The sequence below is a fragment of the Micromesistius poutassou genome, assembly GCF_964030765.1.
Source record: "Micromesistius poutassou genome assembly, chromosome: 5".
NCBI classification, from domain to species: Eukaryota; Metazoa; Chordata; class Actinopteri; order Gadiformes; family Gadidae; genus Micromesistius; species Micromesistius poutassou.
Window position 1 is genome coordinate 4,711,029 of NC_140275.1, and position 58,999 is coordinate 4,770,027.

A 58,999-nucleotide genomic window follows, 5' to 3' on the forward strand; every position below is an offset into this window, starting at 1 on the left:
CCAGCTGTCTTACCTACCAACGTCGCAAAGGACTTTTCGTGATATGAACAAATAGAAATGACACGCGGAGTAAATAACCTTCTGCCAAACAACATCAACGGAGAGCCACAGCTTGGTAAGTAAATCATCGCCATGTTGGTTCGGAATAAGGTTGGTTTACGAGTTTAACCGAATAAATAGGAGAGACCAGCGTTCTTCTACTTTTTTGAAATTATTATCTGCTGCCACCTATGGTTGGCCAGTGGAACTCATTCATCTTTTAGAGATGGACTAAAAAAACATTACCAATTTATTAATGAACTATAAATAATCTGACACATACACTAAGATATAATGTGTCCCTCCTAACTCTAACATATCTTTCATGCATTACAGAAATGTCTTTGTTTAAATATAACATGTGATTGTCCGGGCTTTTCCCTGTATCCCGTTCCCTCTGCCTTTCTCTTCCCCTCCTTGGTTTTGGTCCAATAGCAAAAACATCCCACCCTATGCATTCTCCTAACTGTTTTCCTTGACCTCAATAGGAAACGTCGTGAGGCCTTTGTGTGCATGCTTATTTGAATGTTAACATAAGTAACATTAGGATATGAGTAATTGTATCCATAAAACCACAACAGAAATGTTATGCATCCATACACTTCCACTGGAAGTACAGGCCCTGGCACCAAGACATTAATGTTACAGAGACATAGGGCAGACCTGGCCCTGGCTTGGCCCGCATTAATGTTACAGAGACATAGGGCAGACCTGGCCCTGGTGTGGCCTGCAAGGTCCAATACCAATGTGATCTCCAACCTGATTGACAGAATAGGTTGTGTCAAATGACCCAAAACAACCCATATGACTATATGTCATTGGTCATTACTGTCAACTGGCCGAAGAAACACCAAACTCGTTATATTCTCAGTGGAAAATGAAACATTTTAGGATAGTTTCGGCATGAAGATGCACTTTCATCAAATTTCTAGCTATCTTCTTTTTTAAATCTCCAGTCAATGAATGTATATGATGTTTAGATTGTTCTTGAGTGCAACGTGGTGGCCTTGGTGATTAAAATTGATGCAACTAACCTGCTATCCCGCAGCTTGCATGTTATTTAACTCAACTTTGCGTCTTTCATCTGAGCTCAATCATCTGAGCTGTTGTGTTCAGTGCTTTTTTTGCACCTGCTGATGTTCTGTCAAATACAAATTTCCGAGTAACCCAGGGAGTGACCCCAATAAGAATTCTCCTTCACATCTTTCCTTGGCCTCACAACGTTTCCTATTGAGGTCAAGGAAAACAGTTAGGAGAATGCATAGGGTGGGATGTTTTTGCTATTGGACCAAAACCAAGGAGGGGAAGAGAAAGGCAGAGGGAACGGGATACAGGGAAAAGCCCGGACAATCACATGTTATATTTAAACAAAGACATTTCTGTAATGCATGAAAGATATGTTAGAGTTAGGAGGGACACATTATATCTTAGTGTATGTGTCAGATTATTTATAGTTCATTAATAAATTGTTAATGTTTTTTTTAGTCCATCTCTAAAAGATGAATGAGTTCCACTGGCCAACCATAGGTGGCAGCAGATAATAATTTCAAAAAAGTAGAAGAACGCTGGTCTCTCCTATTTATTCGGTTAAACTCGTAAACCAACCTTATTCCGAACCAACATGGCAATGTTTTGCTTACCAAGCTGTGGCTCTCCGTTAGCGAAATTACGAATCCTACTATGGCCACGCCAATATCCCGAAAAGACACGCCCGCCTCTATTGCTGATTGGTCCGTCACACACGTCACCCCTATCTTTGATTCTACTGTCTATGGATCAGACTACCACGCTTTTACTGGCTTGATATTAGCTGCTATGGTTAGGGTTAGGGGTTAGGGTTAGGGCTCTGTCGGTGCTGTTAAAGTAGTAAACGATTATTAATGCTACTTTAACGGCACCAAAAACCCAGTCGAAACTATGGAAAAAGGGTGAAGTTCAAAACATGACGCAGCTTTTACTTCTTCGCCACCTACAGAGTTTGTTATGTACGATCATTCATAAACCCCATGTTATTTCCCATAGACATTTGACCAAGGGAACTGGAGCCTCGGAGGCGAAACTTATTCTTCAGAGGTCTATACGCTATCCGTTAATGTTGTTTGGCAGAAGGTTTTTACTCCGCGTGTCATTTCTATTTGTTCATACCACGAAAAGGTAAGCACTTTGCGACGTTGGTAAGACAGCTGGTTTTCACTGACATGAATCACAAACATACAACCCTTGATTTACACATGTTTCTGTCTGGTTTGAAGGTGGTGGACCACTATGAGAATTAGTGATGGCTCGTTCGCGAACAAATCAGTTCGAACGAACGACTCTTTAAAATGAACGAATCGACCTGATTCGCCGCTCTCATTCGACTCGTTCGTCGTCATTCGTCGTCGTTCGTTCTGCGAGACTCGCCGCTGACTCGCGAGTTGCCGTTCGTTCACTGACTGTGTTTAGCAGTGAAGACTCGAGGACTAAGAAGTCACGAGAGCCAGACGGACAACAACATCCCGATTCCGAACATGAAGCGCTCCTCAGCTAAAAGGAACTTAGTTAATGTTGTGTTGATTGATGACCGTTTGCACCATTGCACGATCGTGATTCGTTTGAGAATGAGAACGAGGGAGGAGCTGAGTCTGACCGACTCGGCTGAGAACTGTGCATTCGAGATTTGTTTGAACAAGAAAGAGGGAGGAGCCGAGTCTGACTTACTCAGTGACTGAGAATCATGATTCACCGCTACCGGAAATGCGGACGAATGACTCTTCTTGGCGAACTGACCGACGCAAACTGATTAATTCAAACGAATCATGAAATCCACCACTAATGAGAATCCAAGGAATGTGGGTTCTCTGGATAAAAACCACCAGCCTGCGGTGACGTCATGAAGCTTCAGGTATGCCCATGTACATTAACACATTAATGCAAACAAACTTCATTACTTTGTTGAATTGCCAAACTTAAAGAGGGACTCAATTCATTTACATTTATTTTCCTACCAGATTCAAGTGGACGTCAATGGAAAGATTGTAGAGGTGAGGTTTAGGATGTTTGGCTGTCGCTCAGCCATCGCTTCCAGCTCTCTGGTCACTGAATAATGGTTCAATGGGAAATCTGTAAGTTATATAATGTCATATATATGATGATAACTGAAAGAAATATATAAAATGTGTAATTCGGTGTTTCTTTTTTAAATTAACTTTAATTTCCCATACAAAGACATTGCCAAAGAACTCTGCCTGCCTCCAGTCAAACTCCATTGCTCTAGTAAGTGTTAAGTATGCTACAAAAATAGTTATAAACTTGGCTTGTTAAATGGTGAGATTATGGCATATTGGTAACTATTTTCATTTTAAACATTATTTTCGTTTTTCTTTACTGCTCACAGTAGATGCAATAAAAGCAGTGCTGTAGTGTCGCTCTAGTATTTTCATCAGTAAAAGTAGCTGTCGAAATGCAATTCATTTCAATTGCTGTTTCTGATTGATTGATTATGCTTGCCCAATAAACGTGTGTGTGAAAGAGGCATCACATGGCAATGGCACTCAGTTTAACCAATTTGAATGTTGGTTGCTCAATGGCATTTGCTTTTATAATTATGTTTTTATAATGTTTTTTTGAGGTAAGCAAATAATATTAACTGAAAATAATACTTTTGAGATAAGATTGCTGTTAATTCCTGCTATAATAATCATTGTAATTGATAAGTCAGTCTATCTGTTGAAATATAATATTGGCTTGAAGTGATAAGAAATCTTTCCCTTCCCTGCAAGATCATTTTTTAAATATATTTCTACAAAACATTTGTATTTTGCAATCTAGAAAAAACAAGTAAATGGCATGATTATCCTGAAATTTGTAATTATATTGTCCAAAAAAGGTGTATTCAGTTTATTCATGTTTCCTTACAATACAATAATCCCAGTTAAGATCACAGTGTATTTAAGCAGAGAAGTCGTTCTGCTAATATGCAAACAGCAGACGTTGGTAAAGGTTGTAGCTCTAAGGCCTTCTACTGAGAGAGGAGAAAGAATTCTTCACTACCAAAGCCTTTCTCCGACCATCCCTCTCCGTCTCTGCTAGCGAAATAATCATCCATGTATTGTCACCTCTAGACTGATAGAGATGACCAACAGAGTTGTCAACACATCTAGGATGATGTCGCCAATCACCTCACTCTCCAAAACCAATCAAGTGAGAACCATTATAACTGCAAAGCCCTACGCTCCCGGTCTCCCTCCTACCTCACTCCCACCCACCCACAGCCTCTACATCTGGTTTCCATGAGTCATTCAACTTTATAAAGAAGTAGTTATATATGTACTATATTACCATGCAGTGAGATCAGCAACATGGGACAATTATGTCAATTGGTTTCCTGTTTGTTGTACCGGATCACCTGATAATGTAGTACTGGTAGCCTACACCTACAATCTAAAATGTAATGTCAAATATCCAAAAGCTAATTCCAGTAGGAACAACAAGTTATACTTATATATAAATGATATATAAGTATAACAATATATATAATATAATATAATTATATATATATAATATAATTATTGTGCATAGGAATGCACAATCTTGATATTCCTTTTCCGTTTTTCTTCTTCCCACCAAACTTAATGTGGCCAAAACTACCGAACCAATCGATTCCATTCTGTCACAAAGGTCTAGGTCCATACATCTGGGCAATGACTTTTCATATTTGTAAACTTTATACTTTTTGAGATATTCTATTTTTAAAATACTATTTTCTACAATGGAAGTCAATGGGAGGACGGCGGAACCGTCCGCCCATTCTTTGACACTTGCTGCTTACAGACTTCGTAACTTGGTCATTTTTTTTATCGTTAACCTTCTTTCAAAGGTTTAACAAATCAAGACACTTGTATCTTCAATAATCTGAAAACAGAATTTCGATTACCTTTATACTTTTTTCACAATCAATCAATCAATCAATCAATCAATCAATCAATCAAGTTCCATGTCCGCCTCGTTTTCAGTTGGTCTCATTGAGGCTGGCTTTACACGACAACGATCTGAACACAAACTGCAAAAGTGGCGTTGCATTCCCACTTTTCATTCCGCGTTTAGACGAGCCTCTTTGGGTGGAAATCTACCTAAGCAGCGTAAGCAGCTCAGAGCACTAGTGGTGGATTTCATGATTCGTTTGAATGAATCAGTTTGCGTCGGTCAGTTCGCCAAGAAGAGTCGTTCGTTCGTTCGTTCGCATTTCCGGTAGCGGTGAATCATGATTCTCAGTCACTTGCTGTGTTCGAAATCGTTCCCTATTCCCTCTCTATTCGTTCCCTATTACTCACTATTCCCTATATAGTGTTTATGATATAGTGAACTATATAGGGAACGAACAAACGAGAATTTGGACACTACGCTGAACATTTCTGAACGTCATTTGCGTCAGTAAATGCGCCCGCATTGCATTGTGGTATACGGGAGTAACATGTAGGGAACATAATATGTTCACTCAAATTTTATTTATATTTATTTTATAGTGCACTATAATGAATGAAATTAAGCGCTGAGAATTCGAACAGCACTACAAAATGGCGAGCACCCTATATAGTGCACTATAGCCGTGATAGGGAACGATTTCGAACACAGCTACTGAGTCGGTCAGACTCGGCTCCTCCCTCGTTCTTGTTCAAACGAATCGCAAATGCACAGTTCTCAGCCAAGTCGGACAGACTCAGCTCCTCCCTTGTTCTCATTCTCAAACGAATCACGATCGTGCAATGGTGCAAACGGTCATCAATCAACACAACATTAACTAAGTTCCTTTTAGCTGAGGAGCGCTTCATGTTCAGAATTGGGATGTTGTTGCCCGGCTGGCTCTCATGACTTCTCAGTCCTTGAGTCTTCATCGCTAAACACAGTCAGTGAACGAACGGTGACTCGCGAGTCAGTGACTAGTGGGTGGAGCTGAGAGTCGAGTCTCGGCGAACGAATGATACGAACGAGACGAACTGAAAGGGGGAATCAGGTCGGTTCGTTCATGTTAAAGAGTCGTTAGTTCGAACTGATTCATTCGCAAATAAGCCATCACTACAGAGCACACTTTTGCGTTGTTAACCCTTTAGACGGGAACGCAACGGTGGAGCGTTTTTAAGATTTCCACTCTGGAGGGTGGGTTAATTTTGTTGCGTTTTTAAGCCCCGAAAACGCTGTCGCCGTCTAAACGAAAGGCACATCTGATAAAATATTTTGTCGGTTTCACCCGGGAGCGTTGTCGTGTAAAGCCAGCCTGAGTTGAGTGTGAGGACGTGCAGGCAGTGTTGCTAGATTGGGCTGATAATTGGCTGATAAAGGTTGTGCAATTAAGAGAAGACAAGAGACTGAAGTTGATGGTTTCTATGTTCAGTGTCGGATTTCTGTCCAACCATAACTCAACTCATCCAAATTCAATTATCAATCTTTGCATTGGCTATACAACCCTCAGCTGAATTTAACTGAAATATGGTTATGGTTCTTAGCAGATGCCTTTATCCAAAGTGACATGCAAAAAGATCCTAAAGATCACAGGCATTTCTATGCACAGTAATCCCTTATGCGTGGGATTACATTTTCTAGTTGTATATTGTTCTATTGTTTGTCTTATAATAATCGTTGTATACTTTTGTTAGATAAAGTGGTTTCATGACCCAGGATCTCCAGTTTCCAACTAAATGCTACATATTAGATTTCAGTGTTTTCATCATCTTCCATTGTGGCCATTTGTGTTTGCCTACTGGTGTGTACTATGTCCAGTACATTCACTATTAGCTCATCATTTTCACGGTTTCTTTGTCAAGACTCTGGCAGGTTGATAAAACACAAGACATTACAAAGTAGGAAATGTCTTGATCATTTCGCAGCATACTCATACAACCGACAGGGTCCTTTATGTTATAGTATATACGCAGAAAAAAACATGCCTTTAATACGTCATGTCACTCTTGCTCTCTTTTCACTTAGCATTGGTCAACTTTGAGATTGGGTAAGAGGAGCTACCCTCCGTTGGCAATTTAGGGTATGTTTTAACACAAGAAGCACGGCAAGCATAGTAAAAGCTACCAAGACACATAGCAGGGCCAGCAGGGCTGTAACTGCAGAGGAGTGGGCCGCAGCTGGTTCATGTCCAGGTGTGGGGAGGAAGCCAGCCTTGTTTGTAGGCGGGTAAGATCCATTTCCTTGGGCAGAGGATGAATTATTTGGCGAAGCGCCCTGTCCTACAGTAGTGCTGTAACAAGTCGGGTCCTCTTGAGGGACTGGAGGGGTCAATCTAAGGTGTGACTCTGAGCTTACTGATGGGGAGAGGCTGAGGGACAAACATTCCTCGTAGCTAAGGGTCTCCAGTGAAATGTGTGGAGGATACACACGAGTCATGGAAACATCTCTGTTAGTATTGTTCTTATTAACTGTTTTCACCAAAGACTTATCCAGTGTTTTGTCAAGTCTAGACAGGAGGCTAGGTTCAGGTTTGTTTCCTTGGCTGGGCTTCAGGATCAGAGGACAGATTGCTACAATGGAGAGGTTTAGCAGCAGATGGTGAGCTAGGTGAAACGGCTCTGTGCACACAAGGTCCGTGGCCATCTGAAGCCTTCCACTCAAAAGCCAACGGTAAAGATACAAGATGTCGCATTCGCACACCCACATGTTATTACCCAGATCTACAGATCTGAGTCTCGGGAGCCCGTCAAAAGCACTCTCAGGTACCGAACGCAAACAATTGCTGTTGATCTTGAAAATCTGCAGGTTGACCAATGAAGACATGGATAGCAGGTTGAGCGCTGATATACAGTTGGCGGAGAGGTCTAAATATGTGAGTGAGGGAGGTAGCTTTGCAGGCAGGCTGGTCAGCTGGTTACCTTTCAACGAGAGGACCTGCAGTCTGGTCAGGCCCCACAGCGCGGCGGGCTGGATGGCCCGGATGCGGTTGTCTTCCAGGTAGAGTCGGGTGAGGTTGCCGAGGTGCTGGAGTGCCCCTGACGTGATGTAGGTGATGCGGTTCTCCTGCAGCTGCAGGGTCTTCAGGCTGGGGGGCAGGCCGCGAGGGAACCGGGCGAGGTGGTTCTGGCTGAGGCTGAGCTCCTGCAGGCCAAAGAAGGGCCTGAGCAGGTGATCCACGTTACACAACTGGTTCCTGGCCACTGACAGGCCCGAGGTACTGAGGGGGACGGCGTCAGGGAGAGACCGGAGACCCAGGGACTCGCAGAGGACCAGGCTCCCCGGCTGGAGGCAGCAGCAGCCGGGTGGGCAAGAGGACAGCAGCAGCAGGCAGACGACCGGTGAACAGATGGACAGAACCAGGAGGACACCGCAGCATCCACTCCAAGGCATATCTCACTGTTAACCAGAAGACAAAAAACTATTGTGTATGAGGTCAAGGTATGAGTAGTGTTTGGTTAGAGCTTTCCTCTTTCAGATGAGCCGTACATATCTGTTATTTGTCTGTCTGTCTGTCTGTCTGTCTGTCTGTCTGTCTGTCTGTCTGTCTGTCTGTCTGTCTGTCTGTCTGTCTGTCTGTCTGTCTGTCTGTCTGTCTGTCTGTCTGTCTGTCTGTCTGTCTGTCTGTCTGTCTGTCTGTCTGTCTGTCTGTCTGTCTGTCTGTCTGTCTGTCTGTCTGTCTGTCTGTCTGTCTGTCTGTCTGTCTGTCTGTCTGTCTGTCTGTCTGTCTGTCTGTCTGTCTGTCTGTCTGTCTGTCTGTCTGTCTGTCTGTCTGTCTGTCTGTCCGTCCGTCCGTCCATGTATCAATTTGTCTATGTATCATTGTATTTATTTATCTATGTATGGATGCATGTATGTATCTATCTGTCCATGTGTTCTAGAGAACCTAGAGATAAAAAGATCATTACTTACCATTCTTCTATTGCTGTTTGATCTGATCTGGCTGTCCCTGCAGTCCTGATCTCTGGTCTCTATGGACAACCATCTTCTTTGAGAATTCCAAGCAGATGCTCATAAAAGTTTAAAGAGACCCTCAAGGTGCTGTATTACCTTACAGAGATCATCTCCATTGTGTTTAGTGCCAAATGGGTTTATGCCGATCAGTCTAAATTGTATTTTTTAAGAACATAAAACTTTTACTCAATGGAATTCAAAGGTGTTGACCCAAGCTACCGTGTCAAAATAGCACTTTATCAACTTCAAACAGATAGCGTTGAGCAAAAACACAATTCTTCATCTTACTGGCATGTTGTCTTGTTCCTGGGCATGTGTTTCCTTGTGAAAAGTGAAAGTTAAGCGTCAGTATTTTCTAGAATTATTTAGCACCTCGCTGACTAAAGAGCAGGGAATCCGACTCGAGTTTTAGTCTCCAATTTCCGCCACAACAAGCTGTTCATTATCTTTGACATTTGAGCTCTATGCTTAGTTTGCGAATCGTACAATATGCACAATATGCACACGAAAGAGATAAATATATTAGATTTTTGCGACTACAATTGGCTTCTTGTTTTTTATAATGACATTTGTTGTATTTATAGTTCAGCATTTAATAATTAATTAATCTTGTTTTTTGTAATTATTATCTTTTGACTTAAGAGACTTCCCTTTACCTTTCAGGCTATAAAACATAGGTTAGTTAAATTTAGTATAGCTAGTTATAACTTTTTAAATTACATCAACTAATTGATACCAAATGTATTTACTTTATATAATTACTTGTACCATCACTGGACATACCTATTTTCTACACTAATTCTTTCTGACTAGAATCAGTGTCTGTAATGTTAAATGTAAGGATTGTTCGTGTTGATCCTGTTTCAGAGCAAAGTCCCCCTTGTATCGGGTTGAAAACTGTTTAAATATTAATATAATCTTGTACGGACAGTAGTCAGACAAAATGGCTCTTGTCATTTCTAAATTGTACTTAACTGCAATCTGAAATTACCTGAGAAAAGTGATGGCTGAAATGAGTAAGTTACATTATACAGGTTAAAAAAAATAAAGCAAGCTGAGAATATACATTTACACTTGCACACACAATTGGTTTTATTGTTTGAATAAATATTTAAATAGGGTAAAATACGCCAAGCAAGTTTCCCTTTAATTTATCTACATTGGTATAACAGGTGCAAATCTTAGTCTGCAGTAGGCTATAGGCCTATAGCTTAGATATTTCACAAAAACTGAAAAATACAAAAAGAAACAAAAGAAACAAAGCAAATACTAAAAAAAAAACTTTTTTTGATTATGTTAATAGTATATAGACAAGTAGGCTATAGGCCTATAACCTACTTGTAAAACAAGTAAACAAGTTTACAGGATTCACTTTTTGCATCATACAGTAAATCAGATAGGATGAGCTCTCTAAAATAATAAGTTGGTAACAATAAATGTTTATAGTTAACGATCAACAATTAACCAAATGTTTTGCAGTTATTGTACAAACCTTAAAGGTTATGGTTAGAGAAGACCAAACAAATATAAAAGCAACACAATTAACAAAGCAAATTATTTTTTATTCATGAGAGACTTTAATTTCAAATATTGTGTCAAATGTATTTAATTTTAGTGTTTGCATTATCAATAAAAACAAATTGGTTGATATCCTTCTATTATAATGTACTCAATGAGGCGTCTTTGTTGACGAATCATCTCACATATTGTATATTTCAATGAGATGTAGTTGTTGAAAGGGAAGCACTTATAGCCTGAAGCCCAGGGGCATCTTTGAAAACGGAAATCTCTTTCAGACTAATACAACTTCTGCTTGTTTTTGTTTATACATCTCTCTGAAGATGTTCTCTGCTCTCCACTAAACCTCCGGGTCACTTTCCCCATCTGTGAATGCCCTCTATTCATTGAATTGTTTTCTGATTCTACTTAATCTTCCAATCTTTCTACCTCAACTCAACGGTGGTCAGAGAGCTGGTCGGAGCCCCCTTAGTGGTGAGCCTTCTTCAGGTGGCAGGTGCAGACCACGTGCTTCTCCTCTTTCTGCTTCAGCTGCTCCTTAGTGCTCCTGGCCTCCTCCCTCCTCCTCTCCATCACCGGCTCCTCCGCCTCTCTCACCTTTCGGACCTCCTGACGAGGCGAGGCCCTCCCCTCCCTGCCCTTCTCCCCCACCAGGGCCTTGGACGGCATGCGCAGGTTCTTGGGCGAGGCCATCTGGATGTGGACGCTCTTCACGTGGTCCACGGCGTAGGGCCGCTGCTCCTCCGCAGGACTGGCCTTGGCGGCGGCGGCCTTCCGGGCCGGGGGTCCGGCGGGGGGCTTGTAGGCCTCCAGCTTGCGCTTGTGGCTCATGGCGGAGGCGCAGCACACGATGAAGACCATGACAATGAGGAGGGAGGCCACCACAATGATGATGAGCATGTACTCCTGCAGGAAGTCCACCACACGGCTCAGCACAAAGTCCTTGAGCCGGATCATGGTGGTGGTGATGCCGTTGACCAGGGAGGGCGGGGCGGAGGTGACCTGAGAGCCCCCCTCCTCCGCCGGGGGCCGGGTGGAGAAGGAGACGGGGAACAGCAGCTCTGGCTCTGCTCCGTCTCCGCTGCCTCCGTCCATGGAGGCGTTGAGGAGGAGCGGAGCGCAGCGGCAGCCGCTCGCCAGGACCAGCAGCACTGCAGCGACACACGAGAACCCAGAGGACACCATCGTTCTCCTCTTCAGAGCCCTAGAGGAGGAGAGGGTTTTAGTTCAAGTCTCAATCTCATTGGCTCATTTTAGAGGCCGGGAATACCACAAACATTCCATCTCCTGTGAAGCACAGGTCTGATGTTCCTCCAGAACCCTGGCCTTAGGGATGTGAATGCAACCATGTGTAACCCAAATGCCTTACCGTTTACCAATAACGCAGCTTATTCATGTGAAATGAATCATAAGAAGAGACCAAGAAAAGTGTGTATGTCTGGGAAAATGATGGTATTCTGGTTCTTAGTTGCAGGTAAATCCTTCTCTTTTTTTACAAACATTTTCCATGTTGTATCAAATCTATTTTTCGCTCGTAGTCAGTAAGCGGTCATTACTTATTTTGGGGTGGAGACTGAGTTTAGGATTGAAGGGTTTATAATTTGTAGAAGAGGGAGGCCACCGTCCGCCACACCAAAGCAAGGAGGAAACTATATATTCTCCAAGGAGCAGAGACGAGAGTCGTGGGAGACCTGTGGCGAGAGAGCCTCTATATTTACCACTGGGCAACAGCTGCCTCAGAACACACTCTACAATAGTCAGGCCGTCCCTGCATACAGTAGAGAACCAGGTGTTGAATTCTTAATAGTTTAGGATAACACAAATGGAATTACAAATTACATCATAGCAATTCAATGGTGAAATTAAATATATATTTTAAGCATTAGGGTTCTAAGGCAGTGAACTTTTTTTGCAACAATGATAGTCTGTCATTTGTTTTTGCTGTTTATCTCGATCTATCTCTTTATTTATTGTCAAATGAAGTCCACTTAAAAGTCAGTCTAGAGTTCTATTATTATCTGTGGCTAACAGTCAATGCCTTCACAGTGCATATGTTACTGACAGGTGGCTGACCTATAGTGTGTAATTAGACATGGCTGTCTGTGATGTGCAGGCTTCTAATCACCAACATGTAGGAGTGTACCCACGGCTATGTTCATCTTCTTACATATGACAGACCTCTCGCTGTGTGGCCACAATGTATGCATTATGAACGGGTCAACTAGAAGGTAGGCCTGGTTCTCTTACCGCTATACAGTGAGAGCAGCCTAGCCCTGTGTAAGCAAGGCCTTTTTCTAGCCCTGTCATTATCTCTTGGTAAGTCATGGTTGGTCCTTCACATTGAGGCTTTCTACAGGCAGATTCCACCATGTTACAACTGTCCTATTCAACTATATTTGACATGGAATTATAAAGTGTATTTTATATATATATATATATGTATATATATATATATATAAAATATGACTTGACCCTTTCAATTTATTTCACTTGAGATTACGGATGTATTTAAATATATTAAAAAATTCTAGCATACCGGCTGAAGGAGAAAACGTTTTTCATTTGGACAACATGGGTGGGATCCCGGTCCATATGTGGTTCACTATTCACCAGACTAACCTGTCTCTGTTTAGAATGACCTGCTTGTCTTTGGTGTAAACTTAAGATCTCAGGGAAAATCTACGGAACCGCAGGGAGAATCTAGTGAGGACAACACCTGCTCAAAGACAGAGATACAGATCTGCTGGAATACCGAAATGATCCCATTACACCCAAATCCATTCAATAAAACATGCACAACCGCTACAGTTAAAGAGAAATACCCTATCGTCAAAACAAGGTAATTAACAATCCTGAAAAATAAAAAGATAGAACAAGTATGTTCCAAGTATTATATTGTCAAAATATGGTCTGCAATATGGTCCTATAGCTCAATCATAGAGCATGGCACCAACACACCCAACTGTTGGATCCCACTGGATCCTCACTACTGTAGGAAGTGTCAACCAAACTGCCCTGAATTCTATGAATCGAAAAAGAAGAAAAAAGTGAAAATACTTACGGTACAGAATGCTTCCGCTTTGTTCTTAGAATACAAGCTGGCGGAGCGGCAGAGAGAGGGATGGAAGGAGAAATGTTGCTGGGAAGAGGTTGCAAGAAGAATCCACCCAGCTCGTTCTGCTCCATCCCTCTATTTCCAGACTCTCCTCCCACTTTTCTTTTTAATAACACATCCACAAACCTCTAACCATCTAAATGTTCTAGTGCAGTGGGGACTCAAAACATGATTCTTCACATAATACTTGTCAAGATAGGTGGAATATCTGTGTGCTTTATCTCATGACACACGGTCTGAGATCTGGGCGCTGAATATAACGAGGAAACTAATTGCTTCCGACGGGAAACACAACTTACAACTTACAAGTTCTTACTTCAAACTTAACAAATGTAGCCTTTTTTAGGATCTTAAAGAATGTGTGTGTGTGGGGTAGGGGAGTAAAGTTGACCTAACAGTTTAAAGTTATGGTGTCTTGTCTTGGGTGTACTGTGCAGCAGTAGAGCAGCGAGGGGTATTCTGGGCCTGCAGGGCGAGTCTCTAGGCTTCTCTTTTCCCTCTCTAATTAGATCCCTGTGATTACAGCATGACTTCTCTGGCCATGTACAGGAGCCTTGCACAGGGAGGTTTGATTCAGAAACACATGTCCCAAGTGAAGACATCGCTTCATGTGGTCCATTGCAGGCGTCGGCTGGCAGGAACACGGAAGAGAAATCGATTCCTGTTTAAGGCAGAACTGGAAGCTGTAATTTGCTTGAATGTGGCTACGCTGTTTTGATCAACATAAATTTGATGGCCATGCACATGATCTTATAACAGGTGCATCAAGTAATAAGTACACCTTTCAGAATATTCACATTTAAAAAATCTGTTAAAGGGGTAGTTCGGGATTTTGGACCTCATCGGACCTCATTTCCAAGTGAGCCAGTGTGTTATTTATCATTGGAGACGTTTTCAACATGTTTCATAAAGTCCTTCTAGCTGCAGAAATTGCTGGTGCTACACTAGCGCAAGTCGATGGTTTCTGCTAGCCTGCAAATAAAAACAGTTTTACCCACTCCACAGTACACCCGAGGCAAGTCATTTATAATGCCACTATTGATGTAAATGTCTGTGTTGATAGAATAATGTTACAAATAAAACTATCCTTGCATCGCATTGCATTTAGTTTATAATCCCTGTAGTTGGAAGCAGGCTACGGCAGCGGCGGACTGATATTACCTGGAGTGCGCTTCTGTTTACATTCTGCTGTAGTGACTTGGATGCTACACCGGAGCAAAGTGAAAATCCATCGCTGCTGAGAAAGTAGTCCCTCAAAATGTAATGCGATACGGAAGGATAGTTTTATTTCTAACATTATTCTATCAACACAGACATTTACATCGATAGTCGGGCGTTATAATTGACTTGCCTCGGGTGTACTGTGGCAGGGGTAAAACTGTTTTTATTGGCAGGCTAGCAGTTCCCCTAAACTTGCGCTAGCCTACCACCAGCGATTTCTGCAACTAGAAGGACTGAATGAAAAGTGTTGAAAACGGTCTCCAATGATAAATAACACACTGGCTCACTTGGAAATGAGATCCGATGTCCAAAATCCCGAACTACCCCTTTAAAGATATTGATTAGTCACCAATTCATTTGCAACATTGATGATTTCAATTAAATAAATAACAGATTTAACAAACATGTATATACAAAAGTAAACTTAAGTAAAAAAAACGATGATCCACCCTTTAAAATTTCTTTATTAACTTTCTTATAATCAACGTGGATACTTGAAGCAGGGATATTGAGCAGAGATGCTGAGCCAGCCTCCAACATAACTCATCCTGGTTCATATTCATAATGCCTTAAAATGAAGAACCATTTCATTTTGTTCTCTCCACTCGCATGATGAAATATGGCAAGGTGTAGGAACACACAGACAGCGGGGGGGGGGGGGGACAGGTAAAACCAATAGAACCCAACTCCCGTACACATCCCCTCCTCAGCACAAAAAGATTAAGTCATTATTTACACAGCTTTTGCTCATTTACCCCGGACCTTTCATTATACACATACGTCTATCTGTCAACCTACCATGTCCCTTTTGATCAACTATTCACTCCCCATCTCTCAAACTCACCATCTGCTTCTCCTCGCGAGGCCCAATAGTAAGACTTAAGTCTACGCATCTCCCGCGTTACAGGTGACACATTTAAAAATAATAATCAGATCAACAATAGTCAATTAGGACCAGAATGGTCCATTGCTGACTGGATTTTGGAGTTGAATTGAAGTTGAATGACGGGAGCCAACCAAACCTTGTATTGATATAATAACTCTACTGTGCTCAACACAGCTGGTCTACAATGTGTTACAAGAATGTTCAATCCACTGACGCAATCAAGACTGCCATGCTTTTAAATAAGAGTCAATGTCTGAGTCAATATTAACACTGCTGGCTCCATGGTCATTTTATATTGGAGTGCCTCAAGAGGAAGTTTAGGTTGCATCTACCAAATGTTTCATCTAACCGACGTTCCTCACAGTCTTTCCCGTTTCTGGACATGCCGCACTATGGCACTTCCTGGTCTCAACAGTGGCAACACACTTTTAAAAAGGCAATCGACAGCGAACCACAAGCTGGCTCGCCCCTCCTGTATCTGATCAGGATCCAGCTTCTATCCTTATTGGCAAATCCATCAAGACAATTAAAACTGGACAAATACCTACATTTACCCCTAAACTAATTCAACAAGCACGTTGGAATTTGAAGAATTTGCGGAAACGACGTAAGAGAAATGAGCAAGGAGTGGAATGTGCAATGCAGGACACAAGCACAGACAATGAGATGAACCGCAAAGCAATGAGCCCATGAGTCACTCGGTTGTAGAAATAGGTACGCCTTGGTCACATTCTGCCAGGACTTTCTCATAACCAATCCCTCCAAAATGTGGCTGCTGACACAGATAATGAATAAGAAGCATTTAACATGAAACAAATGAGGTGCATCTTTCTGAGAACGCACCAAAAAGGCCAAAGGTATGAGGCACGACCGACGCCTCGAGACTCGTGAACGGGTTCTCCACTGATCCGCCAGTTGATGGAGGCGGTCAAGACATGGAACAAACTTTGTTTTGCATGAATTCATGTTTAGACAGAATAGAACATGAAGTAATGGACCAGAGGAATGGAAAGGAGAGAGTCCCAGTAAAGAAGCCCAGATATACAAACACAAAAACCAAGGGGAATGTTTCAGCATTTAAAAGAAAAAGTAAATGATAGAACTGATAGTCTAATGTTGAACCGGTTCCCTATGTCCCAATGTCACTATTAGTCCCAAAGTGGGAATGGAATGAGTTAAAGAGCGGGGAGTACCCAAGGCTGCACTAGTGTCAGCTTTATGCTATGTTTTCATGGTATATTTTCATGGTATGTTTTTCCTTTGCCTAAAACAATGGCTTATGAAATAACTTTAATGGGTGGAACCCTAACCCTTACTTTTTAGCATTAATTATAGGAGCATAAGGTGCAGGTTGCCCTATTATGGACACAATGGATCTACATGTGTCCAATGGGTACGTTTAAAACAAGATCACAACAAGAATGATGTCGTCAGCGTATGTCAAAAAGTGATCAGGTGTGTGAGTGTGGCACATTACTTTGAGATTGGTTTAATTATTTTAAGGATTTAATTCTGCCTATCATAATGACTTCTTCCTCTATAGATTGAATTATGCATGAATGATACTGAGCAGAATACACCACTGAGTCCTAGGCTATACATTTGGAATGTTCCCACAAAGAAATATATAATAAAAATACTGTCAAAAAGGTGTAAACAAGACAACTTTGAATTTGGCAACAGAATGCGTGCTTTGGTTGATGAAATACTGTCACCGACTCAGAGAGAAGAAATTAAAGCAAACAAAAGAAAATAATTATATATATCCACTGCAAAAAAGTGTGATCTTAGTCATAATTGGAAAAGAAAATAGACATAACAAAAGAAAGAAAGAAAGAAAGCATATTTTGTGCTAAAGTTTGCCTCAAGTCCTTTGGGATTGGTTCAGCTGACTGAGGAGGGGGAAGAAAATAAGAAGAAATAAGGAATGTTGCTAGGCAGGCTTGGGGAGGAACGCTGTCATTGAGATTGGCAGTGACCAGTCCTGCCCACCGCTCAGCCAATGGAAAGTCCTGAATTGTAGTGAGTTGGATGGAGGAGGATGGGCGGGGGGGGGGGACACCCTTAAATGGCAATTTTGGACATCTGCTCTTCAAGTTGGATGATTCTTTTTTCCTGACTGCTCACCAGCTCCTTGAGGGATTTGATTTCGTTCAAGATCTCATCCAGCTTGGCTTCACCCTTCTGTGAAGAGAGGAGGGGGATTAAAAACAAAACAAAACACCAAAACACGCAAACCAGTCCGGGCCCATGCAGAAGAAGCATGGCCGATGTCAGTGGAACTGGTTCTGCTGTGGGCTCTGAACGGTTAACGGGCCGCTGAGGAGCAGGCTGTAATTACAGAGGGGGGGGGGGCAGGGCGGGGTCTTAGGGAGGAGGTTGTGGGTACTCAGAGACGTGCTTTACCAACATCTATAAAACCTCTGCCCTGCCCCCTAAAGCGTGTATGCCCATGGACCAAGACGCAGTGGCAGTGTCGGGCCAATAGCAGAGCTCCGTTTAGTGTACAGAAGCAAGATGGCCCCACGCCCAGAGAGAGAGAACACGTTAAATAAAGACTCGGCTTTGTTATTTTAAACAGTGGAAACTAAAGTCCAAACACACAGGGACAATGTAGAACATAGACACACACACACACACACACATCCAGACACTGAAACACACATCCAGACACTGAAACACACATCCGACACACACACCCAGACACTGAAACACACCCTGACACACACACACACCCAGACACTGAAACACACCCTGACACACACACACCCAGACACTGAAACACACCCAGACACTGAAAAATACACCCAGACACTGAAACACACACCCAGACACTGAAACACACCCTGACACACACACACACACCCTGACACTGAAACACACCCTGACACACACACACCCAGACACTGAAACACACACCCAGACACTGTAACACACACCCAGACACTGAAACACACACCCAGACACTGAAACACACACCCAGACACTGAAACACACCCAGACACACACACACACACCAAGACACTGAAACACACCCAGACACACACACACCCAGACACTGAAACACACCCAGACACACACACACACACACACACACCCAGACACTGAAACACACATCCAGACACACACAACTCACTATGGAGGGAGTGGGGCTGGAGGTCTTGGTGGCGGGTCCCGTCTTCTCCGTGTTCTTGGCCTTGTTGTCCAGAATGTTCTTCTTGACCACTTTGAGGTCTCGGTTCTTGCCGGGGACGTAGCCGTTCTTCAAGGAGACCAGGATGGGGTCTCCATTCTTGCCCTCGAACCACTCCTCTGCCTCCAGTGCGGGGTCTGGCCCTGCCGTGTCGGGGTACAGGTCGTCCTGGAACAGGTCCGACTGTGGAAGGGGGAGCGTTAAGGATCACAGTGTGTGGTAGAGGAGCAACGACACTGGACTGTTCTCTATGCTCAGCTAGTGAGTTGTTGGGCAGCAGGGGAACTTCCTGTTCATACGACGGGAGCTGAACTCACCTTCCTGGGCACCGTCATGATGATGGGCTCACACTTCCTCTCCTGCAGCTTGTAGAAGCTGGAAACACAAGAACACACACATCATCCACTACTACACACATCCACACACAGCCATCGTCCACTACCACACAGCCATCGTCCACTACTACATACATAGCGCACTACACACCCTCCCAGCTAAAGGATGGATCCACACCGCCCCCTGCTGATGAGGACCAGTCAGTCCCTATATCCGTTCAGCCCGCCTCCTGGACTGGGTTCAGAACAGAAGGGTCTTACCGGGCGATCTCACACTTGTTGACGTCCAAGCCCCTCTTTGACATGTAGCCCATCCCTCTCTGCGGCTCCTTGGTGGTGTAGGTGCTGAGGTAGTGGACGAAGGGCGCCTCGTCTGTGATCTCAAAGTAGCGGATGCTGCTGTCGCCCTGTTAAAACACAACCCACTTGTTGGTGACCATGGGGCCCACTGCTGGAAATACAAAGAGGACCACAGTATCAGCCGCCTCTGGGGCGCGGAGCGTCCCTGTTCCTCGGTCAGGTACCTTTCCACAGAGGTAAACCACGTTGGTGTCGGGGTCGTAGAAGGGCAGAAGGACTCCGTTGCTGGTGTCCATCTCGTGCACGGAGATGGGCTCGTCCATGCTTTCCTACACAGGAACGCCATTAACTATTAAGTTTGAAATCTTGTCCACTACTGCAAAATTTAATAAAGCATAGCTGCCAGTGTAAATACAATTGGAGAAATAGACTCATCTAGTTAAGAATAGAGCACAAACAGTGTGGTTCCGGAAGTAAAAATCCCATTAATTTTCACCATAGAGGTTTTGATTAAAAGCCATAATGTCGTAACCATCCAAAGTATATGTACCACGCGCTGTTATATTGTGAAACAATGGTATATGCTCCTGCAGAAGGTATGAGTTAAAGACGTAAACATCTAGGTTTTAGAAAAACACATGTCTTTGAAACCACTACACTACCCATAAAAGTGTGAAAAGATAAGAAAGAAAGTCTTTGATTGGTGGAGCTCTCCGTTACCAGGAAACGTTTACTGGACCCGCAAAAGTCAAGACGTGGATGAATGCTACTGAACTCGATCACTTACCACAGCAACCATGATTTAGATTAATGGAAAGTTAGAGAGTTGTTGTAAGAGCTGTAGAGGAAATGAGCTCTACATGTTGAAAAATACGTTAATATAAGATAATAAATTCAAGTAAAAATATATGATATAGCACTAGCAGTGTTTTTTAGTAATGTTGGTAGTATAAAAGCTAGGAATACATAATGTTGAATAAATACGTAACTGGAATACGAAACTGAATTCACATGTATTAAAAACTGCTGTGACTGCAGTCAGCAAAGGAACGTACCATGTCGATGACAACGCTATACACTATATGAAACAGTACACACACACACACACACACACAGAATATATGACACAACTTGTATTAACAATATAAACAATATAATAATGATAAAGGTAATAAGATTCAAGAAACGCGCTAAACTATTGGGTTGGAACCATTGCGAACCTTTTCGTAATGGTACATGGGATAAGGAGTTCCTTCACTCGTTCACAAAAATAATGTACACAGACTTGTACCTTTGCCTTTTCTTCCATTTTCCAAATTATTAAATTACTTGACGAACAAGTGGCTTGGTTCCTGGCTTAAAACTCTTTATATAGTGATTTTACGAAAAGTCAACAGTGAAAATGAATGTGAAATTGACTTCCGGAACCAGAGCTGTTCTAAAGGGGGGCAGTCACTGTTACTCTCTATAGGACTTCTAAAGTAAAACGTTTTTTATTTATTTTAAAGAGCGACTCAACACAAAGTCTGCAGCGCAGAGAGCTCCGCCTCTCGGGAGACATGGTGTTCATTGATTGGCTGGGTCTGGCGTGGAGGGGTGTGGCTGCCTACCGGGTTCCACAGGGCCAGTTGTCTCTCGCTCATACGGCTGAAACCCGTGGTGAAGACATTCCCGTCAGACAGGAAAATGGCTCTCATTGGCCGAGCACCTTCATGGGCCTTCTCCTTCTCCTAGCAGGGTCAGGCAGAGAGGTGAAGCGGTTACAACATGTGGGCAGAACCAACAGAGACATTTTGATTAATCAATACATCTATTTATTTATAGTTGATTATTTCTCTGGGTCATTTATCAAGTACAAATACCATTTGCTGCTTGATGCTTCAGAAATTCAAATATCTGGCTAATTGATCATTACAAAATGAATACATTTGTTTTTCTTGACTGCTTGTCAGAAAAAGCAACCACAGTTAAGATATCACTTTTAAGTCTAGTAATTTGTGATTTAATTTCATATTTTTATGACATTCTAGACTATAAGAACATAAAATAAGATAATAATTAACATAATAGTGAGTTGCAGCCTTGGTTTTGATATGTTTCTGGGTAGTGGGATGGAGGGGGGAACAGAGGTAGCTCTCACGGCAACGATGGTCTCCTTGCGGGGGTCTATGACACGGATGGTCTTGTCCTTGCAGGCGGTGCAGATCAGGCTGCCGTTGCGGTTCCAGCATGCACTGAAGATCACGTCTGGGTGCATGTCCTCCAGGGTGATCATGGCTTCCCCCGTGCTCACATCCCACACTATCACCTGGTTGTCGCAGCCTGGCCACACGCAGAAACACAAAGGGACATTTCACCACAGGATGCACTGTCTGCAGTGTATGGTACTACAGTCATTCACCAACATGAACTACGAATGCATGGTGCTACATCTACATTAGTGATCGACCAATATATCTGCCGATATATCTATTTATTATTATTATTATTATGTTAAATGTTCCTTTTTTAAATTGGGACTTGTAACATTTGTTATCATCATTGTGTCATTTTTATGATTGATGATACGATATGAATTGAGGGAGCAAAAGCAGTATCGGCCCCAAATATCGGCTAGGGCTGATGAAAAAAATAATCAGCCCTAAAAAATCCATATCGGTCGATCCCTAATCTACATTTACATTCATGGCATTTAGCAGATGCTTAATCCAAAGCAATTTACAATAAGTACATTTGGCAGAAGACAGAGAAACAATATATCGGTCTTTACAGTAAGGATGTTCATAGAACCAAGTGCCAAGCACTAACCATCACCAGGTTAACCCATTTCCCGTATACAACAAAAATAGCTAGGATAAGATGCTACAGGATGCCAAGTACTATTTTTTATTTAAGTGCCAGACGTACAACATACAATAAGTGCCAGACGTACAACATACAATAAGTGCGTAACAGGGGTGTGGGCGGGTAGGGGGGAGGCTGTGCAGAGTCCAGGTGAACAATTGAGTAGGGCTGCCCCGACCAAAGATTTTGCTAGTCAACTAGTAGTCATTAGTACAAGCCATTTGTCGACTAGTCGTTGCACGTTTATGATACAATTGTATTTATTTTTGGGGCATCAGAAAATGGTTTCAGTTCCAGGGCTGAGAAAGAATATTAGTAACATTGTTAACACTGTGCTACATTACAGAGAAATACAAAACCGTAATAATGAGCCTTAATAATGAGAAAATAATACATTTACAAGTGCACGCACGAAGCGAGCCGCCTGTTAACGGAAAAGCGGTATTGGTTCTGAATGTGTCGGAACAACCAGAAAGGAGACTGGACATTTTCAAAATTTATTTCCAAAATGGAGCCTTCTGTGTGCTCCTCTTCATCAGCAGCCATCAGCGTGGATATCTCCTGCTGCTTTTCCCTTTTCTTCTTTGGTGCGGGGCCGGGCTCACTTTCCTCTGTACTGTTATCACAATGCTCTCTCTGAGCAGCTTCAGCTGGAGATAAACTCTCATATCTCATATCATAATTACTATGATTTGATGGAATAAAAAAAAAAAAAAAAAATATATATATATATATATATATATATATAATTTTAATTTTTAATTTTTCTGCGACTAACCGACCAATGAAAACTTGGTCAACTGAGACTCTTCTCATCGACTAACGTTTGGTCGACTATTATGGGGCAGCCCTATAAGTGAGTCTGGAGTCTTTTGCGGAAGCTGGTGAGCGACGCTGCGGTCCTGACATCGGCTGGGAGCTCGTTCCACCACTGTGGGGCCAAGACAGAGAAGAGTTGAAACTTTGATGATCGACCTTTGCTTGCTATTAGCGATGGCGGTACCAGACGTCCAGCTGAGGTAGTTGAGCGGAGTGATCGAGCTGGGGTGTATGATTTGACCAACGCTCGGAGGTAGGCAGGGGCAGTTCCATCGACCGCCTTGTAGGCCAGTACCATCATCTTGAATCTGATGCGAGCCACAACAGGGAGCCAGTGGAGGTCACGGATATGGGAGAATTTAGGTAGGTTGAACACGAGGCACGCTGCCGCGTTCTGGATACGCTGCAAAGGTTTGATGGTGCAGGCAGGGAGTCCAGCCAGGAGAGAGTTGCAGTAGTCGAGGCGGGAGATGACAGGCGCTTGGACCAGGAGCTGAGCTGCTTCCCTTGTGAGGAAGGGCCGGATCCGGCAGATGTTGTAGAGGGCAATCTGCAGGATCGGGCCACCGCGGTGATGTTCGCGGTACAGCACAACTGATGTCCAGTACCACACAGGGGTTTCTCGCGGTTGGTTATGGAGATACAGTGATGTTCACGACAGTGACCAGTAGGTCCATGTGAGGGCAGTCTTTCCCTGGCATTAGGAGGAGCTCAGTCTGGTTGAGGTTAAGCTTCAGGTGATGGGTAGTCCTCCAAGTGCTGACTTCTGTACTTGCAGTGTACTTGTACTTGCAGTGCATGGTACTATTCACCCACATTTATTTGTCTACTCATACACACCCTCTCAGTGCTATCTTTGATGGACATAACGTAATGTAAGGAATAATTCCTATATATGGTGAACAGAGAAAAGCATCAAGAGACCAAGGGCTGGGAGGTTAGAGCACAAGGAGAGGAGGAGCTTGGCTGACCGGCGCTGAGCAGGACGTTGCGCGCGGTGGGATGCCAGGAGATGATGCCCACCCTCTTGGAATGTCCCTTCAGGACCACCACCGGCTCCTCCAGCGCGGTGATCAGGCCATTCTCAGGTATCTGCCACACCTGGTGACCGACAGAGCCCAGATCACGGGTCAGACAATACACTGGGAAGGGCGTAGCACCCCTAAAGCCATGTCAACCTTTACCACTCGGCAAAGTAAGTAAAAAAAACATAATAATTAATTAAAATAATAAATGCAATTGGTAAATAATGTAATCATGTTGTTGCAGAACTTGGAGTCAAATTCAGTTGCAGGAAATATCCTGTAGGGGGCGGCAGTGCATTAAGAATAAAGGCTGCAGACATTTTATAAACACACACACACACACACCCACACCCACACACACACACACAGAGAAAGAATATTGTCCCTAGAGCTTCTATGGAACTTGGGAGGTACGGTGCATGCCACACATCCCATTCAGAGCTCTACATGCCCAGTATGGAGGTGGGCTATAGTTAATAAGGAAGTCCTAATCCAACCCAAACATGGAGGAACTGAGCCCATTTAGAAGGTGACGTTCATGTTGCCAGTATCAAGTGGCCTCAAAGAGAGGAACCATTGACATGGCAACTTCTGCAACTCAACATAAATCCACCCAGGGAGGAACATTGCATCCATTGACTGGAGCTGCTGTAGGCTGATCAGGTCAGGGGTCATGGCCTTCAGGTGGGGGAGTGGCTCTACAGTAGAGCCAAAGCCTCCATTGTAAATGAGTGAACTTGATCTCTCAGGCCTCAGTCTGAAGAAAACAGAAAGTCTTCCTATATCTCGGATTAGGATGACACACATTTGAAGCAAATCTAATCCAGAAGCCACAGACGGCAGCCATGCTGTGGCTGCAAGTCTATGTTTCACTATCAAAACAGAGTGTCCTGGCGAGGCTAGGAGCTTAGCGTACTGAGTGAATGTTTGCATGTGTGTGTGTGTGTGTGTGTGTGTGTAATCGTCACCTTGTGGATATAAATTGATTTCCACCAGTTCAGCCCAGATTCCAAAGTTCAAAACATGGCTAAATCTACCCAAAAGTGTCATGCTTATACAAGGCTACTCCGCTTGATACCAGACATTTCCTTGCACTTCCCGTTCTACTTCTCTGCTTATAGTAAGAGACTCACCTCATTTCATAAAGCTAAATGAGCTGGAGCGGGGGTGTGTGTGGGGGGTAAAGTGAGACTGCATTAGCTTGTCTCCATGGTATGAAACGGGGGATTCGGATGGGAGGATGCTTACTTTTAAAGCAGACCAAAGAATATCCTTTTAATTCGGTAATGGGTAATATTATTCCCGCTTCATTTGTGTGATTTCCTTTGGCATGCCTTTTTAAATGGTTATGTTAATGGCTTAGCAGGGTCCTTACCATGATATTGCAGTCCTCAGAGCCGCTGGCGATAACCTGGTCATTATGAGGACACCAGTCGATGTCCAGCACAGGCCCGGTGTGGCCGCACACTGTAGGGTAGGACTTGTCGATGCGGCCCGTCTGCGGAACACACATACTTCATATTAAAACCTGAAGGCAGTTACGTTCGTCTTCATTTCCCAAAAGCAGGCACTCCTCTGCGTCCACACACACACACACACACACACACACACACACACACACACACACACACACACACACACACACACACACACACACACACACACACACACACACACACACACACACACACACACACACACACACACACAGCAGAAGAAGCAGCCTGCAGAGATGTCAGGCTATGATCTGACCTCCTGGCCCCTGGGAGCTAGAAGAGCCGGTGTTGCTCTCTCTCCTGAAAAACAATGGTGGACGGAGTGGGAAGCACGAGACACACCCTGTGCTCTGTTCTGGAGCCACAACACGGGGACTCAGGGAGATGATGTCACCGTGTCCCTATTTAAAGTCTAATGCTCTCCCTGCCCACAGCCGGGCCCAAAACCACAACCATGTCCTTTCCCCTACAAACCCAGTGGACTTTGTCACCTATTACCGGTATATCGGTTGAACCTGATGAATGCTTTACAAACATCCATGTATTAAATAATAAAGCAATAACAAGGCTACCAAGATACAATGCTTGGGTCTTCTGGGAAGACGTACCTTCTTTAAAATATAGACAGTACAAGCAGAATCAACACAAAGCGTGATACTATGAGGCAGTGGTCCATTTGATAAGGCTAGACTAGTTTCTCATAGTACTGAGGTAATGGAGAGGTATCGATAAGGTCCAAAGTGTGTGGAAAGTATTGAGATTAAAAGTGATCACGTACAATGGTTATGATGTTAAAAACAAGCGCCCCTCCTCCGGCCAAAACTAACAAGAGGATGATGTGGAGTCCAGACGGCCAGGAAATGACTCAGCCTGTTGTCCCAGGTTTCCAGGATCCATTTCCTGTTTCTCCTTCACAAGTTATCAAGCCTGGCTTAGGAGCCATGTTAGTTAGCACCCATCACCACAGTACAACACAGCCTCAGCCAGCTATAGGGCTTGTATATTAGAATGCATCATGGGATGTTTGTTTGGCAAACTTACCCAGAACACATAATAAACCATAATGACAAATACTTTCAAGATTAATTACTGTGATGACCAAAAGAACAATACAACTTACACAATAACTAACATTTCAATGCTCCCAAAGACTTACAAGCCCTGATACAGAACAGCTTCGGTCAGCCAGTATACAGCAGCATGCAGTGATTGGTGAGTGGTTGTTTGTATCGACCTGACTGTCACAGGGATTCTCTCAAGAAGAAGAGAACGTGATATAGCAGGCGTATACCTATAGTCCCCCGACTGCCACAAGGGAGGTCTCACTCTCGCCCAAAGAGTGAGCAGTGTGCAGCTCAGGGTGTAGAGCAGGTTGACTGGTCACAAGGCTGCTAGTTCAATCCCCGGCTACTCGACTCGACTAGCTGAGTGTGGAGGAGTCCCTGAGTGAGACACTTAACCCTAACTGCTCCTGACGAGCTGGCTGTCGCCCTGCGTGGACTGCGTTGTCGGTGTGTCAATGTGTGTATTAACCGATGTAAGTCACTTTGGGTAAAAGCGTCTGCTAAATGCCCTAAATGTAAAATGTAAATGTAAATTTCCTGGTTAGGGTTATGGGTCCATATCAATACCGTCAATTAAAAAAAAACTAACTGGGGAGATTTTTGATTTTGTAGCAGAGTGCATCTGAACAGATCATTTTAGAACCCTTCTTCTATGGTGCAACACTGTCAAAGTCATCCAAAATAGATTTTTGCTTTGGCTTTGCATGGCATTCAGATATGGCTTTGATCCCTTATATAGAGCTTTATGGAGGTGAATTAAATGGGAAAATAAATTAGTCATGTTGCCTTTTGTTGTACCTGTTTTTGGCAAACGTCGTATTTTCTGTACCCAATACAATTCCATTCAAATTACGTCCATTCATCTTCTTCATTGCTGGCTCATTAGTTCAGGTCCTTGATTCTGATTGGCTCGAAAGCCGTTAAATAGTCTACACACCTGTGTCTTTATAGGGGGTTCTAGGTGCAAAGCAGAGTGCCTTGCTGTTCTATACCACTGCCTCGCGCGGCTTATTGCTTGGGGAGAGGATTTAAAGGTTTGAAAAAGGAATCTTGCCAAAAGCGTGTCTGTATGTGCGTGTGTCCCAATCAGCAAGTCCTTTAAGGTCCCTCTTGGAAAATACTTGGGTCATAACAGATGAAGGCATGCATTTGCAGAATGATTAATAATGTAACGCTCTTGAGTGTCGATGGCGATCCACTGTTGGTGCCTATCTGAACAAATACCACTTATCGCCAAAGGTGTTGCCAAAGAGAACGAAACAGAAATCTATTTAATTTCCACTTCAGGTAGTTCTATATTGACTCGTACAGCAAACTCAATGGTTTACAGGCCTATGTTGCTCCATGAGACGTCCCCAGTCCTAGGGAGAGTAGGGATGCATTGAGATACAGATACCTTGGCTTTCAGTATCGGCCGATACCAAGTACCGATCTGATACCAGTGTTTATTTAATAAACTTTATGCCTCACTGTGTGAAAGAGAGTGGGAGAATTATTGTATGTGTAAGGCAATATTAGGCTGAGGAACTTAAACATCTAAGACAAAGTTAGCTGCTTCATTCATTCATTTATTCACTCAACGAGAAGCATTGAGTAGTGCAAAGTACTTCAAAACTGCTGAGCCTTTGCTTTTTGCTCCCTCCATGCTGTTCTCTCCTTCTGGCAGAACGCCCCTGGTCGCGGGAGTGTGCGTGCAGCTACACTACTACGCCTCTATTTCACCTAGACACATGGATTGTGTAGGAGCCTTATTCATTTATTCAGTTTTGTTCATGTTTTGTGCTCCATACCACGAGGGGGCTGTATTGGGTGTGGCTGGGGTTACGTGCTGTCAGCCAAGTAGGTCATTTAACCCAAGGAAACTGAGAAACAGGTGTTAATTGGGAAGCAAACAGTTTTTCGACTGTGCCCTTTGTGTGATAGTGATCAGTAATTCGATTTGGTAATTTTGTTACTGAAGTGTATTATGAGTTATTAACGTTATTGCCGGTGAATGGATTTATAAAGGAAAATAAACCTGCCGCATTATTGTCAAATTTAACTCCTGTTAGTTATTTACAAAGCGAACTGGGCGCACGTCTAAACAATCCACAGTTAACACCCCGTAGTGGCTTCCAACAGGGCTCAGCCACTACAGATTGTTTAATTAATCGTTTTAGTAGTGTAGTTTTATCACCAAGGTTTTGCAGTAACATATGGCTCATCTATCAAAATAAATGCTTGTATTCCACTGTGTGTGTGGTCAAACCTCGTATTATTTCTTGCACTGAATTGAGGGTCTAACTTGGCCTTCCGGAAGACCAAGGTGATCATATCTTTTTCCTTCTATAATTTGACAATTTTATTTTTATGTACCAAATAGTCATCCTATGTCCCTGTTTGGAAGCTAGGGGACACACTTCCTATCAGGGGTCAGTACCTTAGCAAGAATCCGGCGCACCTCATGACATAAGGCGCATGAGGTACACAATAACACAGAACAATAACGTGTACACAATAACACAGAACTTAATAGAATGGATCGGCCCGTTGTCACTGATACCCGATCCAGCTAATTGCGTCAGTATCGGACCGATATCCAATATCGGATCATTGCATCCCTAAGGAAGAGCATCCAAGTAGGTTCTGCCACCACCCAGGATATGTGAAGGTAGTCTTAACCCTTTCGTAATCTATTCAGTGCTATGCTATATATCCCCCAGCATAGGATTCAGTCTGGCCTGATTCTCCCAGAACTGATCTCATCAGAACCAATCTCAAAAAGGTCTCAAAAAAAAAAAACCCTTACCGACCATGGGCCACCAAAAACATGCCTGTGATATCCTAAGCAGGACATGTTGAGCGTCAGCAGTCAGTGTTCTCATGTGAATAAGGAGCTGGCTTTTTAGCTGTCGATTAGACCATGAAAATGACTTTTGGCCAGACTCTAACAAGCCTAAACAGATAGTATATGCCCTCTTTAGTATATCACAGGCGTGTTTTGGGTGGGACAAGGTGATTTAACCCGTAAAAGGAGGCCTGAAATTCATTTTTGAGATTGGTTTGGGAAAAATCATTAATCCTAACATGGGGGGAATGGGGGATATATGGCATAACACTGAATAAAATGACAAATACATTGATTTTGATCAACAAACATGTTACAGTACCAGTGGTAACAAAGGAAAAAAACTTGTTCCTCATCACACATCAATAGCTGCGAATAGGGGGGCTAAGAATCGGTAGGGAGTGTAGATTGATTGGTAGTGTAGGCTATGGTTTAGGGAAGGGTACTTTGTAATTATTTTATTGTGTAGAAATATTGACCGATATATTGGCCCACACAATCGGGTTTAAGTGGGGTTAACACTGCTAGACCTACGGATAGAGCGCTAAGTGGGCCTTACACTTACAGGTTTAGATCGCTCTATTGCCAAGCTCTATTTTTCAACAAAAGTAAAAAAAGTCAAGTGTCAATCCCGGCTTGTAAGCAGATTACAATACTAGCCAACTTCCATGATTAAACTTAAACTGGAGTTAGCCAATCACAAGATTAAAGCTAGGCCGGCAGTTAGCCAACAGTTAGCTAGCCCGTCTTTATTCAGAATATTTCAAACCGAAACACAGATCATTTCTGGGGCTGTGGTCAAGCAAAGCAAATCTTGATCTAATTTAATTAGACTATCTCTATGACCAATCAAGATCCACTCTTGGTCTCTTTAAGGCAGAGCTTCAATCATGTAAAGCTGGTCGCACCCGAGATGAGTAGTAGATTTGATTTTGTTTAATATGATAGGTCCCAATGGATGCTGTGTGATTCGCGAGGAGCCAATTCTGCTATGTGGACATTCAAGCCTATGGAGCGGTGAACACCAAAGTTGACAGATCATCACAGACAACAGGAAAACAGTTTTTTTTATTAACTTTTTTAGATGATAACTGAAGTAAACGTTCAGTTAGTTAGAACTATCAATCTCCCTTAAATTGAGTTCAAAGTTGTGAAAAAGTGTAATGAGTCTTAAGGTGCGTTCACACCAAAATGAAGGCTGAGAAACACCAGCAGCCCAATCAATTCATCATGTCTTAACTGTCTGACTAAAAAACTGTTTTAAAGTTAATTTAATAAACCAGAAGACTGATTTGCATATGATTACTTCATTAAATAAAATATATTTACAAATCCTCATAAGGTCACCGCAGTGACCTACAATACAAAGAAGGTGATCAGGGATAGTGAAACCAGTGGCTGCCAGACGCTGGGCTGACTGACCCCCACAGGGGAGGGAGGAGGCTGTGGGAACAGGTTCAATGCCTTCCTTGCATTCCTCACACTGGCCCCGGACACCTCTGGTATGAAAACCCCTAATGAGAAGTGAAGGGGCTTGCAACTCGCCGCCTCCATTCATTTCAATGAGGAAAGGGCGGCAGAGGGGAGGCGGTTACAACCGCAGTGGTTGGACCAGGAAGCGGTTGCCGCCCACGTGAACGCGCACAGATTTTGCCCTACCGCTCGGCTTTCCCCATGTTGAAACTTTCGGCGGCAGCAGCCGCTTTTAAAAAACGCCAGCGAGGCGTTATCAGGGCGGTTGCCGTGCGGCGGTGTGAAAGCAGCTTAAGGAGACGGGGTCGTCCAACCCTTTGAGGGGTAAATCAAGTCCAATATGAGGCTGTTATGGAAAAATAAAACATAGCCGTGATGATATTTGAAGCTTTTTCCAGAATGTGCCCTTTTCATATTTTGTCAGAAAAATTTCTGGAGAAGATAAACCCTTTTATGATAGGAGACATGCAATGCTCTTAACAATATCAATAAGGAAGAGAATGAGGAACTGTTGTATCTTGCTCGACCCGGGTGTGAGCAAACAGGATTTGATAGAATGATGTTATGTTATGTAATCATCCTATGTGTGATTAAGAGTTCAGCACTGCCAACTAATTATCAACCTGGGAAAACCGGCCGGCCAGCCTTTGGCCACTGCCAGCAAAACAAGAGGGTTTTTGATAAGCATTTTGCTGTCCCCTTAAAATTAATTAAAATATGTTTTGCTTTACAAAACTCGAAGAATTAGAGTACTCAAAGAATTGTAGAATTATGTTATAACTGTGGCTTACACACAAGTGGTAACCTGTGATGTTCTTATCTGTGCTCGTCCTCCTCTGGAAGACCTGAAGCCCTAAATTGTTGGCTTCATAAGCAAAAATTCTGCTGGAAAATCTCTGCCTGTATGTCCCAACACCTTAGCAGCAGGCACCATAACAAGACCAACTATCCAAATTCAACACCATGATACTCACTGGATGATTTAATTCATACCAGGAAATACATAAGCAGGACTTGCAGGTAACCAAATGCTCCATACTAATGCTTATGACAAGCTTAGAAAGAAATTGCAGTGAGCAGGAGGCAGTGAATGTCTCATTGACAAGAGAGGGGACAGCTCCCGGATACAAAACACATACCCAGAAATGGAGATTCAAGTCACAGCCATCAAACCATTAACTAACATGTCCAAAAAATGCTACATACATTTTTATCCTAACAGAGGAATGTCTGAGGCCATGCAGTTGCTCGTGTTGCATAGCAACATGCAAGGTTTGTACCAAATAGAGAAACACTGCAAAGATACAGAGCATGCTCTGCAAACACTAATTCAATTGATAAAGATAAGAAAGTCGTTTTTCTGCACAATAGATCTGTATAGATAGATTCCTACGGGTCCATGTGACTAACACATGAACTAGGGTTTGCATTCCGCCTAGCGCCTGAGAAAAAGCCATGAACAGCAGTGTTTAGCAGAGGTTTGTGTGTGGGAGCCGAAGTAGGAAACAAGAAACAAGTGAGGAAAGACTAAATATTTAAAGATTATTTGAATGTCATACACATTAATACCCAGGCCAACTATTTGATTTATTTTGTTGTATCAATGTGTGTGTGTGTGTGTGTGTGTGTGTGTGTGTGTGTGTGTGTGTGTGTGTGTGTGTGTGTGTGTGTGTGTGTGTGTGTGTGTACGCGCGTCTTACACACACATGAAAAGACATAAGAATACAATTGAGGTTTGAAACACAAAAAGTCCTGGACTTATTTCCATTGTGGTCCTTACAATGAGCTATTAAATAACTACACACCATTAAAAACATTGGCAATGGCAATAATACTAGCAAATAAAACAATGTAATCTTGCTGGCTACTCTACAGTAAGTGACTTGGTAAGATAGATAGGACATGAACCGGGATCCTGCCTGCTCTTTCAGCCTATCCCAGAGTTCATGTGTATCGGCATTGCTAGCAGCAGCCAATGGCAGGGCAACAAGGAAATGGTTTTGGAAGGCTGTCAGGCACAGAGCAGTAAATGACCATATATGGTAAAGTCTGCAGTCAGCAGGACTCTACAGCAGCAGAGAGGCAGCTCAACTGTAGAGATCCTGGAGAGAAGGCAAAGTCCTTTGCATTTAGCATGTCAAATGTACATTTCTATATACCTGAAAAGAGGATGTGGCTCAGCAGGTCGCATTCTAACTCTATGTATAGAAGAAAGTAGAGGTGTGTGTGTGTGTGTGTGTGTGTGTGTGTGTGTGTGTGTGTGTGTGTGTGTGTGTGTGTGTGTGTGTGTGTGTGTGTGTGTGTGTGTGTGGAGGGGCCGGCTTCAAATCAAACATGCACTCCAATCCAATAGTCCGTTTGTGTACAGAGGCCAGTGTTTGAACGGTGCACAGGGGACAGGACTTTAGTGTTGAGGGGAAGCATTGCTTTGTAGTGTGGCTCTACTACACTCCATTCTTTAGTGCATAATGGTGGAATAATGACCCGGCGAGGCATTCATTGAGCTCAATGATGCCTAGTGCATGCGGTGTGGAAAATGAAGATATTGTGGCAATGTAAATTGCACAAGTGGCTGATTCAAATTTGTTTTTAACGCCGTGGGAGTGATCAATCACAACAGCACCGTGCAGCACTTCATAGAGCTCAGACTTCATGGAACATCTGCCTAGCGGGAAGTGGTTCAGGGCCTCATTCAAATGAAGATGAGGGAGGAAATAAATGAGCTGGGTGTCCGGCTAGGAGATGAGGAAGCATGAGAAAGAAAGTATGGATGACACCAGAGCCACATGGAGTTCTGAAAGCAGCAGCGACTGGCGGCTCGGCTGAGTCACGGCAGACAAAACCTCTTCAGGTCAGAACCACCAGGGTCAAAAGACAAGATGGGACCTGGTCCACTCTCTGCTGGTCAGAGGACCTGGTCCGCTCTCTGCTGGTCAGAGCAGAGGACCTGGTCCGCTCTCTGCTGGTCAGAGGACCTGGTCCGCGGACCTGGTCCGCTCTCTGCTGGTCAGAGCAGAGGACCTGGTCCGCTCTCTGCTGGTCAGAGCAGAGGACCTGGTCCGCTCTCTGCTGGTCAGAGCAGAGGACCTGGTCCGCTCTCTGCTGGTCAGAGGACCTGGTCCGCTCTCTGCTGGTCAGACCTTTAGGGACCTGGTCCGCTCTCTGCTGGTCAGACCTTTAGGGACCTGGTCCGCTCTCTGCTGGTCAGACCTTTAGGGACCTGGTCCGCTCTCTGCTGGTCAGACCTTTAGGGACCTGGTCCGCTCTCTGCTGGTCAGACCTTTAGGGACCTGGTCCGCTCTCTGCTGGTCAGACCTTTAGGGACCTGGTCCACTCTCTGCTGGTCAGACTTTTGGGGACCTGGTCCGCTCTCTGCTGGTCAGACCTTTAGGGACCTGGTCCGCTCTCTGCTGGTCAGACCTTTAGGGACCTGGTCCGCTCTCTGCTGGTCAGACCTTTAGGGACCTGGTCCGCTCTCTGCTGGTCAGACCTTTAGGGACCTGGTCCACTCTCTGCTGGTCAGACTTTTGGGGACTGCGAATCAGCTCACCACATTCTAGAGATTGTAGTTTACAGCTAGATGCAACAGTATTGTATATAAACACACATGTATAAGTAACTAACTGAATCCTACTTAAAGCTTCAAAAATGAGGCCTAATCAGGGCTAGGGATCGACCAATATGGATTTTTTAGGGCCGATACAGATTTTTGTTCATCAGCCTTAGCCAATGACCGATACACCGATACCGATTTTCTTGCGCCGATATTTGGAGCCGATACTACCCTGGAAATCCAGAGTTCTCGAGAGAGCACAATTTGAATTTGCTCAGCGAGTCACTCTGGGAACGAGCAATATACTCAATCCCCAATTCCCCGTCCCCAGAACATTAACCAATCACATCAGTGTATCTGATATAGGCTGGCCAAAAGCGTTGCTGTTTTACCGACCGGATACGGCATGAGTCTTATCTATTGGTTAGCTCCGCTGGTCTGGATACGTCACCCCTTGTATTCTTCTGATTGCTCGTAGTGTTATCTAATTGCTGCAGCGATATTTTCAAATGCATGCTAAAAATATATATATTAAAAAAATAAAATCAGCCGATACACGTCAAAAACGCAAATATCGGCCGATAATATCGGCAGGTCGATATATCGGTCAATCCCTAATCTGAGCCTATATTAAGGAAGGGGTCGGGAAGAGGCGTCTCTCGCTGGAGTTCAGCACTAGTCTGGGAGCTGTGTGGGACAAAGGCCCCCAGCAGCTGTGTCTACAGGCTGTGGGAGACCAGCCTGCCGCAGATGGACCAGTCAGCCAGATGCTCACTTGTCTTGGGGGTGGGGCTCGGAGTGTGCTTTAAAGAAAGAAACACGGAGGGGGGGGGGGACCTGGATATGACCCAACTGATTCAAACACAACTGTAGCCTTCAGTGTGGAACGTGGTTCAGAACCGAATCACAGGACAATCCTATTCTTCCAACAGCAGACAGCAGCATTAATGGCAGCATTTAACTATGCGAGGTTCTTCATATCTACGCTTGCAGCAAATCATGGCCAATTATCATGCGGCTATCAAGCACATTTAGGCAACATCCAAATAGCCACACCCCAGGTGATGCATAATACAACCATGTGTAAAAAAAAAAGTTGATATCGAATGCCTCTTCTGGCTTAATACATACAACTAGTTGGAAGTTGGAGTTACATTTGGGATTGCCAAGGACAGCAGATTCCTGCTGGCCTGCAGTGCAGTGTTTTGATAATGCACTTGGTTCATTATTATCTTTTGAGAACAGGACTTAGCATACATTAATGTCAGAGACCAGCTCCCTGAGGGTATTCTACAGGCAGATGGGCCGGGGTGATAACAAAGACCAGTTATCTTTGAAGAAGAGAAGCACTCACACATTTTGTGAATTACGAGCTTGCCTGACCACGGTAATCTCAACATGCAGGTTTGTGTTTCTGAATATTTAAAACCTCAACACAGCCTCATGGGATTAATCTTTGTTCTCTCATTTTTTAATTAATTGATCAACCTTTTACAACCGTTCAACATTTTGGGTCTATGTTCCCACTTCCCACTAAGAGCCTGTAGGGAGACTTCAAGAAAAACTCCACTTAAAAGATAATTCACTTAGGATTTTCTAACTTGAGGAAATTGCCCGGCACTTTGCTGTACACTTTGAAAGTCTCTGCTGGGGCCCATGTTTAAATCCAGTGGTTAATGCAGACCTTGTTCTGCAAACACATCATTTCCCAGTGACACTGCCAGTCACAAAGAGCTGCTCATTGGCACCCACAGGGAGGAGATCAGGAGAAGGGCTCAGATAATCTTGCTATGGTTCTGTCGCTATGCAGAGCCTTGTGAGATAAGATAACACTATCGATCACCAAGGGGGAAATTCACCAAAGGAAAGAAGGCTAACCTCTCACCCACTGTGGGTCTTGAACCACCAACCTTGAAATGTTACATCTACTGCCTCTACCTAGTGAGCTAACAGATGACAGAACTGCTGAGATGTGTGAGGAAGCGTAAACAATGATGAGCAGTACACCATGCCAAGCATCCTGCTGGCATGACATGGCAATGCATCGGCAAGCTCTGACTACAGGGACCAACGTTGACCTGTCAACAGTTTTGCAGTGGAGGGACAATGTCAGAGTTTTTTGGATAGGATGCCACAATAAGAGCAACCAATCGCTCAGTGACCTGACAGCAATAATGTGATCATTACATTCAAATAGTGGATATATAAAAGGTAGGTAGGGGTTTCAATGAACATGAACAGTCAATATCAGCACATGTAATGGGCTTACGGTAGTCACCAAGACCAAGCAGGGCTTCCGATAGCACTTTACAGCAACACACGCCTCGCCTTAACTACGGCGTGCATAGATCAAGACAGACTTGCCGAACAGCCTGCAGGGCAACAGTCTGACAGCCTGCATGAAAATAAGCAGAAATGATCCACCTGTAAGAGTGCAGTTACCAAAGGGCCTGTGAATTGCTCTTTTTAAACCACAGAGGAGGCCTGTAGCGATGCTAGACTTCAGCTCTGCCATAAGCAGTGACTGATCACCGTCGCACATTTTGACAATGTTGTTGTGGACTTTTAGTTAATAACTTATATTTTAAAAGTTAAAATTGCACAAATTCTTTGACTGTTCTTGTTTGTTATTACTGAAACAATGTTGTTTAGCATGTTACTTATTTTTATATATTTGTATACTGTCTCATTTACTAATTATATATTATTATTATTCAATATTTAGTGTTCAAATAATTGTTGAATATTCTCTCTAAAGCCCCCCCCCTCCTGAAGTTTGTTGGATCCTTTCAAAGTGAGGCACACCTCACTTTCAAAACCTGTGGTCTCAAGGAATGCTCCTCATTACTGGCCTACACAGAACACCTGCTGCTCTCAGAGTGCCTTAATAACCCAAAGCATTAAAAGGAAATGGCCAGGTCTGTCCTAAATACTCACCCCAACCTGAGGGCAGTTCAACCCAGCCAACCCGGAGCCCCTACAAGGTCCATATATGGAGGAAGTCTGATGCAGGCAGAGGCCTCTGCTGCAGGCTGATTGGTAGAGGATGATGGTTGCTGTAGGTTACTGTACCTGTACTTACCAAAGCCATCGGGGGGGGCTTAAGTGTTCAGTATACACAGTCAGCACGTTTAGCAAGACAACCAGGGAATGCAAATGTTTATTTACTGTACCAACAGTCCACGTCAGGGCAAAACAAATGATTACCAACAACAAAACAGTCCGTTTTTTCGGACGTCCATAAACAAGCTCCCTGGTGAACTACAATTAATCTTTATTCATGACTCAGTTTCTCCTTTAGATATCATAGATTGATTATGTTCAGCATCCTAGGTGGACCATGCATGTCCCTCTGTAGGTCATACAATCATCTCATGCCATCTGTAGGCACACCATAATCCACAGGAGTATCAAGAAAAAACACAATGCCTTCAAAAGGATAGCATTGCATTTCTCCCGCTTACTCCAACCTGGATAATCTGATATTGCCACTGACTACTGCTTAATCTTTAACTTTCTATTGAGGACATGCTCCTAAAGAGCTTGTAGGAACTGATAAGATTCTGAGCTGTATGAAAACAAAAACAAAACAAGAGTCATAGAAACGGCATTGGCTCTTGTAGCAATGTAGCTGGAGGCACAGAGTAGCGTGTTCCAACACATGGGCACTGTCCCACATCTGGACTCGTTTGGCTTACTTTTGTCTTTAATGACCATCAGGGAATGTTGCATCACTTTGAAAATCAATCTGTCAAACTAAATCCATGTATGATCCTTTGGAAAAACGATACCATGTACTGTAGCTGCAAAACTAGAAACCCCTGTACACTACAACTTTAAAATGTGTTTGTTATGAATACAAGAAACAAGGCAAAGAACTGAAATTCTTTGTTATGGTACATGGCCAATCCAATGTTTAATTCTCAACATGAACAGTGCTGCAAAAGCGATGACTAGTGCAAGTAGTATGTGGCAGATGTTTGAGAGCAGGCTAGAACATGCAGTGACCCTACATGGCCGCATTCCAGGTTAAGCAATGTTAAGATTTTCGAAAATGGGACCAACACAGTTTTTCTGGGCTTAGTGTAAGAGTGGCGCTTAACCATGTCAGGAATGGTTTCCAACCCCTTTTCAAACTGGTATCTCAACAATGTTCCCCAGCATTAACAGCACCCTCACATCGTCATGGCAATCCCCCAGACTTACCTTGGATAGAGGAAGAACCAGGAACGCGCCGCCACCACTGGCCTCAATAATTATGGCAACAAATTTGGGGTTGACTGCACAGAAGGCACTGTCCCAGGTGACCCGCGACACCCGGATATCATCGTAGCATTGGTCATTCTTCACCGGTTGACCAAAGACGTGACGGAATTTGCTCTGTCGTACAACTCGTCTGAACATATCTATGTTGGGAAGAGAGAATATTAGGTTAGCAAAATAACCCTCTAGCCATTGCGAAACATTGTTTTGTGTCCTTCTCAAAGCTTTCAAATATAAGTCAAGCAAACATCCTCATTATGTTTGGTGTGTAGCAAATACACATTAGTGATTAATTAGACTATTTCAATTTGTATGGCACTAATGCCTTATCTACAACATACTACCCTTGCATGTATATTCCACAAAAAATATACAAATAACTCACTTTATGATGAAAGGCTCAGGCTTGCATAATGCCATGAATATACCAAGCATCCACAATAAAGCCAGTGGAACAGATTCGGGGCATCTGGGAGATTTTCATGTAAAGATTGTGTTCACTTCATACAGATCACTCACACAGAAGGTGGAGGATTAGGCATTCAATTAAATACTCAAAGCTTAATATGTGTAACTTCCATATAAGCAATTCTTCCCAATTACCAACAACATAGCCAAATTAATATTAACAACATGAACATAACAACAACATGAAAAGTAAAAACTAGGGAATAGAAATCGGAAAATCGTTTTTTTTATATATTTATTTTTTTATATGTATAAACTTCTTAAATGTCCTGTTCAAAACGTTGCAACAACTTTCTGTTTTCAAAATAACCAACTAAAAATTATAGCCGGAGATATGCTGCCCATAAACGTAGTCGAGGCGAAGGGGTTTCGCGATCTGATCGCATTTCTCGAGCCAGATTACACCGTGCCATGTCGCCAAAATATGACTGCGGCTGGAGAAAATGTACAGCGAAGGAGCAGGCTCTCTCCGTGAGATCCTGTCCTTAGCGGCATTAGGCTATGTAGCTTAAATAATGACATAATCAGGCCGTATAGAATGCAACATGTATAATAGTCTAACTTTCAAATTGATGGGAAAAAACATGAACTCACGAGTAGCGTATGTGTGTGCGCGAGAATGGCAGTGTGTGTGGACGAGCGAGGAGAGCGAGCGGTAGCGTATGTCAGTCTAGTGAAGAAACAAACAAGTCCGGTTGTGTGAATAAAGTACTATCCTGTCAAGAATCGGTGGCCGCTTCATTCCGACCTATAAGCAGACCCACTGCAGGTCAAAGCACACAAAACACCAGAGACAGGGAACACGAGCTTGGCCCACTCTGCATTAATGTCGTTCAGATCGCATATGGAGAAATGCAATCCTCCATAGCCACGGAGCACTGTCATCACATCGATAAGTGCAGTGTCAGCAGACTATTATTTAGACAGATTATTAGCAAATTTCAATCTGACAATTTGACCGGAGAGATACAATTTTGATAATAGCCAACAGAGTGGCAGCCTGCGTGCATGACAACAACGCGTACAACAAATGAAATGGTTTCATGTCTTAAATTTCGTTGCGAAGAGGAGGCGCACAGCATTAATATCCTAATTAAAAAAATTAGTCGGCCGACGCCAACACATTTTGCCTATTGTAAATTGACATGATTGTAAATGTTGACAATTCTGTTCTATGCTCTGTGATATTTTGTTTATCATCATCAAATGCATTATTGGTGTGCTTCTGAGTGCAACCTTTGCAATATGACGGGCGGGCCGCTGTCTAAGCGCAGACCCTTTGAGCTTCGCAAGTGCTGCAGCCGCGGGGCCCAAAAAAATCGATAGATTTGTCGACTCATGACTCCGACACGTCGACTCACAAAATACTGAGTCGTTAACATCCCTAGTAAAAACCAACTGTCTTTAGCTAGTTCAGCTAAAACTATTACTAACAAATTACCTGCACTGGCAGACAAACTAAAATACTCAATTACAGCCTATAACATAACATATAATACAATAGCATTGAGCAGTCCTCAAGCAGGAAGGAAAGATGGCCTTCACAGGAGATATTTAGGTTGTACAAAAAAAATATCCTAGTCAAACTGGTATGACAAGACGCGTTAGATAAAGTTTTATATATGCATGTTGGTCAAAATGTGTTGCCAAGTGTGAGAGGAGGTTGTTGCATATAGAATGTGGAATATATATGGAAAAAAAAATGGAAAACTTAAAATCATAGGCGTGAAGCTCTACCTATATGTGGAAGTTTCGTCATGGTCTGTTCTTCTGAATTCAAGCTAGTTAAGAGTGAATGTGTTCATAGAAAAACTGTTGAACAGCCATATTTACTTTTAAAACACATGACATGACATGGTTTTCTGGACCTTTTTGGCCACATGATTTCAAAAATCTAAATGTCCCTGTTTTCACCCTTATGGTAGGGCGGGCTTTAAGCCGGATGGCAATAGCCGCGGCAGCTACGTAAGCATCGTGATCTCATAGCAGCCTGACACAGTGTAGCCTGCTAATAAATTAAATGAAAAAGAAGAACGAGGCACATTAAACAAAGAGCAACAATGCAGGATGTCCAAGAAGGACGGCAAACTTTTGCGCAACATTTTCTTCAATAAACTAAGCTTTCGCCGTTGTCCAGAAATACCTTGTGGGTACTGTGTTTGTTTGTTTTTATCCCCCTGTCGACCAATCAATGGACGGTGTGTGTAGCTCCAACAGACCGCTTGGTACCCCAACGGAGGAGTACCGGAAAATAGGTACGGCTAATCGCGGCTCAGTGAGCTTATTTTAGGACCCTGCCCATTTTGGTGGTGGAAACGCGTATCGCACCTAACCTTACCGCACCACTCGGTGGAAATGAGCCATTACTGATCATGAGAAAATATATTAACGAACATCTTTGCAAGTTCAAGTTGCTACATGTGATACAGAGCGAGATAGCAACAGCATGCCATTGAAACAGACTTATGCTGGAGAAGCTGCAGACTTCTTTCAAACAGAAGTCTAGGAACTGCGTCAACTTGTCTAAAAAGACAACATGAAATGGAAATAAACATTTTTAAATGTCCGCTCATTACTAAAGAAACTGATCTACATTGTAATGGTTTATGAGTTTTCAGTGGGCGTGAATAACATTAAACCACCATTAACACTGGTGTTCAGAACTTCTCTAAGTACTCACTATCAACAATTAATACTTGAACCACCAATACACATAAACTACCCTATTTTGAGCGATCGCCAACTAGTTTAGGAACACACCGGCTTCTTACTCCAAAATAAACTTTGTTTGTTGGACACATGCCTGGGAAGAATCAGTAAATAAGAAAATGTTTGTCATTTTGTGACTAGAGTATCTGCCCCCTCCTTTCCACTGTTGAATGTGTTAGAGGTTCAGCAAGGGTAATACACCAAAGCACCTACTAAGAAAACCTTTAAACAATAGATTCAGGCCTAAAAGTTATCTCACTCCATATCTCAGCCGTTTATTTAAAATAAATAATTTAAAAACACTGACAAATTATCTTCATTTTGTAAAATAAAAATCCTGAACAGTGGCGGCTTCTCCAGTGAGGAGAGGGAGGAAGATCCTCCTTAACATTGTTGAGAATAAAAAATGTAGATTGCCCAGACTACTGTAATGAATTAATGCCCTTAAATATGACTACTTTAATGCCTTTGTATGCCTTTAATGTTCGTTTCCCTGGGTAAAGGGACATTAGCACCCCCTATCGCCTATTGGATATTACTTCGGGGAGGACGTTCCTCCCTCAGCCTCCATAGACCTCTGAAGAATAAGTCCCGCCTCCGAGGCTCCCGGTTCCCTCGGTCAAATGTCTATGGGAAATAACATGGGGTTTTTGAATGATCATACATAACAAACTCTGTAGGTGGCAGAGAAGTAAAAGCTGCGTCACGTTTTCAACTACAACTGTTTTCATCTAGTTTCAACCGGGTTTTTGGATTTTTGGTGCCGTTAAAGTAGCATTAATAATCGTTTACTTCTTTAACGGTATCGACAATCCAAAAACAGTCGAAACTAGATGGAAAATGTGTGTAGTTCAAAACGTGACACAGCTTTTACTTCTCCGCCACCTACAGAGTTTGTTATGTACGATCATTCAAAAACCCCATGTTATTTCCCATAGACATTTGACCGAGGGAACCGGAGCCTTGGAGGCGGGACTTATTCTTCAGAGCTCTATTGACTCCCATTCATTTCTCGGGAACTACTGGCGGCCGGTGAGTTACATGGGAGTCAATGGGCGAGAGGAAAGTCCTCCTCTGAGTGGGTGGGACTAGCTAAGGGATCTGAATCGCGTCAACGTCTATTCACGAATAGGCTGGAGCCCTGGCTGCGCTATGAACCAATAAGCAGGAGCCTGGCTGTGGACCAGCCCAGAGGGAGGGCTTATCCCCTCAAGTCTCTACTCTCTAAGCTACGAGAACCAACAAACCCGCTCGTATGCCTCGTTTCCACCGAGCGATGCGCTACTGTTCGTTGCAGTACAGTGCGGCTCTGTTCGCTTATATTGGCATTTCCACCGAGCGGTGCAGTTCGGTTCGCTTATATTGGCGTTTCCACCGCCAAAAGTCAGCCGAAATAAACGCGCTGAGTCTACCTATTTTTCGGTACTCCATTGTTGGGTTACCAAGCCATCTGAAAGGGTGGCGAAAACGTGGAGTTACACTCGCCGTTATTCTGAAATCACTTCCCGTTACTATCCCGTTTGGTATGACCAGGTCACATCTTTACAACATAAACAGCGAGGAGGATTGACTTGATCTATAAATTAACACCATGACCAACATTCTGAAACATCCATTAACATCCACATTTTCCTCAAACAATGTTAGGTTTACAGCCCATGTCAATAGTTGTAAAATGATGTTCTTGTTGTTCTTGTTCCGTTCTGTTTAATATTGTGGAAATTATGTTAGTGAATGATTCAGAGCATGATGCATTTTAAATGTAATCACTTTTGGTCTTGTGTCTTCATTTTTCTTTAAACAATTGTAGCTGAAAATAGCCAAATTACAACCAATAGCTTCAGTCATTGAGGGCAAAAATAGGCCCAATGATAGGCCCAGATTTTTTTTATTTAGTTTTACAAATCAAGAGTAGGCCTGATTTGACTAATTGGCTTTGCATCCTTTCCTTCTGCCCTAGTCCAAGACATGCTGCCACTGGTGGATTTGTATCAATTTTATTCACATAATTATCCCTCCCTGCTATTTTGTAGTTCACCAAAACACCCTGAAACCACTTGATTCTCGAATACTTATGCCACCGTACGCCACTAACAGTGCAAGCAGGCCATTGGCAACCAAGCACACAGTCCTTCCTCCCTCACTTTAAAAACCACCAGCCGAAGTAGAACTTAGAACTTGCTTACGCACATAAACAGTACATTCATAATTGATGATGGGTCAAAGTCAAACTTGTTGGGTTTTTATAACTGCTCTACCTTGCCAATCTGATTCTTTGATAAAGTTAATAGTCAGGGCCCTAAAGTTAATAGTTAGAGCCCTAAAGGGACAGTGAACCAAAACCCCTAAAACTTGGTTATGTCTTATATGATGGTCAATAAAGTAATCTATGCTATTGTGTTACTAAAATAATACCATCATTTAGAGAAAACAAGACTAAAAACTGTGGGCTAAAACAAAAAATGTTGTAGCCAGTCTCTGCCAAGCAGTTTGTGAACAAACATTTTCCAAAACTAAAGGTCAGGACCAAGGGACACCTCGGCGAGGAATGCCTGGACATGTAGAGCTCTGTCTAAGCAGTGGTTGGTCTAAAGAGGGTTTAGCTTCTCTGACAAGTAAAATACCAAGGTGTGTGTGGATGTGTTGAACTCAGTTTTGCCAGCGGTTTTTATGTCTGCATCCAGAGAGCATCAAGAGAGGGTTAAGCTTCTGGGACACTTGTAGCATAACGCAACGGTATGTTGTGGGCTTCATCTGTGCAGCGGATGATGTTTGTCCAAAGAGAGTTAAGCTTATCAGACACTAATATAACGCCCAAGTGTGTGTGGCATATTTCACATACTAAAAACTTTGTATCACAAAGTTACCATGGGTCATAACCATAGTGATAACACTACCTACACTCCTTCCTAGAACTCTTTAAATCTCAGCGTTCCACTTGGAGACTTTTTATCAGTATCAATATAAAACATGTTCAATACATATCAATAAGAGACTGGACCATCAAAATATGAGTGTTTTTCATTGTTGCATCGACATTGGAGTACTTATCAATGAAGAACAGTGGAAGGTCATATTAAGTGTTAAACAGATGTGTTTAAATCCAGCATGGTAATTCCTAGTCTTTTTAGGTCATTAAAATTATCAATAATTATCGATATTGATCAATATGATGAAGTTATATCGTGATATGTCTTTCAGCCATATCGCCCAGGCCTAGGTCCACCTACACTTTACATCCCCCTCCTTGCCACAAATCCAGCTCACCAGAATGCATAATCCTGCTATACAACAAAAAAAAGGATCCGATATTAAATCAATCATCAGACATTTTACATTTTTTAAAAGCTATTTGATTTGCTTAGATTGACCTACAAGAGCATGAAAGAAGTCTTTACGTTGAGCTCCACATGGTTCACCGTGCTGCGTTTTAGGCGAGTTGAGTTAACACATTTTGTGGTCAGCGGGGTGTGAGCCATGACTCATCATGACTGTAGCAGACACTTGGACTAGACTTTTCTGCCCAGTTACACAGGTCTGCAGGCCTAGTTTACCAACATGGAAGGTTGCTTGGCAACAGGGAAATACCAGTCCAGGAATGTAAAAACAAAAAAGACAGAAAAAATCTATTGGGTTCCGTTGACGTAGTCCAATATGCCTTCTATGGTTAGAATTTCCAAGGCTTCACAACAGCAGTACTGATCAAACACATTAGCTGCAGCTGTTTGAAAAGCATTTCCTAATGGCTGCTTTCAGAACATAACTCTGAAAAATCCTTTATAATTAATAAAAAAAAAAAATTAACATGCAGTGAGCATGATCATCATTCAAAACACATAGAACCAGTTATTAATCACTTGCAGCCATTTGTTTAGTAAATGCATTTGGCATATGGAAGATTACTCAAAATACCCTTTTTTATATACAAACAATTAAAGATGGTGTTTGTTAATAGCCCGAGACAATAGGTGCATTCTTGAGGGCTGAGCGCCAGTCAGACCATGCGCTGCTCGATGTGCAACAGGGAAGGTTCAATATCTTTCATACAGTTCTGTAATAGCCAGCCACTACCAGGAACCAATCACCATCACTGATGCAGAGGCTGGTCTTATGACAGAAGCATTTCCCTCCCCAATAAATTACAATAGCACGACAACATAGGTTCAAATAAATATTTTCAAATATAATTTTTTAATCCTCCTTCCTATTATAGAATTGTCAATTACTTTCTGGATTAAATCACTGATATGTGATGTCACAGGCTGGTGACAAAGGAATGGATGGAAGGGAAATAAAAAATTCCTTGCATTTTATTTGTATTAGATCATGAACAACACAATGGCAAAGTTTTGTGTAAAATGTGTTTTTCAATACTGCTTCATTACATTAATATTTGGTTCACATAGAAATACCTCACAGGCTGTTTAGTGTAACCAATAGTGCAGTGCCTTGTTCAAGATCATGTAGACCTACAGTCACTCAATTTGTTACATTATAAATAAAGCATAGATAGACCAACATTTAGCATGAATATGTTTCCTTCTACTACTGAGAGATACCATATTGATTTAAGCTGATTTTCAACAGATGATATTGTTTCTGTTAAGAAGATTAAGTGCAAAAAGATCTTTGCAATCTACTGCTACCAGCAACTCATTAGCTGGATAATGGCATGCAAAGTTCCACTGAGACAATATTCCTTTTATAAACAAAATCCAAGTTTCAGTTCACGCTGTAAAAACCTCAGTGTCTTCAACGTGCAGTGAACTTCTTGATCACATGTACAACTATGTACAGCATCCCACTGGAATTCAGTAGAAGCATGGCCCTCTGCCAGACTAATTTCCCATCACATGTGCTGTGCAATTCATCACATGTACAGATGGACGACAAGTTCATAGGAAACAGGCCCAGTGACATAAAGCAATGTAGTCATTTTTTTAAATTGTTCAACTGATAGGATACAAATACATTGTGAAAGATGAATCAATCTTTGAAGGAGAATTCCATTCACTTTTTCCCCATAATTCTAACATAGGCGAAGCTAGGCTCGTACTGCAAAATTAATTTAAAAAAAGGTTTTAAGAGGAGGGCTGGGCTGCTAATGGAGGCAATGACATGGGTGTGGTGATTGTAAAACACTGAGGCATACACACTAGTCACGTGAAGATTTTGATACAGGTCTGTCAACCCTTTAAAGAAGATAAGGTTTCCAGTTGACAGGCTACAGAGCATACTCTGGTTAGCTTAGCCTTAAACCACCAAAAACGATAACGATAATTCCAGCAAATAATAAAGTTGTTTGCACAATAGGCTGAATGACGAGTCCCTGCTTGTTGTCAAGTGTGTTGGTTGCTTGTCGCCATGACAAATCCAAAGGAGCATTTGGCAAACACATCGCCGCAATCCAATCCAAGACAAATCATGCAGATATAACCAACAGGATCTCAACAAACAGAGGTGTTCAGAAAGGAGAAGCCCTTTGATCTACTGAACAGATTCTGATGTCAACCTCCGGATCACGTGGCTCAGTGGCCTGACCCAGATGCAGTCTGCTCCGGTCTGGTGTGGCCCTGTACAGTTACAGTATATACCAGTTCTATCATCTGAGTGTCAGTGGAGCTGATGTGGCAGAAGGATGCAGGCCCACTCAGGATCACACCATGCGTCTTCCCTCCACTGATAGGCCGGGGCGACCACCAGCCCTGAGGAAATGACTAGCAGGAAATGGGAGCAGTGGGACAGAACATCCCAGCAACCTTCTTTGCGTTTCCGTCTCCGTGGAGACATTGGACATTTCTAAAGGGGACATGATAGCCTTTGGCTGGCAAATGCGTTCCTCTCAATAGTCCTCTAGTCTAATCACATACTGCGTGTGATATTTGATATTAGCATGTGATGTTTACCACCAAGGACGCTGTAGGCTTTATACGACTCCTGCCCTGTGTCAATGGCAGTCCATATGATGTCAGTAGGAGCAAGTTATATACAGATACAAGCTTTTAATCCATGCCTGCTTAAGGGAAGACTGTCAGAACATCATTTTCAAACAGTAGTGATCAAATAGGGCGTTGTCCTAAATGTTACCCAAGTCTACGTAGAGAAAGGAGACTGCGAAAACTAATTGTGTACAATTAAAGATAGAAAACAATAAATAAAGAAAAAATGCCTAACATCCATGTTTCCAGTAGAATTGGAAACAAGATAGTATTGAGGAAACTCAAAAACACACTTAAAACAGACCACGTGAGTGCAGTGGTTTAGAAGAACCGATTGAGCTAATACACCAAACCATATTTTTTACGAGTTCCTAAGTTATCAGGCTAGGGTGAGAACTCAAACTAGTACGAGTAGGGTGTCCTAAATAACTTCTCAGCATATTTGAGCAAAACCAAAAACAAGGGATCCAATTACATTTCAGGACAGATGACCTTCAAATCTGTACATACATTTAAAATGCACTGTATACCCATACAGTATAAGATTCCAGCCCATTAATGCAAGAAAGGCAACAGCCAATCACTTGGCTCCAGTCCCTACATGGTGATGTTAATGCATTCCAGTTCAGACTGGGGCCGCCCCGTCTTGTCAATGGCTACTTGTACTCCAACTGGTTTGTCAATGAGAGGCTGCAATGCTGTGATACTACCGGCACGCCCAGGGAGGTAGTTGAAGACAATGTCACACAAAAAGAAAAACCGCCTACATTCACATATGGACATGAATAATGGACCACTGGGTTAATATTTCTTACTGGAGAATCTTAACAGGGAATTTTGGTAAAGGGCTATGCATTATCAGACACAACATAATATGATCCTTGCCTTGGACAACAACAGATATATCCCAGAAAGATATTTTTATAGACGTCAATGACACCAACAAGTACTATGCACCAACAAGCATATATATTATTGTATGGTCATTGTAGCATCCATAATGATATGCAGTATTGATAATAAGTTGTTATGTTCATCTTCTCTCTGAGTGTGAATGAGCTGCTGCATTAGGTTACATAACAACTGGAAACGGAGCCAATAAGAAGCAATACACATCGCAATCATCTCCTTAACACATTACATAAGAAACAATGACCACTGCTCAAAATTCTTCTTTATCACCTAGCAGTCTGGCCAGAGGCTGCAGGAGCAGAAAGAGGCTATGACCCAACGCATGGAATGTTGCACAGTAGTAGGCAATGTTAAACACACATTTTTTAGTTAACCTTCAAGAGATTATTTTGTAAAACCACCTTTAAAAAAATTATTTTGTAAAAATAGCCATGTGCATTTCCTTTTCTTCCCAATAAAAGGCAAAATAAAAGAATGGACAGTGTTCTCATTATAACACATCTGCTAATGCTAAAGCTAAATGTTATTAGAGAGCAACAGACGTTCCCACAGAGTTAAGTCATCCTCCTGGTCCATGGCTGCTCAGCCACAGAACTGCACCCCAATGCTCTGCATACACACCAGCGTCCTTTTGTCACCAAGAACGCATGAAACACCACCTAAATCCCCTTCCTGTAGCCAAGGCCGTGGACCACCATTGTAATCAGATTCCAGCTGCATTCCACTGCTTTTTTGCAACAATGAGATAAGGTGGTGTTTTTTCACCTCAATGCCTCCAGCTCCCACGCCTCTAAGACACCATGTGCCACAGATCCATGGAGGTTCATCAGAGGATCATTCTGATCCTGTTTTACGTCTACACGTACGCGACAAATACAGAAAAAAACATGGGAGAGCATGAAACAGAACGAACATTCAGCAACAGTCTGAAGCAGAACAAGATTCAAAAGATGCAATCTTGAGAAGCTAAATAGTCTTGAAAGACTATTTAATGTGTGACGCTCATTCTGCACAGCCATTTATTTTGAAGATGGTGTCCGAGAGTCTCAGTATTTCAAAGTAGTCATGTCGAATTTAGAGAAAATGTACTGTATCGTTATATATTGTTATTCGAGATATGAAATCACCCAAATCGCGATAGAAGATATTGTCCACATCGCAACTCACAACCAGAGTTAAACTGTACTACGAAGCTCACGATTTGATTTGTCAAGCCAGGTTTTCCGCTTTGGTTTCAATGCGCGTTCTCGTAAAAGGGGCGTTTATCGCATCATTTTACTGACCTTAACAAAATGGATAGATCAAGAGCAGTATATTTCACTCAAGAGGAACAGATAGTCATAATGAACTCCTCGTTCATTATGAACTCCTCGTTCATTATGACTCAGAATCAGATAACAGCTAGTGGCAACACAGTTGCACATAATAAGGCTAGGGAGGTGTGCTGGCAAAAAACAGCCGATCATGTAAATTAGTAAGTGAAAAGATTCTGCATATTGGTCTATAAAATAACTATGCCAAATGCAGAACTGTTCGCCATTAATCACAATAGAGTGATGATCATTTCTAAATGCAAAAGCAATGTCCAACCTGCTTTATTCTATAATTTAGGAAATTCACTTTAAATACACCCTATGTACGAAATGTATAGCATATGTTTTCCACTGCTGAGATGTAGCAGCGATGGCATAGTGATTGAGAGATTAGTATAAGACCCGAACACCAGCGAGGGTTCAAATCTCGTCTGTCCATCATCATTCCTTTTGCCACCATCTAGATGTGGTGCCAGCACGGCAGAAGATGGGTTCAAGTTCTAAATAAGCACAAAAATATAATTCCATAACCTTTAGTGAATAAGTATTCCATATGACATAAGAATTGGGACTTTTTAAGCTTCACATAAATGCACATCACTTGGGAGACGACCCCTGTGTTAAACTCCTAGCTACAATAATAGTCCGCAGTCAACTTGTATATTTAAGCAATAGATCACGACAGGCTGTTGGATATGGTCATTATACCACAGTTAAGGGGCGTTGTCCGTCCGTTGTCCGTCCCGACGCGCAGCGGAGGGACGGCGACCCCCTTAACTGTGGTATAATGAGCAGTGATATGGACTGTTGGAATCAGTGGAGACAGCTTTCATATGATATAGTTTGTATAGAATAAATCACTTGAAAAAGATCGCTATTGCTGTGCATGTTCATGTGTAGTTATGAATTACCTAAATCTCTTTTTGTTACATGCTTGTTATTTTGTTTGTGGTTGTGGTTAGACTTTCGTTTAGTAAAAGACAATGGTTATGATAGACTAAAACTTGAGAATCTAATCTTTCTAGGGACGTGTCACATGAATGCCTTCTCGTGTTAAAATGCCTTAAAACGTCTTTGGAATTGGCCTGGACACGGGATAATTCGTGATGCGGCATTTATCTCTTCTTCAAATGACCAAAGAGATAGGAAATAATATAATTTCATATTTCTAATATAAAAAATAACATTAATTGAATTGCTTAATGTAGAGTATTTTATGTATTTATGGAATATTGGCTATGTTTGTACATATATACATACATAGATATACATTTATTGTTTCTGAACTGGATAGGACAGCCCAGTTGTGTCCAAATCTGACCAAGCCTGAAAAGAAGCCCTGGCCCTGTTCCCCTGGTCAGTGGCTCCCCCTTCCCAGCCTTCAGGCCCCAGGCCCCAGGACTCTGGCCCCAGGACTCTGGCACCCATTTCACCAGATGTTGACCAATGCATCAGTGGATCAGGGCTATAAAGAGCACATCATATTTTTGTCTGTGTCTCCTCTATTGGTGCAGGCTTAAAAGCTTGGGCAATGCTCGCAGATTGGCGTCCTATCATATGAGAGTAATGTTGAGCATTTTTTAAGAAAGGACTAAGTTTCCTTTTCCCCAATAGATTTCTGTCGAACAAACCTTGAAGCTGGATGTAAGATCAGGAAGTCAAGTCTATGAAGGAGCATGAAGTTTTGTCTATTGCCAATCATCCATTTGCCTCGATATAGTGTAACTTACTGCAGACACAGCTGTACACATGTCGATAATAAGAAGTTGTATGGAAGAAATAAGAATAATAATTACCTTAAACAATATATATTATTAATATATTATATATGTATGCTAATCTAATTCAAACATGACGATTAACAGCCATCATGCAGAGACACGACCTGAGCTACGCAGGAATGCAAGATATTTCAATGGAGGCATGCAACCAGGAACAGCAGAGGAAATGGTCATTTTCTTTTTCATTTAGCAGCCATGATAAAGCATTCTACCAGTATTTGAACTACAAATGTAAGCATCCAATGCTACAAAATACAAGCATATGATTTTAAGTGACATTTATAAAAGTAAGATCTTAATATTTCGATTTTTATTAGGGCTCAATGTCAAAAACCTACCCTGGAAATCCAGGGTTCTCGCGAGAGCACAATCTGAATTTGCTCAGCTTTGGAACAAGCAATATACTCACTCCCCAATTCCCCTGGCCCAGAACATTAACCAATCACATCGGTGTATCTGATATAGGCGGGCCAAAAGCGTTGCTGTTTTACCGACCGGATACGGATACAGACCCTACAGCTTTCTAGATGTGGCTCTGAATTTCCTGGCAATGAAAAATCTGTATAAAGACCACAAAACTAACCAAACAATTAATGCATGACTTCAGAAAAACATGTTAAGTGGAAGTGAGTGGTCACAGTTCGACTGGTGGTTCAGATGGGAACTTTAGGTAAAAAGGTTAATTGTATGCCGCCTGATTTCAACATAACCATGTGCAATCTTAACCATAACCATTATTCTATTACATTTCAAGGCCAGAGGCTTTTGTAAAGTCAAAAGGAAATTTCTTTGCTAGACCATTTCTTGGTCCATTTTCCCTGCATTTCTTTGGAATGTCTTTAGGCACAACATACTTTCCTGCAGATCCTGCCTCATGTCTCTCTATTTCCCTCGGTTTCATGAGACACTTCCTGTTTCAACCCAGCCTGATAAGCCAAACTACTCCATTCAGAGTTTCCTAATACAACTAGGCAAGGAACAACTCAGGGAATAGACAACAATCATGGATATTGACTAGTTGATATGAGAGACTTGTGTGTGGAACCTGCTATGCATCCCATATAATGCAGGTAGCAAGTCTACAAGAACATGAAATCTGACTTCACAAAAGTACAGACTGAACTAGTTATACAAATTCAAATCAACACTGAATCTTTGCCACTAGCCATGACAATTGCGAGTCAAATAGTCATTGTAGTATTGTTATACAAACACATAAGCACCGAAGGAGGTTAAATCATACTGGTCAATATATCGGTCACAACAAGGGACCAGCACTTTTAATCACTTCATCTTTTCACCCTCTGATCATTAAAAGAGACTTTCTCCAAATACTAGTTACACATACATTTCAAAATGTATCAACTCATTGTGTAGGCTAGATCTACCAATACATGAAATACGTCAGATTGGCAAATGTGCCATCATAGCCTGGTTCATGTTTACGAAATCACTGGAGATCAAACATGGTGAAGTTGGGAAGGAAATGTGAAAAGGAATGGCATCCATGACCAGGAAATAACTGCAGACAAAAGACACTGGACATCGTTAGACTGTAAGTAGGCCGACATGTCGGTGGTAATCTAAATGGGAACAGTTAATATACCATATATAATGGTTAACTGTTATCTCTGCCTGGCTCATCCTTCATTGCCTTTATATGGAGCATGTTTTAAGGGTTATGATTCAACACTTTATAGGACAGGACTCCGTTTGAGCAGCACCTCCTGGTCACGACGATAGACCGGCCTAGCACTTCAGTGGACAATGTAAACCGTGGTGTCTTAATACAGAAACAATCCTAAGCAAATCCTTAGTCTTAAGTGACATTTGTTTTCACTATGATTTGATCGGCCACCCGGTTTTCAAATCCATGGGTTTGCATGTTAACGTCTGCCAACAAAACAGCAGCTTCACCATACGTTGTCTGTTTGATCGGTAGCATTCATTCATTCATTGCCACATTCACATGTTATTTCCAAATGACATGGCCCTGCATGACTTGGCTCTGCGTTAAAGACATGGCTCGTCGCCTTTATCTTCGACTCTCCATTCCCAGTGATCCACCGAGCCACCGCTAGCTCTAACCCCACCCCGCACCGCACAATACAGCCTCCTGCTGCGGTACACACCGAATACACACCCAGTCCACAGCGTTCACAACCCAAACATCTTAATAAACATATTGGATTCAAGGTTTTTCGAAGAGAGACACATCTTTGCCTATTGCCGTATAACTACCGTAGGCAAATGCTTTGGAAAACAATTGAGATTATCTGGACCTTCCCGATTGATTTAGCATCTGGCTCCTCCGGCCAACCCGGCTACATAGCAGCCCTGATTCAAAACCTAGGCATTTTATTCAAATGAACGATCAACCCTTACCTTCTAAGATATACAAAAAATACTCCGTACAGCCAATTAATAAAACACAGTCCAACGTTTAACCAATTGATCCAACACTTGTTGAAACCGCGGTTGACAACTCGCTTGCGTTCTTCTCCCAGCACTGTCACTGCTTGGTTCAACGCCCTCCCAGAGCCCGCCTCTGATAGGGCGAGGCAGGAACAGACGAGTGAGCAGCAGCCGTGGTCACCAATCAGCGCACTCAGATAAGGGAAGGAACTTCCTGCCCCTGGGCTGCCAGTCTGGCCCATTGCGTCACACATCGTCAAGGTACATTGTAATGCGCACAGAGGGGATGCACTGTATTTACGATGACCTTAAGGGGTGACAATGGATTTGAGTGGCATTCATACTATAAGCACCCTGTCTTTTAATGACATGTGAACTCAATGTGCAACGTTATATCTGAACTGAACACATTTATTGATGCGGTTTCATTATTTATGTCGTGAATCGACTGATGAAGATGTGACTAATTATGCTTTCCACTATACAAATGTGAAAAGTAAGGATAATTTCCACTCTATAATTAATTTATATATACATATATGTATGTAGGACGCCACAAGATGGCAGTAGATTGTAAAGGAAGGGCAAAGCTTCTGTTGAATGGCAAACATCTTTAGTTAATTTTTCTTTTTTTTCTTTTTTAACAAAGCATCCCCTGTGCTTTTATTGTCACGACTAAACTGTATCATATCTTACGACAACTTGTCTTTTAAGGGTCTTACCTTTCCGCACAGACGGCTTCCTCTCCAGTCCTCTATCAGGGGATTTCTGAGCGATGTCGAACGCTGCCTTCATCTGGGCCACCTTTACAGAGTGGGCTTGTTCCAGGGCCACGTCTGGCTTGGTTTCAGCCAACTTGGGCCGATCATGATGTAATTTCTCATGCAGTTCATTTGTTTCCTTTATGAGTTCAGAAACAGGCCTAGATTTGGGACTGGCCTGAGATGGAGCACTCTGCACAGCACTATCTTCACCGTCTCTGGCAGACGTTGCAGCATGTTTAGTTTCATCGTGTGGAGTCTGTTGATTCTCAGTCTTCAGCCTCATCCTAACCCCACCTTTATCTGACATAAGCGCGTTAATGGCCTCAGAAGTGGGGGTATCGGAGGGACACTGGCCTGTTCCGATGTCAAGCCCAGTGGTATGAGTATTATGTGTCTTATGGGTGCCCACCATGTGCCCACCATGCTGTTCCTCTGAAGACTTAGAGGTCAACTCAGAGACAGGTGGAGATTTGAATACTAGATCACCAGACACTTGAGGTCTGCTTCCCTCAGGAGCCCCGGGCTCAATGTGCTCTGGGGGGGTCCTATCCCATTGGACATCATTTGATCTCATCTCAACTTCCCCTTGGACTAAAGCATCTCTTATGTTGACGTTGTGTTCCGCATTGTTCAATTTGATGGATTCTGAAACATTGGTGTTGTTGAGAGCCTCTGCACTGTTCTCTTCTACTACGTCAACTTCTTTGATCTCGGAGAGTCCCGGAGCCGCTTCCTTTCTGCTCCGACTCAGCAGCTTCTCCAGGATGGAGCTGGGCTCACTGCAAGGCAGAGCCGGACTGGACCCTGAATACAACGCGCCGGCTGGGTATGTCTCCCCCTCTTCATGATCAATGGGAGCGATACCCTGCTCATTGTCTATGATAATATGTTCTTCATGCTGCTCATCTCCTCTTGGGGTCTCATTCTGACCTTGGGGGTCCAACAGCAACAACCTCTTCTTCCCTTCTACATGACCAACATTCTCAGTTCCTTTGCAATACCCACCTTTTCTGATCTTGGACTCAGAGCTTCCATCGACACAATGATGTACCAGAGTTTCTCCATCACAGGTTTCGTCATGTGATAACCATGTTTCCATCTTCTTTCTGTGTGACTCAGTGTCAGGCTCCTCCTCATTCATTCCCCCGCTCTTGGTTTGATTGAACTGCCGGTTCTTTCTGTGTGACTCGGTGTTCGGCTCCTCCTCGTTCATTCCCCCGCTCTTGGTTTGATTGAACTGCCGGTTCCTTCTGGGCCTCTGCTCCTCACTCCTCGCTCTACTCCTTGGCTTCTGGCTCCAGTCCGACTCCTGGGTTACAGAGGGAAAAGTGCTGCCTCCCTCTTCCTCTACGTCGCCCTCCTTTCCTCCTCCCCTTTCTTGGTCATCTTCTCCCTCTCTTCCTTTGCATGCACTGGCAGGACTCACCCAATGTTTCCTGGAGTGTACATTTTGCTCAATAGAAGGTGCAGGTGGCTCCTCCTCTGAGCTTTGGTCCGAACCCAGGAGGCCAGCTCTACCTGAATATTGTGTTGTGTTGCCGCCCTCCTCCTCCCTCATGCCTCCTCCCACCACAGCCTCTGTAGGCAGGTCTTCAGCTCCAGGCTGACATCCTTCACCCCCTTCCAGTTTGTCTTGGACTTGTCCCATGTTGTCCTGTTGGGAGAGACATGCTGTTACTCTAATGATCCCTGGTTTACATCCTGGTTTACTCCATGTCTTTGGCATCGTAGACAATTGTTGTTTACTCCTTTGAATCTGTTTATTCTTTAATTGTCTCCACTTTCTTAATGGAGTTAACATGGGCTCTCTCGCTCTCTGCATTTCCACAGTAACTCAACCTTGCTGTATTCTAGCCTAGAATCTTTTCAATTATGAACCATGTTGATATCCAGGATTAATATCTATATCTATATCTATATCTATATCTATATATATATATATATCTATATATATATAGATATATATATATATATATATATATATATAATTTAGGATTATATATATATAATCCTAAACTCTCCAAGTTCATGCTGAAGTCAACGCTAAACAAAATTAAATGACCACTTATTGTAGTGTTGACTCAGTGGAATACTCATGCTCCGCCAGTACTCTCTTGTAAATCAACCTTAGGAAACAAATGAGAGTCACAAGATTAAGCTGCAATCTTACTTGTGACCCTTGAGGCTGTGTTTTGTGTTTTGTATCTATAAAATACACAATGTCACAATGCATGACATTTCAAAAGGAAACGTTTGCTTACTGCTATTTTATTTTATTTATTTATAAGTCATATACTGTGAATATATTTATTAATACACAATATTTGATTTTCACTAATGAAACATCTTTATCAGTGAAGAATACAATTATGAGAAAAAAAAAAAAACTGTAAACTGTATCTCACTGAGAACTAACATGACATACACAATCCCCCGAGCGCAATCTTAACCCATGCCAAGAGATTTCAGGTGCATATTCATCCACTTCTACCAAATCAACAGTCAAATAAATAAATCTTCATGCGGACTGAACCAAAGTATGGATTGTATACATTCCTGAGTATTTACAGTGTGTGTCTTTCATTCATGGGAATATATATGAAAGTGTGTGTTTACAAAATGGCTGTTGTGTATCTTCTGTGGCCTTATCATCTTACAGTCTTAACACTCAGCAGCAAACCAACAACACAGCTGCGTGACGTGTCACGTGAAGTCGAAGTGTTTGATTTAATCTCAGAGAGGGACAAATCACGGCAGATGAAAGATACACACAAATATGCACAAGAGTGTGGAGTTGTTTTGAAACTGAACCGCCTTGAACAATCCTCATCCGATCATGTGTACTCCTGATGCTTGACAAACCAATGGTTGATTACCACCACCTCCACCACCACCACCACCCTGATCGACCTTACACTAATGCACTGCCGGCCTGCCCGCCACCGCGGACACTGTAGGGTGAGGAGCCACAGTAACCTCCAGGCCCTGCATGGAGTCCAGTGGATGACCAAACCTTCCACAACCAGGCCATTCTCCTACACCACCCCCACCTGCCCCCCAAGGGCCTACCACTCATCACTTGATCACCATGTGCTCTGCTGCCTCACACATCCATACTCCGAGGAGTTCCCCACAGACAGTGAGACACCAACAACAACTCACCAGGCCCTTATGAGAAGGATTAAAAAAAACAGTGTCCATCCAGTAGAGGAACGTACTTACTTCTCCCCGTCTGAGGTGCTGCAGGTCCTTTTGGTACAGAGGACAGATAGGTATGGAGGCCAGCTGTATGGGACAGGATTTTGGACGTCAACTGTCTTAAAGTGGTCAACAGGTCTGCAGAGTTCAGAACTCACCAGTCGGATGAGTCGACCTCTCTCTCTCTCTCCGGAGGGTGACAGACTGTGCTTTGTTAGTGATTTGGCAATTCTCAGTCTCAGTCCGTCCCTCCAAATGCAGGAGCAATGGGAGCCTTATGGCTCAACCATGTGATGTCACAGCGCATTTGACGACTAACACAATCAACGTAAAAGCCACAATGAAGACGTAGGCTGTACCTTGAATGGAAAAGAACTGAGCAGCCCTGGTGTTACCCTGTCTAGCAAGGACAATGGATTAGTATTTTCTTACACCCAACAACATGTGTACAATTACATACATTTTTAGAAAATAAGCTTGAAAACAAATGTCTACGCCTTATTCAATGTTTTCACACTCTTATTCCTCTATGTGGTTGCTTTTCACACAATGGTTTTATGATTCTGCCTTGGTCTATGCACAAACGATAAGTTAACACTTTATGAAGAGAGTAAATGTCCTTAGATGATATCTAAATAGG

General features: G+C 42.7%; 3 protein-coding genes across 3 annotated transcripts in view; all 3 read right to left on the bottom strand.

The window, feature by feature from the left end:
* Positions 1-8,367, bottom strand: part of LOC311343975 (uncharacterized protein) — a gene marked incomplete at both ends in the record, with an annotated part of 14,320 nt that extends 5,953 nt beyond the window's left edge. Inside the window, one exon of the mRNA XM_084468926.1 lies at positions 7,333-8,367. Coding sequence (XP_084325052.1) covers positions 7,333-8,367 — 1,035 coding nt within the window. The remainder of the gene's footprint in view (positions 1-7,332) is intronic.
* Positions 8,368-10,914: 2,547 nt separating this feature from the next.
* On the bottom strand, positions 10,915-11,631 carry LOC311343977 (uncharacterized protein; the record flags this gene model as incomplete). The annotated part of the gene is made up of 1 exon (XM_084468927.1): positions 10,915-11,631. The coding sequence occupies one exon, from the start codon at positions 11,629-11,631 to the stop codon at positions 10,915-10,917; it is 717 nt and encodes a 238-aa protein (XP_084325053.1).
* A 3,597-nt stretch (positions 11,632-15,228) lies between these two features.
* On the bottom strand, positions 15,229-54,506 carry coro1ca (coronin, actin binding protein, 1Ca). The gene is made up of 11 exons (XM_084468692.1): positions 54,368-54,506; positions 38,804-39,003; positions 25,560-25,682; positions 24,131-24,260; positions 21,637-21,818; positions 21,107-21,226; positions 19,721-19,825; positions 19,458-19,603; positions 19,179-19,236; positions 18,805-19,044; positions 15,229-17,852 (listed from the first exon to the last, which is right to left on the bottom strand). Exons 2-11 carry the CDS (start codon positions 38,999-39,001, stop codon positions 17,733-17,735), a joined length of 1,422 nt encoding a protein of 473 aa, XP_084324818.1. The 5' UTR covers positions 39,002-39,003; positions 54,368-54,506; the 3' UTR covers positions 15,229-17,732.
* Positions 54,507-58,999: the final 4,493 nt, after the last annotated feature.

What these genes read in the sequence shown, in the direction of transcription:
- coro1ca (XM_084468692.1), bottom strand. Translation starts at nt 39,001, where the DNA reads ATGTTCAGACGAGTTGTACGACAGAGCAAATTCCGTCACGTCTTTGGT. An exon ending in CAACGTCCTGCTCAGCGCCG is followed by an intron (nt 21,819 to 24,130) that starts GTCAGCCAAGCT and finishes GCGTGTGGCCAG; the next exon opens with GCTGCGACAACCAGGTGATA. An exon ending in CCAGCCCCACTCCCTCCATA is followed by an intron (nt 17,853 to 18,804) that starts GTGAGTTGTGTG and finishes CTCTCTTCACAG; the next exon opens with AAGGGTGAAGCCAAGCTGGA.